General features: G+C 37.1%; 5 protein-coding genes across 11 annotated transcripts; 3 read left to right on the forward strand and 2 right to left on the reverse strand.

Moving 5' to 3' along the window:
- The first annotated feature begins 2,236 nt into the window (after window positions 1–2,236).
- LOC112190830 (double-stranded RNA-binding protein 4) lies at window positions 2,237–7,551 on the forward strand. 6 transcript variants are annotated; one of them, XM_024330328.2, is made up of 8 exons: window positions 2,240–2,768; window positions 3,725–3,813; window positions 3,847–3,879; window positions 4,006–4,051; window positions 4,494–4,729; window positions 4,836–5,055; window positions 5,739–5,921; window positions 6,957–7,551. In XM_024330328.2, exons 1-8 carry the CDS (start codon window positions 2,477–2,479, stop codon window positions 7,319–7,321), a joined length of 1,464 nt encoding a protein of 487 aa, XP_024186096.1. In that variant the 5' UTR covers window positions 2,240–2,476; the 3' UTR covers window positions 7,322–7,551. The 6 variants fall into 6 exon arrangements, with proteins under 6 accessions (XP_024186097.1, XP_024186096.1, XP_024186095.1 ...); XM_024330327.2 differs by having other exon boundaries at window positions 3,725–3,879; XM_024330326.2 differs by having other exon boundaries at window positions 3,847–4,051.
- A 4,939-nt stretch (window positions 7,552–12,490) lies between these two features.
- LOC112184300 lies at window positions 12,491–12,898 on the forward strand. The gene has a single exon (XM_024322566.1). It carries the CDS (start codon window positions 12,491–12,493, stop codon window positions 12,896–12,898), a length of 408 nt encoding a protein of 135 aa, XP_024178334.1.
- Window positions 12,899–20,411: 7,513 nt separating this feature from the next.
- On the reverse strand, window positions 20,412–21,106 carry LOC121051345 (non-specific lipid-transfer protein 13-like). The gene is made up of 2 exons (XM_040513615.1): window positions 20,686–21,106; window positions 20,412–20,609 (listed from the first exon to the last, which is right to left on the reverse strand). Exons 1-2 carry the CDS (start codon window positions 21,057–21,059, stop codon window positions 20,600–20,602), a joined length of 384 nt encoding a protein of 127 aa, XP_040369549.1. The 5' UTR covers window positions 21,060–21,106; the 3' UTR covers window positions 20,412–20,599.
- A 1,638-nt stretch (window positions 21,107–22,744) lies between these two features.
- Window positions 22,745–27,920, forward strand: LOC112188813 (protein TPX2). The gene is made up of 20 exons (XM_024328024.2): window positions 22,745–23,047; window positions 23,791–23,873; window positions 23,961–24,092; window positions 24,172–24,218; window positions 24,321–24,572; window positions 24,659–24,755; window positions 24,874–24,981; window positions 25,064–25,171; window positions 25,284–25,436; window positions 25,531–25,593; window positions 25,687–25,767; window positions 25,855–26,013; window positions 26,104–26,244; window positions 26,337–26,414; window positions 26,568–26,687; window positions 26,773–26,939; window positions 27,027–27,135; window positions 27,232–27,291; window positions 27,385–27,479; window positions 27,575–27,920. The coding sequence occupies exons 1-20, from the start codon at window positions 22,873–22,875 to the stop codon at window positions 27,690–27,692; spliced, it is 2,346 nt and encodes a 781-aa protein (XP_024183792.1). The 5' UTR covers window positions 22,745–22,872; the 3' UTR covers window positions 27,693–27,920.
- Window positions 27,921–28,229: 309 nt separating this feature from the next.
- LOC112189591 (putative E3 ubiquitin-protein ligase RING1a) lies at window positions 28,230–36,367 on the reverse strand. 2 transcript variants are annotated; one of them, XM_040515346.1, is made up of 10 exons: window positions 35,971–36,367; window positions 35,835–35,877; window positions 35,329–35,387; window positions 31,864–31,945; window positions 31,330–31,468; window positions 30,747–30,788; window positions 29,971–30,507; window positions 29,715–29,822; window positions 29,152–29,382; window positions 28,230–28,537 (listed from the first exon to the last, which is right to left on the reverse strand). In XM_040515346.1, exons 1-10 carry the CDS (start codon window positions 36,227–36,229, stop codon window positions 28,508–28,510), a joined length of 1,530 nt encoding a protein of 509 aa, XP_040371280.1. In that variant the 5' UTR covers window positions 36,230–36,367; the 3' UTR covers window positions 28,230–28,507. The 2 variants fall into 2 exon arrangements, with proteins under 2 accessions (XP_040371280.1, XP_024184702.1); XM_024328934.2 differs by having other exon boundaries at window positions 31,330–31,450; window positions 35,971–36,366.
- Between the last annotated feature and the right edge of the window lie 35,043 nt (window positions 36,368–71,410).

Below are 71,410 nucleotides of genomic sequence, written 5' to 3' on the forward strand. Positions count from 1 at the left end.
AAGTTGTTTGTTGAAGTTGCTTAAAATGATTCTTGAGTTGAGATATTATATAAGCATGTGTTTTTACTTGGTTATTGTGATTGAACATACTCATACAAGCTTAAAAACCTTATCGATTTTGTTGTTCCAAATTTGTACACTAGTTGATGGTGTAGGGGTTAATATTGCAAGTCAAGGTAATCAGAGTTGAAGCTAAAGCTTCCTTATTGTTGCAGTTGTAGGTTTTTAAAACCTATTTTGTTGTTTCACACTTGTTAGACTTCCGTTGTGTATTAATCTCTTAGTGAGAAGTTACTTATTATTTTGATATTTCAATTTAATTTGTAAAACTTTTGTAATGATGTGACTCTAAAAATTTTCAAGTGTTTTATGTAATTTTTTGAGCCATCACATTTCGGATTTGTTTGATAGTTAATAACTCATTACTTATTTAAAATTTAAAATTTGGGGCATGACAGGGAAGGCCTATGAGATCATCATCCACAAGGTCTAACTCCTCACTTTCTTCGTCAATGTTGATTGTTTTACATATGAAGTGCTCGCAAAATCTTTCTTGAGGACAATTATTCGAAAGACCTAAATACGCATGTAAAGCGAGGTTAGGCATATATCTCTGATTAATCTCTACGGTTTCACTACCATTCTCTGTTTCGGTTATGATTTAGTGTCATTTATTTATGATAAAGTGTAATGAGCAAAGTCATTATTGTCATTCTCTATGATTATTTCTCTCTCTCTCTCTCTCTCTCTCTCTCTCTCTCTCTCTCTCTCTCTCTCTCTCTCTCTCTCTCTCTCTCTCTCTCTCTCTCCCCTCCCCTCCTCTCGTATCTCTCTTCTTTCCCAATACTGCTTTGCATCTCATCGCTCTAGACAATCTCATCTTATCATATCTCTGAACCCTTCCTCATGTTCCTCATAAACCCACAACCAATTTAACAAGCTACATCTGCTTCAGGGTTCTTTAGGTTATAAATGCATAATTGAGAAGAGAAAAAGTATAGTGTGAGAGAGTGAGGAGAGATAAAATAGATATGAGCTAGGTTTGCAATGTCTATTTCTAGCCACCCAAAGTTGACAAGAGTTTGGGAGCGATATAACTTCGATTAATTTTTGTATTGATTAATGTTCTTTGTCGTTGATGCTTGGTAGTTAGTTTAGTACATGCATTTTTGGGTTTAAGTCATGTTGTTCTTAGCTAACTCATAGAACAAAAGATAATGATATATACAAATTAGTTACAAAATACTTTTTAGTAAATTGAATAATCATCAAGGGCAAAAATAACTTCTTTGTTAGAGCACTCACTACCTAATGACGATGTGGTGTTAGCTTAGTGGTTAGAGCACCAATTACCTAATGACGAAATCAAGGGTTCAAGTCACCATGGGGGTAGGAGTGAAATCCTTTGATTCTCTCTTAAAATATATATAAAAAAAAAAAAAAAAAACTTCTTTTGTTGAAGTCCAAAAAACTTTTGACATAGTTTCATGCTTTTTTTTTCCTAAAAAAAAAAAAAAACATGATAAAATATTTTGTGTATGTAGTTGTTGGTTAGCTTGGTAGTTTACATGCATTATCAAGTTATATACATATTGGATCCGAATTTGTTGTTGTAACTTTAGTTGTGAACCTTGGACTTTTGCCCTTACTATTCTTGGTGTCTAAACATATTTGTTTTACCACTCGCTATGAAAAAGAGGTATATTTGCCTTTAAAAATAATATTTTTATTTTATATTTTTGATTTTTAGACCAATATAAGACTTATAACTTAAAACTCTTAATAATTTCACTTTTCTATTTGAAAAGTCGAAATTATTAAATTTTCAACCACATGTGAAAAGACTTGGTGCTCGAATTGTCCTCTTATATTCTTCAAAGTCAAAATTTTACCAATATGGAAAAGATCTACTTCATGTTTTGGTTTACATCATTCTTTTTACTTGTAAGAACATAAACATCCTGCTCGGACGTCAAAGCAAAGACATATCCAAAATCAAATACATGCAACACGAAGTACCGTGGTCCAAAAAAAACTAACTATCATATGATTTATACAATAATAGTAAATACAATAGAAGAAGAAATGATTCTCAGAATTTGAATTCATACATTTCCTCTGAAAATTTTACCATGTAAGTAGTTTTTTCCCTCTTTTTTTTTTTTTTTTGGCTCAGAATTTGTAGAGTTGTTCTTTCCCTATTACTGTGCTATCACAAGCGATTACTTATACTGTATTTTACCTTCCATGGTGGAATAGCAGATTTACTAATCCGTTCCTTTTTCGGTTAAGCGTCTCTGGTGTCTGCACCAGGCAGCTGCATGAACTTGCACTCCCCCTACCCCAAAATCCCGAAACAGAAACACAGCCAGAATAAAGAAACCCCAATCTCAACATTACTACGGCACCGCTATAAATACTCCAAGCTCAGTCTCTCACAGCAGAAACCAACCGACCCACCCGTTGCAATTTCGAAATGTTCAAGTCGAAGCTGCAGGAGCTGTGCCAGAAGAAGGCGTGGCCGTTACCGGAGTACAGCAGCAACAAGGAGGGCCTCGACCACGACCCTCGTTTCTCAGCCACCGTCAAAATCAACGGCCGTGAATTCAACACTGTCGACCCCTTCAGATCCTCCAAGTTGGCCCAAAACGACGCCGCTAGGCTCGCCTTCGATCACTTCTCTGCCCCCGCTACCCGCCCCATTCCTTTCGATTTCCCTCAGCCGAGTCTTGTCGCTATCGCTCCCGCTCCCACTCCCACTCCCTCAGGTAATGGATTTGAATTCTGTTACTGTTTTTGCTAGTGTTATTTTCTCTGTTTGATTCCTGCTTGGAAATCCCTTTTTCTGATTCCTGTCTACTTAATTTGATGCTGAATTTGAGAGTTCTGCAAATGTTTAATCAATTAGGTCTTTGATCATAGAGATATAACTAGTCTGAAATATCGGTATTGAGGTCTGTAGTTTCTGTACAGCTCTTGATGATTGTATTTATGGAATTGGTTTGTGAAAGCATGAGGGGTTTGGTGTTCGAAAAGTGTACATTGATGAGTGTATAGAACACCAGTGAGTTTTAAAGATATAGATAGTTTCTCTCGAGCTGTAATTTATTTCAAGTTTCGTAACATGGAGTTTCTAGGATGTATGTGGAGTATATGGAAAAAAATATAACATTGTTATTGAATGAATATGCAACGGTTATGTTTAGTGACATTAGCTTGTGCAAAGGACCAACTACGTATTGCTAAAATTCAATGATACTTATCTTACTACAGTTTACGACGTTGCAACATTTCTAATGCTTTCACGACTGTGATGATTGTGCTATTACCATTAGATCATCTAGGTTTTTATCATATCTTCTGAAGGAAATGTTTTTAATTCATATCTAATCCAGATTAAGTGTATCAATGTCATATGTTGACGTGATGGTTTCAATTCTATTTAGTTAAAGAAATTCAGTGCTAGGGTTGTGAGTTTAATTAATAGCTGAGCCTTGTTCGAGTTTTGCTGTTCTTTCTTTTGAATGGAGCTTTGGAAAGAGTTCAATGTTGGTTTGGGTCTAACATTACTATATTGGAGGGTATGGATAGTGAGTGCCAGGCAGTTGCCACACTTGACTCTGCTCAGGCCTGGCCTTGTGTACCATAGTCATCACACATTTTGGATTACTTTTTTTTATTTTTTATTTATTTTTTTCACATTTTCAAATGCTCCTTATTCTAGGACTTCCCACAGGACTGGGCACTGATTGGAGTTTTACAAACACACCACTGCAATTGCAAAAGACTCAAGAAACACATCAACCTCCTCAGGTCAGTGGTAATGCAACAGATGGTGGTTCTCAGGTCAGTGGTAATGCAACAGTTGCCGGTTCTCAGGTCAGTGGTAATGCAACAGTTGCCGGTTCTCAGGTCAGTGGTAATGCAACAAATGGTGGTTCTCAGGTCAGTGGTAATGCAACAGTTGCCGGTTCTCAGGTCAGTGCAACAGGTTCCAGTTCTCAGATCAGTGGCAGAGCATTAGGTGTTGAAGGTGATAATAGATCTAAAGGTCAGAAAACTTCTTCTGTATAAACTCTAGTGAAATATAATTTCAGTTTCTGCACCGGAGTATTTTGAATTTTTCCACATAACCTTCAAGGTTATTGGGTAGTTACAGAGGATGTGTAGTATTTAGCATGGTCTAGAATAAGGTTTTTGGGCATGTTGGAACATAGTTTGCATACAGATGATGTAACTGAAGCTTGAAATATAATTTTCATCATCCTGTTGTGGAGCTAGCATGTTAGAATCTTGGACATGAAACTTATATATAAATAATATAATGAGGGAAAGAAATGGTATATACACTATATAATCCCCAACCTTCTAGCCTCGGCACATTGTACTTATCAATTTGCCCGCTTATATGTCTTTGTTCATACCCAGTGTCAACTTTTTTGTGGTTAGTTTTCTGTGGTTTGCAACTAAGACTATTTTCATATGGGGTGTAGGTATACAACATTTGCATAAGAACCAGCTGCAGCGTTATGCTCACAAGAGGAATCTCATTTTACCTGTCTACTCTTGTGAGCGGGAAGGTCCTCCTCATGCCGCTCGTTTCAAATGTACAGTAACAATCGATGGAAAAACTTATCAGGGTCAAGAATTTCTTCCCACTGTGAAGGATGCTGAACATGCAGCTGCAGAAGTTGCTTTGATCTCCCTGTTGCCAAATGGAGTCCAAGAAGTTATTGTTCTGACAACCTGTGGCCAATTGATATCTATTCTATGCATGTTGTTATAACTCAAACGAGTCTAACATACCTGCTTTTTTTTTCTTTGCTTCCCCTTAGGATGATTCCGGTTTGTACAAGAACCTTTTACAAGAACTAATTCAAAAAGAAGGTCAACATGTACCACTCTATAGCACAAGGACATCCGGTGAACCTCACATGCTTACTTTTGTTTCAACCGTGGAGATTGGAGGAGAATCTTTTACCGGTCAAGTAGCAAGAAGCAAGAAGCTGGCAGAAGTGAGTGCAGCAAAGGCTGCCTATAATACTTTGAGAGATCGTAAGTGCAGATTTCTTGAACTTACCAGATCCAAATAATGTTAGCTCTCAGCTGCTACTAGATTCGAATAATGTGCATATTTGAGATAAGTATTGCACTCGAGTCTATAAATATTAAATCAAAGTTTGTTAGGCACTAAGAGTTTCTATTTGGAATTGTTTAAGCACTTGTAATCATTGATTGCTAGTGTTGATGTCCTTTGAAGATGATTGACTGTTAGTAACTTTACCATGTTTAAGCAACACATCCAATCTACAAATTATCCCATCTCAGTCTACAACCATTTCATATTCTTTCTATCCATGGGTTCTTCTAGGTTTCATAGTCTTATTGAGTTTGTTTATTGCCTCTTTTTTATGAATCAGTTGATTTATTTTCAGAAGACTAGCTTTTACTCTTTCATTCCAACATAAATAGTCTCTCTCGAGCAATAAATTATAAATGAGTAAAAAACTTAAATAATTTCATCAATTCATGAAATTTTTTCCTCCCCGACTCTTTTCAATTTGATTTCACTGGTAACTGCCCTACTATATTATTTTTTTCTCGAAAAATATGGTTAGTCAGACCTTACTCAATTTCAAAAATAATATCTGATAAGCTCGGTACATAACAGGTTGCCTGGCTTATATTTGCTAGGGAATGGTATTTTGCTTAATTTCATAAAATGGCTTCCTCTTCAGGTAAGTCAAGTCCGATCCCGTTGTTTCTGACCCAGGCTTCACAAGGGCAAGAAGGATTGCAGTTCTTATCTTCGAATGCTCCATCATACATGGCTCCTGATCTACAACAACAAGTGAGACCTAACGCTCCCAAGATTTCAATTCCAAATTCAGTTACTAGGGAACAAGAAAAGGAGATCAGCGGTATGTTTTCGCATGAAGCTTTATACACCTAATGAATATACTAATCACTCTGTTCATATGTTCTCTTTGTTGGGATCATGTCCTAAACACCTAATAAATAATACTAATCACTGTGAATACTATCACTGGCACCAAAATAAGTTGGAGATGTGCCATACATAATTAAACTTGAGGGGATTAAGTGAATGCCTTGACCAAGTAAATACAAAAGATGCCTAGAACATATAACTACAAAACCTGAAGAGAGTGGAATATGCTCTCTGGCTTTTTTTTTTTTTGTAAGTTTTATATGCCACATGGATTATCCAGAGGATCTCAGGGATCTGTGGGAGTTGAGGACTGATGGCCTCTCTTTGTCTCGCCAACACTGACACTGAGCACTCATGGCTCGTCAATGATTGCTCTCTTTGTTTGCATCCTAAATATCATTGTGTTATTTGTTGCTGTTCTTCTGGGCACGAAAGATAAGTGATTCCTATGATCTAGGCCATCATAGATTGAATTCATCCCTTAAATTTGAAATTTGGGTGTTCAGCGGGCTTCTGTACGCTAAGGATAAAATAAAATCGCGGAAAGATAATTTGACTCAGATCTGGAAAGGAGGAAGAGAGGGGGGGGGGGGGGGGGGGGGGAACAAAAGAAAAAAGGCTTTCATATTAATTAGAGGTAAGTTCAGAAATGAAGTTCAGTCGTCAAAGCATTAATAAATAGTGTTTAGTGAATGTAGAATCCTATGGCAACTTTTGAGTGGATTCCTCCTTATATAATTGCCTGTACAAACAACTAAAGGAAGTCGTATACAGACCCGCTGTGGGATCCAGTCATCGTAATGGATCAAGTAATAAGAGATCCACAATAAGATCTACCCACTCAGAATACTTGTGGAAGTGAACTCCCATTACATTGACACTCATCTTAAAACATGCATTTTTATCCTATCTACTGGACAAGTAGGTTGAATTGCTGTTAAACTGTGGCTTCATATTGTACGATATAGGTTCGTTTCTCTCAAGAGTACATACTGTTTTATTGCAGTGGCTGCTGTGGGAACCAGTCATCAGTCTACAACTGTATCTTCAGGAGTTGATAATCATACAGTAGGTGGAGGATCCACTTCGTCTGACACTGTACCTGGCCGTGTACTGAAGACTTCACGTTCTGCTTCCCCTCCATCCCAAAGTGGATCCTCTTCGACTTTGACTTATTTCTGTACTTCAAATATGGACTCTACTCTTCAGCCACCAGCGAAAAGAAGTACATCATACACTAACATAGTTGCTGTACATCCACGGATGTCGAATATGACACTCCCAGAAGACTGCGTTGTGTTGTCCCTTAGTGATGAAACTTGGGTTGCTGTATCACCCATGAAGACCGAAGGTATAACAAATCACTCATAATGTGGTGGTTTGCCATAGATGGTTTCTTTGTTGTAAAATAGCAGTTGCCTTTCTTTATATTGATGTACTTTGCTTGAACCTCTTGCTTGGATTATGTAGTGCTGGAAAACCATTATCATGAATTTCTGAAACTGAGGCATTTTCCTGATTGTTCAAAGTAGAATTAGTTTGAAAGATCTTGTATGCTCTCTGTTTTACTACTGGGCAAAACGATCGCTAGTTTATGGAAAGTGTTTGTATGATCTTTTGCTAGTAGCCTAGGCCATTTAGGAAGAGAAAAAACAGACTGCAAATTTACCATTCATCCTCACTTTGGTGGAGCTACAGCTCCAGGTGAACGCTGCAAATTCTAATGTGCAGTCACTACCAAAGTGTTCTCCCCTTGCAGCCAAACCTTTGATGTGCTACTAAGATCAGCGTAAGCTGGAGATGAGATATTGGAGGAAATTAAACCCATTTTGCATATGGAATTAATTTCCTCCAATTCTGATCTACAAGTTATGCACTTTGATTTCATTGGTGATATACTTGAAAAAGCAAACTACAGCAGAGAATCTGCAGGTGACATATTAGAGAAAATTAAACCCAGTATGCAGATGATGGCAATGGGATTAATTTCCTCCAATTCTCCCTGTCAGAATATGAGCAGGTCTCCCTGTCTTGTACACTAATAACAGGAGAGTGAGTGTCCAATAGTGGTTGTATGATCAAAATATCACCATGTAAACACTTGAATTAAAATTAGCATTGTTAGTCACTCATTACATAATATATTGGTTCAGATACATATGCTGCTCCAAATGACAACAGACCTTCCCCATTAATCAAATTACTGTAGCTTGCCTGTTTGTTGATCTGTTCATCTATAAGGTCTCAGCTGAGCCTGCAGAAGACAAATATTTACCCTATGTTAATTAGATGCAGTTTAAGTGTAATTACGGCATACAAGCTTTGCCATACGTGAATGTGGAACACATAGAGAGAGAGAGAGAGAGAGAGAGAGAGAGAGAGAGAGGCTAGTTACATGGTGCAGTTCATGCGATTAGAGATTGGGAAACTAAGGTGCGCATTGCATATGATGGGTAGATCTTGGATGATGGAGGCTACAAAAGGAATACCATATGTACGAGACATGTCCTCAATGCATTGACATATATCGCGAGGTCCGTTCTCACTACTTTTGGCCATCTTGTTCAATCTCCTCACCGAATCACAGCACTGCGTTGACGGTTGCGAAAATAACCCGGTGATGAACCTCATGCAGTTGCTGAACTCGTTCCAGGCTTGAGCACAGAAACTGGACGCTTGACCCATGGCCGATCCACAAATTAGTGCAAAAATCATCACATAAGCAAAAAGGAGACCCATCACAATATAATTGTTTTATTGAATGAATTCTGATGCTTTCTAGCTAATAGCTAGCTCGGGATTATCTATATATTTGTGTGTAACAAAGACGTAACAATATGGGAATCAGTTTAAACAAATCATCATCATGCTTTCTATATGAATATTTTTTTTTTTGTTACAATTATATATGAATGATTTTGATATGTAGTAAGAGAACTTCTTGAGAATACGGCATAAATTATGACATCATGAAATACTCGATAAACATTGTGTGCTATATTTAGCAGGACAAAAGAGTGTGAAAATCACTAAGATTTTTTTTTGAGTAAATGAATATTGCATTAATAATCGCAGGTAAGAACGACACTTACAAAATTCCAGAAAAACGGGAATCATGCACCATTCGCTTAAGACATTGAAGCTCACTTAAAAACAAGGAGCCTAACAAACTACAACATTTCCTACAGAGAGATAATTTTGTGTGAAAAGTTCCTTTGCCAATGCACTCAATTGCGGTGCTCCAGAAACTTCCATTATCAAGATGTAAAAGAAACATCATAATCTGCAGGCTAAAAAACCATCCAAGCGTACTTATTTAATTGGAATAATCCTCCGGAATCCCAAATATGAAACCCTAGAGCACCAGAGGCCATCAGTTGGGTCCAAACCTGGGCAAAAAATCTCATATCCATCCCAATTATTTTGGGCACCCAAAACACTCCAAACAGTGTAGACCGCCAGACTAATTTGGGCACCCAGCCAGTTTTGGGCTTCCAGTTCGAATTGGGCACCCGTCCGTGAGAGAGAAGCCTCCCATTCTCGACCACTGCACTCTCAGCTTTCATTAGGACCACCGCTGCTCCCTTCAGACTGTTTGCACCCACCGTCGAGGCCTCACCCATCATGCCACCATCAGATCAGAATTCGATCTTTGTAGATCGAAACTCCAGAGTTGCTATGCTTTGGGCCTGGGAACCTCTCTGTTGCCATGATCGATTCATCAGCATTATTGCACCTCCAGCAAACCGGACTGCCGCCGTCAGTCACCATACAGGGTCGGTGGCCACTGGCCTTATAATTGCAAGCACCATCTGCTTGGTCTTCAAGTCACTCCACACAATTCCGGCCAGATCTCCTTGGCCAGCAGACCTCCATAGTGATGGTTGCACATCACCGGCCTTGAGCCGCGCTCTATTTGGCCGGATTCTACCAGAATCACGACTAAAAACCTCTCTGGTCAATGATCTCCAACGTGAGATTCTGACAGTGGTAAAACCATCCTTCTTCCCAGCACTTGGTTGGGAGCTCGTCAAAAGAGACTAATGTTGAGTCACCGCAAGTCCGCTTGGTGGTGATGATAGGACCAAAAAGTGTGACGATATTATTGAATATGTGCCCCATTTTAGCCTTATTTCTCCCTTAGTTTAGTGTTTTGATTCATTAAGTCATTTTAAGAGTCTTGTAGAGTGTTTGGCGTGAAATAGGCAGAAAACACAAAATTCATGAAGAATCCTAGCTGGATCAGGATTCCTCACCGTCATGCAAATCTGTGGGCCTTAAGATAGAATTTATGGGAGTATTTTTATGAAATTAAATTGTTTTAATTCTTTTTATTTTCTCTAAAAGAATTTAATTTTGTGCCCTTTATTAAATCAGGTTGACCAAGCAATGAAGAAGGGAAATAAAGGAGAAAGACGTTTTCAGTTGAGGAATAAAAGAGAGATGTTTTAGCTGAAAATAAATAAGAGAAAGACGTTTCAGCTTGGAAATTAAAGGAATTGCCCCATTATGAGAGGAGTTAAGGCCATAAAGGAGACGTTTCAGTTGGGAAAACCAACCAATGCTCCCCTATAAATAGGCAATGTCCATAATAGAATTGGCATCACTTCCCAGCGAAGATAATTCATTGCCTATCACTTCATGGCCAAAAACCATTGCAAGACCGCCCAATTCACTCCTCAAACCTCCATCTCCTACAAGACCGTGACCACCATCCATCCATCAATCTACGAAGCTCTTCGGCGCTGAGTCAAGGACGCTCCACCACCATAGCAGAGACAAGTTCATCACCTTGTTGCTAGGCCGCTGAGGAAAGCTTCAAAGTGTAACTATGACTCTACTTATAATTTTTGTTTCGGTTTTGTGTGTTTCAATTTGCGAGTTGTGTAATTGGAGACATGAAATTTTCAGAATATTTTTATTAATATTTTTGAGATTTTCAGTTTATTATTGAGTTAATTTCGAGAATTCTTTTATGATGCATGTTACAATCTTGTGCCCTTTTACGTGTTTAGGTAATTTTCAGAGTTAGGTTCATAAGTTTGCATGCTAGAATAACGGTGAGAGTTCTTGTGTGTTTGCTTAATTTGCCAAGAGTAATTGTCATTTGTTAAGACGCTGAGTTAAACAAGTAGTAATTAGTTCTAACGGGTGGTAAAAATCATGCTTGAATGATTAAACGATTCTGGAAATTACGTGTTAAATTCTATGTGTAATGGTTAATTTGCACGTGTGAGTTGATTCGAGGGTTAGATAATACTACTAGTTAAGAGAATTACGCTGAGTGTTTTCAAAAATTAGTAATATTAGGCTTGGCAAGGACTTTTCCGATCCAATCCTACATTAGAATGAATCAGATAAGTGGATTGATCCGCTGAGGCTTTTCATTTGAGCTCTTATCTAGGCATTTAAGATGGGCACATTTTTGTAGCATGTTGAAATGGATTTTCTGTTTTTACACTTAGTAATTTCTGAGTGGTATTGGTCTAGGTTAGGGAAGTCGATCATTGTATATAGGTTTATTTGTTTTGTTTTTATTTTAAGTAGATTATGAACCAAAATTCAAAATCCCCCATTTTATTCTTTTATTTGTTAATTGACATTTTTTTGTAGGTGTACCCTACAATCCCCGGACTGAACGATCCCTGCTTATCCTATACTGACAACTACATTTTGCAGGGTTAAATTGTGAGGCTATTTCAGCCGAACCTGGTGACGCCAACCGACGTTGTTTAGATCCCCAGCCATGGTGGCTAGGGTTCGCTGGAATTCGGAGAAGACTGCATCGCATGTTGCTCTTCTTTAAAATTGTCAACAAATTTTGCCGTGAAAATCACTAAGATTGAAAAACTAGGTAAGATATAAAAAATTTGTGTCATGCAGAGAAATATTTCACCTCTAAAATTATTCTACCATTATTAGAAGCATATGCGTCTTCCTAATAAAAGTGCGTGTGCTACAGCCGAGCTGCTCTACAACCACGTGGATACCACAGTAACGTACTCTTATTACTACTATAGTCCTTGGTCATAGATCCAAGTTTAATGGATACCCTATTAATGAAACTAAAGTTTGTCTTAGTTGATGAGATAGTTAATTTACTGGAGCCAAGAACATAGAAGACAAGTTAATTACCTAACTCCTTAGAAAACAAGGATTTCCTAATTTTATGATTTTCAATTCTTAATCCTTAATGAACAAGGATTCTTTTAAAAAAAAAAAAAAAAACGAAGGAATTTTCAATCCCTGCCGAACAAGGATTTGTCAATCCGTAACCAACAAGGAAACAGAAAATTAACGATTATATATAGGAGTTAAAAACCACAGAAAGGCTCCATCAATCCTCAGTATCGCTAGCTAGCGCTACCAAAACCCTAAGCTTCCTTGTTCATTAGTACTTTCATGCGCACCTATACTGCAAAGCCCAGGGCAAGCAGCGAAAAAGGCCGCTGCTGGTGCTACAGCTGCCTCGGCCTCGACCCTTAAACAAAAAGAATCCTTCACCACTGCAAGTGGAAATTTTCTGGCAACTTTCCGACGATGTTGCTTTACAAGCAGAAGCCCAAGGAAACCAAAGGCGACAATATGATGCTGATCAGCATCAGTGTGGTGGGCAGTACTGGCCCGTTCCGGTTCGTCGTGAATAAGAAGGAACTAGTCGCTGCGGTCCTCCAAAGGGCCTTGAAGTCCTACGCGCGCTTAGGTCGGCTACCAGTTCTTGGCTCCGATCTCAAAGAGTTCGTCCTTTACTGCTCCACTGCCGCCGGCGTAGATGCTCTGAGTCCTTGGGAGACAATTGGATCCCGAGGGGCAGTTAATAACTTCATTCTATGCAAGAAGCCACCTACGACTCAGCCACTACCATTGGCTGCAGCTTCTGATAAGAAGAAGAGTCTGATCAAGGGGTGGATCAATAAGTCCTTCAATCTCAACATCTATTCCCATTGATCAACTTAGTTAGAATTCAATGGTAATTGATTGAGGCTAGGCTTTTACTTTGTTCTTGAAATTTTATCAAAAAAATGTTTATTATTTTTTTGTTTGAACACAACAGTTCTCGCTGGGTTTGTGCTTTTCTATGCAATTCAGTTATCGACAAAAGTTACTGATCTCTCGAAAACAAAGTTATTGACCAAAGTTAAAAAGAAAAAAATAATGTCATCACTCATCACCTGTCATTTCGATCTGTGAAATATATACATGAATTATTTCTAAGTTATAACTAGAAGCCCTTTTTTTCTAGATCTGACATCAATTACCCAACTCCTATGAGTAAGTTTAGACTAATTTCTTTAGAAAATTACACATAAGTGTCATTTTGAAACTTTAATTAATCACAAGTCCACTTACTTTTTCTTGTTCATATAACTATATAAGGCCACTTTCATCTTCCATTTATTTTTTCCTTGACGATTTTGCCCCTTTATAAACAAAACAAACAGTCTCTCTAAAATCAAAAACCTATCTCTCTCATCTCTCTAAAATCCAACTCCAATTCTCTCCCTCCGTCTCAGCCATGGCTGCCATGTACAAGTACAAATCACCCACCGGTTCGAGCCATTCCTCAAGTACCTAATACCTGAGCCCTAGCCCAAATCCAAGACTCGTGAATCAGCAACTCCAGATCTCACAGAATCAACTGGATCTCCCAGATCCTTTCGACTTGTCTGCCTCTGCCGACTCCGGTCTCCCACAGATCACTGTTTCCGCCGACGGATTCCATTGCTTCTCCCACAAATTGACAGCGACGACATCGTCTCTGCCTTTGAAGGTAAGTCGAACCTCTTCTGGAAGCTTCAACCTCGTTCCCATCCTGGGATCTGAGATTGCATATCTGAGCTTCAGTTTGAATTCGTCGTTTATGGTCAGAGAGCTCTCTGATTGGGAGGACCATCGCAATAAGAAGCTTTGCTTCTTTGTACGGCGTTGTTGACATCCTTGATTCTTTTACGTCAATGAAATCGGAACAGTTTTCTTCAATTTTATATTACTACATTTGGATGAAATCGAATCTGATTCAAATCCCTTCCCACCACCGCCTCCGTTTCGTCATCTCAATTGCCTTTAATAAGACTCCGACTATGTCTTCGATTTTTTTTATTTTAAGAATTGGTTTGTTTTGTTATCTTTTTTGTTTTTTTTTTAATGATGAATATTATTCCTCATATGAATTGGCTGTATAATGTGCGAGTAAGTGCTTGTCTAATCTGACAATTTTCGCATTTGGCATCATTGAATTTTGATATCCAATCGAGAGTGTTGTCTTGCATCATTTCAAAAAGAGAGCAAATGAAGCGGTTTTCAATGTTGGTTTTCAATGTCGGTGAGAGTAGCTTTCAGTGTTGGTGAGAGTAGCTTTATGTTGTTGGTTAGAAGATTTTTTTATGTTGATGACAGTATCTTTTGTTGTTGGTGGGAGTAACTTTTTTTTTTTTTTGGTTAACAAAAGAGGATAAGGTGGCTCCATCCCAAGTTGCCAGTTGCCACCTCCATTACTAAATGCCTTAAGCCAAGCCACCACCACGGCTAAATTGAGTAACTTTTGGTGCTGATGATTGTAGCTTTTTGCGGTGGTGATAGTAGTTTTTGACATTGGCGAGAGCAGCTTTTGTTGGTAATGAAGATAGTTTTTTGCGGTGATGATAGTAGCTTTTTGCGTTTGTGAGAATAATTTTTGTTGATGGTGAGAGTAGCTTTTGATATTGGAGTAGCTCTCTAGTGTTAGTGACAGTAGCTCGCTGGTGTTGGTGACAGTAACTTTTGCTGTTGGTTTGAGTAGCTTTTAATGTTGGTGAGAGAACCTTTTGATGTTGGTGAGAGTAGTTTTCTGATGTTCGTGAGAGTAGCGTTTGTTGCTGGTGAGAGTAACTTTTGGTGTTAGTAACAGTAACTTTTGTTGGTGGGGATAGTAGATTCTGGTTTTGGGGAGCATATGTTTTTTTAGTAAGGAATAGCTTTTGTTGTTGGTGATAGTAGTTTTTATTAGCTAGTCGGAGGTTGCCGGAAATCTCACCAGAGTAGATTTTGTTGTTAGTGACAGTAGCTTTGTTGATAATTGTAGCTTTTGTTGCTGGTGACAGTAGTTTTTGTGACCTCGCCTGAGGTTGCCTGAAATCTCACTAGAGTAGCTTTTTTTGCTAGCGACAGTAGTTTTTGGTGTTAGTGGCAGTAGATTTTATGGTCGCCAGAGTTCTCCAAAAGTTGGTCGGAGGTTGGCTGGAGACCTTGTCGGAGAGGAGAAAGATGATGATTGTTGACCTTTTACTCTAGTGGCATTGATGTAAATATGTTGGTTTTTATATCCAAAATTTAACACTCTTTTTAATCTAGTGGCCTTATGAGGGAAAAAAAAATAGTTGGTGACCTTATGACTAAAAAAACATTCAAATATGCACTTATATATAATTAACCCTAATTTCTTTTGGAGAGAAACTTGAATGCCAGGTATGGCAATTATTAATCTATACTCTCGAGTGTGTGTGTCATTTCATGATAAGTTCCTGGATAACAAGCCCAAAAATTTTCTTGTTGATGATAGGGATGATATTGATAATAATAACCATATTTGCTCTTGATACAGAGCGCTACCTATGGATAAAAACAGACCGATTTTATATCACCTTTTGATTCAAATTAGCAAAAGTAACGTCTCTCTTCTTAATATGGCCGGATTCTAATCATTCATGATCATATGTAGTTAATATGGATATACTCATTTTATATTTTATGCTGCTGCTATTTAATTCATACTGCTAGCACAGAAAAATGATGCAACAAACACTTGTTCATCAATGTTCTCAAAGCGTAAATCTCAAGAAAAATGTGCGGTTATCATGTGTTTAATTTGTTTGGAGTCGATGGCAAGACTATTCTCCATTTTTGTGTTTTTTTGGTCGAAAGGTAAAATCAACCAACAAAAATTGGGTAGATTGCTGTCAAAAAATATCTAAATATGAGGTTTGCTCACATGAGAGACAGTTTTTAAGCGACTGTGAGAGACAAGTAAATCTGACTGCTGAAAACAAATGCATAGTTTTAAGTTATTATAATTTCATTTTTTTAATTTAATATATGTGGTTGAGATGTGTTTGTCCCTCACAATCCCTTAAAACTATCATTTAGGTGAGCAAGACTTCTCTAAATACAATAGGCAAGTTTTCCTATTATATCCTTTTTGTTTAATTAAACCTGGCAAAATTCATACAGTTGTTACTCGTTTGGGTGTGCGGTTCTTAATTTCTGGTAGAGTGATCCTCTCTATATTCTAGGAAGGGTCTCAGTGTAATCACACTGTGAATACCATAATTGTGTACCTTGGCGAGCAGTATATTGAAAGCTGGGACGAGTCTAGAGTGGATTGGTCTGCTGATTTTTGCATTCCCAAAATGCAGATTCTGATAGTTTGATTTACAAATCTCAATGTCGTGAAAATAGTTTTATTGTTGGTAATTACCTTGAGGAGACTAAAAATCTACCGTCAGTTTTTGCTAGTTTTTCTATAAGTATTTCAGAGCAGTGTTATATTGTACAAGGATAATTTGTTGGTGTAGTACATCTTCCAAGTTGTTCTAGCTTAACTCTAGGATTTGTCGTAGCTCCCAAATTGAGAAGGGATACCATTTGAAAGGATTGTAATTCTTAACTGATTCAATGAACTTATTTTTCAAAAAAAAAATAAGTCCATCTACCCTCCTTCTATCACTACTATAATATATGAATAACACAACAACAAGTTACGGAAAACAATGATAATGACACTTCTCCTTGAAAAAAAATATATATAAAAAAGAGTTGATTACTGCTTACTCCCTATACTTATAGGATTTCGTCGTTTCAGTCCCTGACGTTCGAATTTCACCTAAAAACTCCTCAAACTCTCAATTTCCTCCCAATTGGTCCCTGCCGTCAAGCCCTGTCTAAATTGTCTGTTAAATTGCTGACGTGGCATCCATTTCACGCTGAAATGTCTATTTTACCCTCAATTATTATTATTTTTTTTTTCTCTTTTCTCTCTTGTGTTTTTTTTCCTTTCCTTTTTCCTTTTTACCTCTTCTTCTTCCACGCTCTCTCTCCTCCTCTGTTTGTCTCCGTCTTCTTCTTCCAAACACAGCAATCTTAGACATAGAGTGAAGTAGAGAGCACGGTGACAATGTGACGAAGAAGAAGAACAAGACACTTATCATGCAGGGCCTGCAAAGTTGGCTTCTGTCCAGTTAGGAGGGTCCATCACAATACAAGGATCAGACTTTTCAAATTTAGCAACCTAACAATAAATCACAACCCATCAATCTTCAATTTCTAGCCAAAAATAATGGGTACTTATAACTTATGCCAGAGACAGTTCATGGAACGCAAAAGAATGCAGAACCCAAAACCACAACACATCAAACACCCCACAACAGATGCTAGACTCGACTTTGATCTGATTTTTTTCAAACCACAAATCGCATCAGAAATTAAATCTCAACCATCGATCACATCAAAAATTTCTGAACTCGGAATTAAACCTCACGTTGGTGAGTCCAGTGTCGCCGCAGTAAAGGCAGTTGAAAGGAGCAGAAGAGTCTCTGCAGATGGTGTGTTGAAGCAGAACTCTTCTGGGGTCGCCATAAACTTACCCAACCATCGATCACAATCTGCACAACCATAGATCACAATCTGCAAAAGCCACCGTCTTTCCACCACCACCTCCTCGTCCTCAGCCGCGACTCGGACCGCTCCGACCACCTCCCCTGCAAAGACATATGGGAAATCGGGATCGGGCTGGACCGATTCGTGAAGGTAAGAGAAGAGGAGTGGTAAAGATTTGGATTTTGTTGGATTTGATCAGTTTGGTTTAGGTTGAGGTTGGTATTGCTAGGGATTTGGTTTGGTTTTGGGGAAGGAAAGAATCTGAGGATGGTTTGGTTAGTGATTTGGTTTGGATTTTCGCTGATTCAGAATTGTCGGTGATGAGGAAGAAGAAGACGGGGAGAAACAAAGGAGGAGAGAGAGCGTGGAAGGAGAAAATGTCAAAAGGAAAAAGGGAAAAAAAAAAACGAGAGAGAAAAGAGAAAAAAAAAAAAAGTAATTGAGGGTAAAATAGACATTTCAGCGTGAAATGGATGCCACGTCAGCAATTTAATATACAATTTAGACGGGGCTTTACGGCAGGGACCAATTGGGAGGAAATTGAGAGTTCGAGGAGTTTTTAGGTAAAATTCGAACGTCAGGGACTGAAACGACGAAACCCTACAAGTATATGGAGTAAACAGTAATTAACTCTATAAAATATATTTTAAAATAATATCGTACTAGAAACTGAATCATGAACTTTTAATTTCGTATCGAGTATAAATGATAAATATTTGATTGATGGCAATATTATATAAAAAAATAACATATTTGCCCCTCTATTGTGGAGCCTCTAGTGCCACATCAGCAATTAACATAGTTTTTTAACAGCAAGGTATGGAGTTGTTAAGGATAGCAAATTTGAGGTACTGAAACCAACAAAAATTTGAGAGTTGGTCGGGTATTAAATTTATAATTTGAGGAATTATAAAATTCTAGTGTTACCCGACGGTGAAACCAACCCAGATCGACTCACCTCATCCATCCGGTCCTCCTTATATGGAAAGGCTAGGTAAGAAAAGAGCTCTTGTGCTTAATGATGTGGACAATCTAGACCGGCCAAATTGAAACATTAATCGGAAAGAAACCTTCATTTGGTGGTGGAAGTAGAATCATTATCACAACCAAAGATAAACACTTACTAGGTAGAAGTTTGATATACAAGCCTCAGTCACTTACTCATGAGAAAGCTGTTGAACTCTTTAGGCAGTATGCTTTCAGAACAAACAAACCCTGAACCCACTCGAGAGTATGATGATCTGTCAAGGCATGTCATAAAATATATATGCTCGATCATGGTCTGCCCTTAGCACTTAAAAGTTTTGGGAGCTTTTCTTGATAACAAATTAAAGTGTGCATAAGTGGGAAGATGAGTCCCACACACAGGAATTTAACGTTTGATGGACTGGATGATTCACAGAAGAACATTTTCTAGGTGTTGCATGCATGTTTCCATATAGGAAGATGAGGCAGAGACCATGTAACAAAACTTGTAGAGAATTGTGGCTTATTTCCGCATGGTGGGCTAAGATTCTAGTTGATAGAGCTTTTCATAACCATCACATCATGTCCTGACTGCACACTCGAGATGCATGATTTACTACAAGAAATCGGCCAGCAAATAGCATTCAGTAAGGAGCTAGTGGGGTTATGAAGGTGTTGATCGTGTATTTACTCAAAAGAAAGGTCCTAGACATTTGCAGTAAAACCCACATACTTCTATTGTTGGTCATCCAGGCTTCAGAAGCAGTTGAAGGCTAGGCATAGTCCTAGACTTGTCCCAGACTTACTGAAGCGCATGACAAAACTGCGACTACTTGAGATTTATTATAATTGCTAAGCGATCAGTTTGGTTTGGGATCTTTTCAGTTTAGTTTGGAAAATGATGATGATGACCTTAAACAACACCTGAAAGTTTCGTTCTCATGAGCTGAGGGTTCTTCAGTTCTTGTCTGAAGTGTTTGTCATTATGTTTTCACCCGAAGAATCTTGTGTACCACATACTACCATTATTCAAGTTGAAGATATCTAAACAATAATAGTCTTAGTCATTTTATTTTCACTCGAAATGATTTATCGAAATGCTGGTGTTACAAAATGGTGTGATCCTTTTCACACCATAGAGGGCAAAGCCAAATTGCTGGTGGCATAATGTGCTTGCGATCATTGGAACCAATTGCAGTAATTCCTTCTATTCTTGTGTTTTCCAAGTTGAAGATACACATGTCATGGGGCCCTTGAAGTGTATGAAAAGTGATCTCTAAACAATCATCAATCATGAATATGAAATTTAAATGACACTCCGGAAAATCTTAAGTAGAATTAATGCATGGAATTTGTTGTCAATTATAAGTAATGATGCAAATTAATTAATTTTTTTTGTCAAAATTCATTGATCCTAGCAAGTCAATGGCAAAATGTATTTTTGAGTTATGCAAAGGGTGGATCAGTTGCTTAACATATTTAACATCTTCCTAAGCAATTAATTCCATTTTGTTACAAGATTTATCGAAATGATCGATTTTGTAACAGATAGATATTTTGTTGTTGTTGTCAGGTAAAGAAGCTCAGCCATTCCATTTGAGCTTTTGGCAAAAGATTGGTGGAGACCAGGTTGTGCATGTTTGGCTCATTTATTTTGCATTCAAGATTAGTCTTACATAGTGACTACAAGTTGAGATCATTATTCGTCTATTAAGCTTGCTAACAAATAGTAACTGTCTCGGAGTACTCACGGCGGTTTTATTTGTTTTTCCTCCTACAACATAAGCCTGTTTTCTTCTGTGTACTTTCTAACTATAGATCGTGACATTATGTTTGTACCACAATTATATGGTTAAAACACTAGTATTGTAAGATTGCTTCAGTAGAGTGAGAATTTTCCTAGTACATGATATATTTGCTTAATAGTGAGTAACATTGTATCGATACAACATATATTATAGGGCCAGGGATTTTGCATGTCATTACGTGTTTGTTTTTCTTTTTCCCCCAAGTAGCTTATCATCTTTACATTTTTTGAACCTTATAATCTTGTCAATTAAGCCTGCAGAAACATATGAACTTCAGTCAATTTCTAATCAACATTTAACAGAGAGAGAGAGAGAGAGTAGTATCTTTACTTGGAGCAATCCATGCTATTAGAAATGGGGAAACTAAGATGGAGTTGGCATGATGTAGGGAGCTCCTGAATTCGGGAGGCACTGAAAGGGATTCTGGTCCAATAAGACGAGCTCTCAATGCATTCACATATCATCCTCGGACCACTATCCTCTTGTTGTGCTAACGAATTCAAACTTGTCAGGGAATCACAGCAAGCCGCCGTCGGTTCAGGAGATAACTCCCCGAGAAAACCCAGGCAAGAGCTAAATTCCTCGAACACATTCGTGCAGTACTCCGTCGTCTGAGCCTTCCCTAATGATGAACAAAGCAGCAGCACAGGAACAAGCACAAGAAGACTTGTTACACAGGCAAAACAAAAAGGACGAGCAGCCATGATCGAATGATATGAAGCTGGCTACCAGCTATACATATGTATTATATACTCTCGTTACTTGTGTGGAGGTAAGAACCGAGAGTTACTGTCACGATATATGCACTCGAGAGAAATTTCAGCACTGAAAATTAGTCATTTCTAAATATTAAAGTATCATGCTTCGTGAATGACTGTTAAGTGAAATTAGTAGTAAATTCGTCGGAACCTCACAGCCTGCAGCCTGCTGCTTTTCGTGGGACTAATATATATATACCTGTGGGACTATATTGTAGGACTCTCTGTCTCTCTCTCTGTCTCTCTCTCTCTCTCTCTCTCTCTCTCTCTCAAATTTTCGTCTTTTAGATTATCAATCATCATAAACACAAATATAGCCGGATGACAAAACCCCAAGCCAAAATAGTTAAAAGAAAATATTTTACAAATGGTACCTCAATTAAAAAACCATTCATCATTTTGGTATATTAATTTTAAAAACTATCATATTGGTACTCTAACATTAAAATTCAAACTACTTTTAGCACATGTGGTCTATGACAGCGTCAAATCTTTATTTTTCTTGAGGTATTTTCGTCTTTTATTATGTTGTCATTTAATAGGTGTAAATTTTGAGACGTGGTTACTTGGCTAGCTAATTTTCTATTTCTTTGGTTTGGCTATTTTGCTTTCTAGGTTTTTGGTATGGCACGAATGAAAGAATGAGAGAATGAGAGAGGCATGGCACGAATGAGAGAGTGAGAGATTGATGGGAAGCATTTGGTAATTTGAAGAATCCATTCTAGATTTCTAGATGGACACCAAAATGGGTTCCATGGATTGCAAGTTGGCCAAGCCCAAAAGGTTGATCATTTCCATGTCAAACTCTTCTGGATGGATACTCGCTTGTACGAACTATTTTGGATTAGGAGGGGAAGAAGAGGAAAAGGGGTATAAAAAATAAAATAAAATAAAATAAAACTAAGAAATGAAAAGACAAAATTGCCCATGAAATATAAACGGAGGGTATGAAAATTGTGTTGGATTTAAATGTTGAGTTATCAATGAGATAGTTTTGGGGAGTGAAATCTACAGTCCCCATTTTACAATCTCCATCCCTTCTTTTCATTTTTGATTCAAATTCTTATAAAAAGACAAAACTAAGTTACTAAAAAAAGAAATATGGAGTGTGAATTGTAAAATGAGGAGTGTAATTCACATTTCGCATAATTTTTCAATGTGATGTACCAAAGTGATGAATGAAATTTATTTGGAGTACTGTTTGTAAAATTTTCTTTAGTTAAAAACACAATAAGTCACCGAGAGGCAACAGTAAATAGACATCAAATAACTTCATCTTTGAATAATTGTCTATGTTTTAACGCATGTTGAACACAATCAACACTTTGTTAAAATTCGGATTAAATCGTGACAAATCTAAGAGATTTTGATTATAATTTATTTTCTTTCATAAAAATAAATAAATAAAAGATTTGGTCGGGTGAAGAAATACTATTGGACCATCCCACCTGGAAATTAAATAGTAATAAAAAGAAGATCGAAAAACGGCGTCGTTGGGTGTTGAAAAGGCAAGAAAAATATAGCCGTTAGAGAACAACTCACTGGGAGCGGTCCGGTTGTAGGCCGTTGGCCCCATTTCAAAAATATTAGACCGTTAGAGAACCTCCTCCCCGAAACGTTATACTCCTCTCTCCACTTTCTCTCTCTCTTTAATCCCCCCCCAATTCTCTTCTCTCACTCTCTGCTTTTCTCTCTTTCTCTCTCTAATTCCAGTCCCCTCTCTCTCTCATTAAGACCGGAAGGATTTCTGAGACACCAAATGCCGCCGGCGACCGAGGAACCTAACACGACGGCGTCCTCGACGACGATGATGATCGACGAGATTTATGAGTTCTCGGCCCCGCGCTTCTTCGATTTCATCAAGGACGAGACCGACGATGACAAGATCAACGCCGAGCTCTGGTTCGACTCCGCCACAGCCTACGCCCCTTCCCGTATGATTCCCTATCCCTGTACCGCTTCTCTTCTCTCTGTCGCTTTTTCTCAGATCTGTTTATGTACTGGATTCCATTTTCTTTGCAATTTAGGGATTTAGGTTTTCTTCTTTTAGTTCGATTACCTCTATTGGAGTTGCTAGGGTTTCAATTGCTTTGTCTGCGATCTAGTTTTCTTGAAATTTACAACCGCGATTTGTATGTGGATGCTTGCTCTGTATCCGTGTCTTTGTTTGAGAGCAGAAAATTAGTTAGGTTGTGCTTATTAGGTTCTGGAAATTTAATTTTGTGGTTTCTTTTGACTGAATCGTGAACTCATTCAATCAAGCGTTTAGGAATTGTTGAAAGCAAGAGTTCATTGTTACAGTTTCAATCTTTCACGAAATTGGACTACTTGATATGAACAAGTGAGAGTAAGGTAGGTGGATGTGTAAGTATGCATAAGAATTTGGCGGTTTTCTGTTGATTTTGTTCAGAAGAGAAATTAATCCATCTAATACCAAGACAAGTTTAATAGGATAAGTTTTTTCCTGGGGATTTAAAGAAATTGTGGATAAGAGATAACAGAAATTTTAAAACAAATTAAAGGAAAGAGAGGATTACTGGCATCTTATGTTCAATGAGGAGTGATGATTGATAGTTTGGTTTGATTTTACTTATTTTAATATGCTTTCTTGTTTTCTTTGGTCCATAAGGACACTGACAAGGTTTTGATTATTTTTTGCCACATTGTGTTTGTGCAGCCTTCATGCCTAGAATCAAGACTGGTAGATCCTTTACAGTAGAGAGCATGTGCGACTTTACTGAAGCGGAAAATATGCAGAAGGTGGTGTGATCTTGTACATTTTTCTCTTTACTCACCTTGAAACTTGAAACTTCTGGCTAATAGTTTCAGATGATTCACCTTTTGCAGAACCTTGAATCATCCTCAGCTGATGATGATTCTACGGAAACCAAGACTGAGTCGAAGATCACTCCTGAATTGAAGGAAGAAACAATTCCCACGGAGGCTAAAGAAGAAAACAGTACAAGACAAGCCAATATGGTAAATTTGACTTTGCTCTTCTGAAAATCCCATTTTCCTGATTGCCTTTTGGCCCCTAATCTTAATGTATTCCTTTCAGATTTCTGCTGATAAAGTCGAGGAAAAATGTACTATAGATGATGGAAGGTTAGTTTCCTCTTACTAAAAGCTCTGTGTTGGGTCTTCTTTTAGTGGATAGAATGGTGAACTTTCAGCTCCACGGTTTCTCATTTTGTTTCTTCTCTGCAGTGTTTTGGCCACTGCGGTATCTTTGAATAAGGGAACTGATATGACAAATGAGAAGGAGAATAGTAATTCCGTAGCTTGTACTCCAAAACCACCCATGAATTATTCCAAGAAGGGAGATCTTCTGAGTGATTCCAAAAAGCACCAGGGAGCTAAAAAGATATCAAGTATGGTTAGAAACCCATCAGGGCTAAGGGGAAAAAGTCACTTGCACTCTTCACAAACTAAGAATGTCAAACCGTATACTATGAAAAGGTTGGTTTACTTCACTTTGTTCTGGCATGTTTTGAATTGGGTTACACGGCTCCTATGTCCTGATTGTACACTGAACTGAAATGCAGAGAAGAAAATGTGAAAAATACAACTGGCACACCCATGTTAGCTCAGGAGAATCAGGCAATTAAGCGGCAGAAGTTGGATGGTGGGAGATCTAGACAGGTTACTATTATTTCTATAATTTGTGTTGACTGTAACTTCTAGACTCTTTGTTGTTTTTTAGTGAACATTATTTCTAGACATTCCATTAACTGGTTTTACTTGTGTCCCCTGACTACAGATTCTTAATCCCAAACCCCAAACATTGCCCCACAAGTCAAAATTGGGTTATACCAGTGGCATGCATTCTTCATCAACTGCTGTTAAAACTCAAAAAGAGGACAGAAAGGTTTGTGCATTTCATCCCTCTTTTGCAATCCATGTTGTTATGCCATATCAGAATTGAGTAGTTGATACTCTCCCAATTACAGATGTATGTTCGGGAACCAGCAGCACCCTTTGTTTCAATGGCAGAAATGATGAACAGGTTCCAATCAAGTACCAGAGACTTGTCACTGCCACACAGTTCTCTTTCTCATGTAAAGGAACTTCACCTTGCTTATTTCTCTCTTCTTTACACTTTATTTATTTATTTAGTTTTTCAGGTTTCATTTACTTGCTATAGAGTTTGATGTTGTTTCTATTATCCAGATGAAGCCCAAACTCACCTTAACAAGGCCAAAGGAGCCTGAATTTGAAACATCCCAGCGTGTCCGCTCAGTAAGAGTAAAGAGTACTGCCGAGCTTGAAGAAGAGATGATGGCCAAAATTCCAAAGTTTAAGGCTCGACCTGTAAACAAAAAGGTACTTGCGTAATATTTTAGTATCAAGTTATGGCCTGAAACTTTCAGTAACCATCTATATCTGTTGATTCACTGGACTGTGTTTGTCGTTACAGATTCTTGAAGCGCCATCCTTACCTGCAAAGCCAAGAAGTACACCACAGCCACCTGAGTTTCAGGTAAAGCTACAGTGAATTGTATGATGACAGGAAGCAATTTGAAGATTGTTTAAAATGTTAATAGTTCTGTTCTGTCATATTGCTCTGATACAGGAATTCCATTTAGAGACTATGGCAAGGGCCAATCAAAACGCAGAAACATCCTCAGTAGCTTCAACTGATGTGCCACGACAGGTAATCATGTTTTCTTGATATTGTTACTAATTACTAAACCAGTTTAAGGTCGCATACTGATGGTATTCTCCTTATATTTTATGACAGAACAAACAATCGAAGCCCCATCATCTTACTGAACCGAAAACTCCAACGTTACATACATTATTGAGGGCCCGTCCACCCAGGGTGAAAACTTCACTGGAAATTGAGCAGGAAGAACTTGAAAAGATCCCAAAATTCAAAGCGAAGCCTCTTAATAAGAAGGTATCCTCCAACTTTCAGTTACTTTTAAAAATGATGCTTAAGGTAAGGAGAATCTCTGATTGTTTTGTTTTCCTGTAACAAATTGTGTAGATATTTGAAAGTAAAGGAGATCTTGGGATGTTCTGTAATGCCAAGAAACAAGTGACTAAACCTCAGGAATTTCACTTTGCAACAAATGAAAGAATACCACCACCACCACCACCATCAGCCATTCATGATCTATTTGATAAGGTAGTGAAAATAAATTTTCTTGATCATTCTGAATCTCTAAAGACGGAAAAGAATCCTCACTGGGTTTCATATCTAACTTTTTGTCTTTCCAGTTGTCTTTGAACTCAGAGCCCCACCAGAATCCAATTCCAAGAAACACAATGCCAAATCCTTTCCATCTCCATACAGAGGTATGAAAATCCCTTCTTTACTACAAAAGAAGTTTGGAATTCAGGACACAATTTATTCATAGCATCTTTTATAAATACCTTTGTGTCCTCAGTACAAAAGAAGTTTGGAATTCAGGACATTCATAGCCTCTTTGTTTACCTTTCTGTCCTCAGGAAAGAGGAGCTGAGAAAGAAAGGAAATTTTTTACTGAAGTTATGCAGAAGCAACTGGAAGAAGAAAGAGCTAGGGTTCCCAAAGCTAATCCATATCCTTATACCACTGATTACCCTGTGGTACATATCTTTATTTATTTCTGTCTCATTTTAAAGATTAGAAATTGCAATGGAGATGGTACTATGAATCTTTTGTTAAATGCAGATCCCACCAAAGCCAGAGCCCAAGGAATGCACAAAACCGGAACCTTTCCAACTAGAGAGCTTAGCGAGGCATGAGGAGGAAATGCAAAGGGAAATGGAAGAAAGACGGAGGATAGAGATGGAAGAAGCTCAGATGAGGGTTTTCAAGGCACAACCAATCTTGAAAGAGTGAGCAAACTGGTTTAGTTTATGTATTTATGTTTTCCTAGTTAAAAAGAGATGAACAACTCTCATGAATCTTCCATTATAATGCAGGGACCCAATTCCAGTTCCCGAGAGAGTTCGCAAGCCTCTAACAGAAGTTCAAGAATTCAATCTGAATGTTAATAATCGGGCAGTGCACAGAGCAGAATTTGATCACAAGGTAGGTGATCCACATTATGGGAATATCATTATCCATTACTTTTTTGTCAAAAGTATGGTTTTCTTTTTCCATTACTAAACAAGTTAAATTTTGCAGGTTAAGGAGAAAGAGATAATATATAAGAGATATAGAGAAGAGAGTGAAGCAGCAAGGATGGTATGCATGCTTTTTCAAAATTTTGTTTAGTTTGTTACTTGCTTACATATATACAAGCTGAAAATAGTTCAAACTGACCCCTAATGTTTGCAGTTAGAGGAAGAGAAAGCATTGAAACAACTGAGAAGGACGCTGGTACCCCATGCAAGGCCAGTGCCTAATTTTGAGCATCCATTCTGCCCCCAGAAGTAAGGAAAATGCAAGGATGATTATATACTACTACTGGAATTATATTTTCATTGCTGCAATATTAATCGATTGGTGCCATCATATGGTAATATAGGTGTCCAAGGGAAACAACAAAAGCAAAGTCACCAAATCTGCGAGTTCTACAGCGGCAAGAAAGGCGAAGGATGATGATCAAATCCGCCACTTCCAGCGCTGCTGCCCAGATGAGGTGAGATGAGATGATTGCTGGAGTTGACAAATTCTTTCAAGGCAGTTTAGTTTGTTCAAGAACCTTTGAACCCTGTACAAGGGCATACAAGTTCATAGTTGTACCCGTCTTCATCACTGCCAACTGAACAAAATTACTGTAAAGTTTCAGTTGTAATGAACCTGAATGTAATTCTTTGAACAGTTCTTTCACTTAGAAATTAGAATGGAATAACAGTTGTTGTGTATTGGAATTTTTAAGGATGTGCCAAAGAATACTTCCTCAATGTGTTATGCTTTTGACGTCACTCTTTTTTTTTTTTTTTTTGAGATGAACTTTTGACGTCACTCTGAAAGTGAATATGGAGGCTTTATGGCTCATGCATGAGCCCATGCCACCCATAGAAAACGGTACTGGCTTGTTCAGGAAACTAAATTTCTGGTCAGTGCCATGCTCCCATAAAAAAGATTTCTCCCGTAGTTAATACAAGTCTTTGTTTTTATTTATTCAATTTCATATAAGTTGATTAGTTAACATAAAAATAAAAATAAAAGAAAATGAGTGAATGGAAAAAATATTCTATAGAAAATGAGTATTACAAGGAAAAGCCTGTTTGTTATGCAGCTGTAAGAAAAACAAGAAAAATGTCTCTTATACAAGGAAACAGCCTGTTATGTGCTACAACAAATACTAGAAACAGATGTTTTACTCTCTTATACAACAAGAAAAATGCCTCTCAAATGGGATCAATGCATCCCGTGAGAGATATCTTTGACTACATTTACAACAACTCTATCAACAGTTAACCCAACAATCTTCTCATCCAAATCAATTTCCTAACTAGATCTCCTTCCGCCTGTATGCTAGAATCTGAAAACAGCAGAAGATACCAACTCAGTATATTTTTACTACTGTTGCCAGCAATCACGATTTTCCAATTTTGCAACACAACATGGCAAACTATTTGGAAGAGAAACTCACTCAAAAGGATGCAGAAACAGTGACATATAGGATGCATTTACTGTTCACTCTAAAGGAAGGTGAACAAGCATTTAAATAATTTACAGCAGAAACAGTGACATATAGGATGCAGAAACCCAAAAGGAAGGTGAACAAGCTTGCATTCTTCTTGTGGAAACTAACTCATTATGGCACAAGGATCTGTGCACACATATGGATGCAGAAACTAATACTGCCATATGGACACGGCTACCATAAACATTCTATCTTTTAGACAAAGTTTTTGCCAGTCTCAGCATAAATTCTGTTCTCACACTTTAAGCTCAAAACACTCAAATCCACAGCATAATGTTATGCCACAACATTCCCTCTATCAAATCAGAGACAAAACTCCAACCATAAAAATTTTTATTTGGTCGATTGAATTTTCTATAAAGCTCTAACTGAAAGTCTTTAGCATACAAAAAAGTAAAGATAAACAAACATATAGACCCATGCACTAGACCTTTTCTATGGATACTCACCAAGCGGTCCCTACTGGAAGTGCAATTGGCTTTAATCCCTGCCAAAGTTTCTTCTGCTTGCAGAATTTGCAAATCATATCTGCATGGATCAACCAAAAGGGGAACTGAATCCAGATCATTCATTAACACTGATGGGTGATCAGTCAATTTTTCGTCATTGGAATTGTGGTGTCCATTAACTGAGAACAACTCAACTTCTTCGGCTTGCAAAGGTGTTTGACGAGCAACATACTGTAAAAAATATACATGATAAAATTAAACAAACAAAGAAGTTTAATACCAAGAGAAAAACATCATCCAGAAAGAAACTAAACTCCCAGGAAATCTAAGCTAGCTCTCTATCAATATTATGCACACGACTAATTTTGTAAAGGATGAGGTACAGGGGATGAGTAGTGAGTTTCACAGTCAAAGAGTCATGCTCAGATCCATATGGCACAGATCTGTGCACACATAGTGAGTCCAAAAGTCACATGACGAAATTTTAACTTTATCCATAGTCAAAGCAAGTTTCAAAACAAATTTTACTCTTACATTAGTAACATCAGGAAAAAAAATCTTACTTCACAAAGGTGCTTGACTGACAAACTCGGCCTACAGCAAAGGTGAGGCTGCTGCAAGTTTGGTGTGCATCTTTTATCCAAAGAAATAAGCATGAGATGAACATCTAACTGCAGAGAGAGAAAGACTTCATCAAAGAGGAGATGCAACCACAAAAAAAAAAAAAAAAACATAGTAATTCTAATCAAAGTGGTGCTCAGTAAAAGCCAAAGTAGTTAGAATATCTTTTTCCATCTGCTGAACAGCATGTCCCTATACCTCATCATTGTTTTCCTTGAGGTTCCGAAGGTAATCGACCAACTTTGATAAGCGAGTGCTTCGAGAACTCTTATTGCTGCAACCGCTTGCAATGCCATGCCGAGTGTGACTCCGAGCACCACCCCGGCCCCAAGCAAGCATTTCAGAGCTCCACACAAGACCCGGTGAAATTCCCCTGTTCTCTCGGCTCACTTCTACATCATTTTCAGTGCATCCTCCATTTGAATTGGTCACAGATGATGAAGGCTGAGATGATCGAAATCCTGTCCGTCTTCTTAGCCGTCTTGGCCTCACTTCAGTATGTCTCTCTTCAGCTGAAGGCGATTTTGTGCCCAAGTTACTAGTGTCAGTTTCATCCTCATTGTCTTCAAACCCTTGGAGTTCAGTGGCTTGAGAGTTTCTTCTCCTTCGGAGACCACTCCGATTATTGCGCAGGGATCTCATATTATATGCATCTTGGGTATCTTTGCCAAGTGAGCGTCTCTTGATTAAAGCTTCTGATTGTCGTTGGAATATTTGGGCAATTGATGCTTGTATCTGTATTTGAAGCAACAAAACAGAACACCAGGAATAAACCTGTCAGTATGCAATACCTATTCGGGGAAAAACATATAGATATATAATAGGATCTGTTGCACTTGCTCCATTGCTTTCTTCCTTGGGTTGGGGGTCATGTCAGGTCCCATATTCAGATCTTTTGTATATATTGGAATTCTGAGGTAAGAAGACAGCACCATCCAAATCTTAACTAATAGATCCTCAATTATGAACCTAACCTGCTCATTTCGAGTCCTCTCCTCTTCATGGAAAGCCAATTCCTGAAACCATACAATGAATAAATAGCTGATCTGCAAAAACATAACTTTTTTTTTCTGGCCAGATTACTTTCTAAGAAAAGTGACGTTTTGAGGAATTTATTGTTCCGTTTACCATTATCTCTTTCAGCACTCTTGCCATCTCTTTCATGATTTAAGCTCTCTCTTTCTATCACTTTTCCTTTTAACATTGTTTCCATCTTCTTGATTGAAAGTAATTTTCGCGTTGAATTCAAATTATTTATACTTTAAGTTAATAAAAGCATATATCTATGAATCATCTAATAAAAAAATCCCATCTGTTATGCTTCATTTAAATATGTATAGTTTAAGAAACTCTGACGGTCTTCTTACTCAGTCTTTCTATAGAAAATCTATTTTATTAATAATTAATTCTATGAAACTAATTTGAAGTATTTATCCTTTGATAATCAGGGCTTTAGTATACTTATAAACCTGGAACTTATGTCAAAATGTTACACAAGCTTTCTTTTCTTATAAAAAATAAAAATAAAAAAGTATACAAAAGCTAATCAACTTATACCTCCTTCTCATATTTCTCAATATCTGGATATAATGTTGCAATTATGGCATCATAATTTGGATCATCTCTCAAAGACCGTCGACTGGCACAGTGTGTGCGGCAAGCAGGGCACTCATTGTTCCTGAAATTATGTAGGAAGCTAGACAAATAAAAATCCTGATTGGTTCTCAAAATATGTATAGTAAATCATATCTTATTTTTTCTCCGGTGTGGAGAAAGATGGACAGTGTTTAGTACTAAACAATCCGATAAACAAAATTAACCATCAAGATGAGCAGAAATGAAATAATGCAACAGTCCACATTTTTTTATACCTCATTGAAAACTACATGATGTGGCAGTGGATGTGGCATATAAACATTGGTGTAAACTGAACAATGCTGAAGAGACCACAGATGTTAGTCCAATGTTTAAAGCCACATCAACAGCCACATGAAAATGTGGTCTAGTTAGCACCTCAGTTGTCCGATCAAAAACTCAAGAAAAGCACTATTACAAAAAATCAGAAAAAGTTAGTGTAACAGTTTTCAATACCCCATTCGCATTGACTTGTCGATGCATTCCCTGCAAAACCTGTGTAGGCATTCCATTACAGTCCGTGTCTTCTTAATAATCCCTGTCCATGCAAAAGAAATTGATCAATGTCTGGCTTATCAGAATTCATAACTCATTATGAATCAAGATAAAAGGTAAATGAATATGCAACGACGAATAAAAGGAGAAGCAGAATCAGCTTTGGTTTTCAAATATATCACCAGACCATAATAACAGTACTACTACTAGTACCACTAGCAATATCACATCAAATGGCTCGTGGAGTCGTGGTGTTTGATGAGAACCTCTACAGAAAACATGTAGTTTCTAAAGCTGACAAATTTAGAGTCTTGGAAGGTCAATACAATTCAATTTGTATTTAAAACTAAACAGTGTCAATTTTAGAAAAGGATCCAATCAATACAATACCGCTCATCTTCTTAAACTTTCAATATACTAAAAGATCACCTAATTTTTATGTTCTGAGTTCAATAAATATTTATATGTCCTAAAGAAGAAGATGGCACTATATAACTTGTGATTTAATAAAAGGTAAACCTAAAACCCACATTTCTGCTGGCAATAGAAACCAGGAAGGTAATATCTGTGCAAGCTCTATGCACTGAAGGTGAGGATACTTCAGATTTTGGCAGAATTATTGATGATTTTTCTTCTTTATTATCTTCTCTAGCAGGATCATTCTTTTCTCATGTTTATAGGGAATCGAATAACTAGCACAGAAGGTGGCTAAGTATGCTTTGTTGTCTGGTGCACAAGCTTCATGGAGCGAGCATGTCCCTCCAGAACTTGATGGACTATTTTCTACTTCTTGTACAAGTTAATTCATCAATAAAATTTGTCGTCCTTTGCTTCAAAAAAAAAAAAAGGAAGGCTATATCTGAACATATGAACCAAGCTGAGGTGATCTTTGGCTCTGTTTATATTCTCGCTGGCCAGGAAGTACTTCAGGAGATCTCTGCTAGATACTCTCAATGGACCCACGGAACATGCTACCATTTGGCAAGGAAATAGAGTTCTTTTCTTTTTATATTTTATAAGTATAGTTCTAAGGAGCTTCTAATTTTGTTTCAGCAACCACACTTCAAAGTTACCAAAAACAAAGAGACCACTTAAAAACAAAAAGAAACTTTACTTTATCAACTACACAAAACATGAAGAACTTAACCTTAAGTTGAGTATTGCAAACTTGCAGTTTATTACTGCTTGAACTTCCACACATTTCTATTTCTGACTTTAGGTCCTTCAAACCTAAAGTATCTAGTCTTTTGATCAAACAATAAAGTTTTGTTTTTTGTTTTTTGTTTTGTTTTTTTTTTTCAACTGAGGGGAAGGGAGGGATGAGAGTCGAGGGGACTAGGTCCTCCACCATGCAAGCAATAACCACCCTAGAACTCAAATTGAATTTGACTTCTCCCGATTGACTTTGCTTCATGCTTAAACATTATCCTTCGAAAGTGGGTTTGTATATCTAATATGGGCAGTATTTAAAGTTCAATAAATACATTTTTATGAGAAACAAACTTCTATCAACACAAGGGCAGAAATCTTAAACAGGTGACAATGCATCCACAGAAATCTCTAGCAAACTTAAAAATTAAAATTAAAAAAAAAATCATACAATAAAACTACAGAAAACAGAAATAGTATCAAAGTTCTACTTCATCAAAGTTTTCAAATTCAACAAATAGATTTTAGTCTAATGAAAAACGTGAAATGCTTCCAAACCGTGAGTGATGTTTTAGACAACAGTGCCAAAGAACTTGCCCTTGATTTCAATTTCATTTTGAAAATAGTAGTTAACAAGTAAAAATGAAAAGTATAATTTCTTCAGAAATAAGCACATGACTTGAAAAATTACTCTTGAAGGTTAAACTATAACAATAACATAAATAAAGTTAAATGACATGTTTTATGACAATTACACATGACAACTAGCTCTTACTCCCTTCTGCACTCAATGTTCATCACAGTCTGAAGATTAACAAGTCCTCACTTCCCTAATGTACTGCAAAGACGAATGTACTTGAAACCAGTATTTGCTGATATGGAGTATCCATCACACCCAAGCACTCTTAGATTTTGGGTAATCTAATAATTAATAAAGACTTTTTCCCAGAACTACTACAATCCCTTGTAGAGAAAGGTGGGTTAACTAACGAAAGAAAGATGGAACCAGATGCATTCTTAAAGGAAAGCGCTTTGCCTTACATATGATGCAAATAAGATTGAGGGGCCCCACAGCAAGCACTCATTGTGTGGGCTATCATCCTCGGTGACCGGGAAAACCACTAGAAGAAATTAAAAACAGTAGTGACTTTATCTGATCTAAAGAGGGTCATAGTTGACTTGCAGTCAATTAGGCTATATTATCTTTGCTTGCAGCATCCCATCCAAAATAACGAGAGATATGTAAAAAGCAGGTCAGATCACAACCTATCACAGATCCACAACTGACTATTCTTCAAAACTTCACAATCCCTCATAGAGTAGCTAGATAGACAGTTTTACTCTACCCTATGGATTTTTGTATTTCTGTTTGTCAATAGAGAATTGTCAAATCACCAAACATTCTATCCACTTTTGTTACAAATCTTAACATCTTTATATTATGACAGTTGGAGTAGTTAATATCCAGCATGTTGACTATCAACATTGAAGATGGTATATGGAAGGTAGTGTCCAAAAAGCATTGAAATCAGCACAAGTATCCACCTATAACCCTGTCTTACGTAAATCATTTGGAATTCTTTCAAAGTTTCAAGCTGTGTGTGCAGCTAAATACACCCTTGAGTGTCTCTTTTGTTATTTACGCCCATAATCAGGAATCAAGAATTACAAGGAAAACTAGAAATGATTTCTTCTCAAAGTAAACCATTACTGATTATAGCAGGTATATAAACCCAGTAAAAGGAGCGCAGTTCAAGGAGGCACATATCCTGCCCCATTCTGCTAACAGCATATTGTTTGCTAACCATAGAAAACAGCTTTTCTCAGTACTTGAACTGATGTCCCACCTTCCCTTTGTTCATGTATAGAACATATCAATATTATCTTTTTCTCAAATTCTAAGTTTGTTTTGGTTTTAGGATACAATACACTTGTATTTGTCTTGCAAACGTTGTGATCAGATCCAGATTATTCCTGCTCTGGAAAAGATTTGGCTTACAATATCCAGTTCAAGTAACACCCATATGTACAGCAGTAACCAAAATCATATGAATTATGAGTAAATATGTATATGAATTATTAGGTAAACAGTAAATATGCAGAATTACTGAATTAGACTTCTTATTTTCTACTCTATCAGTTATGATTTCTGAAAAGCAAAAGAAAAATAAAGACCTGTCCATCTTATGAGTTGCGACCAGACGACACATATATGATAAATCTCTATTTTTAAAGCATGGTATGTTTCCATTCAAAAGGTTCAGAAGCAGAACTTACCGAGACATATTGGGCAGTGTACATCTTTACGAATATCTGCCAGTTGTACAAGTACAAATCTGAAAGGGAAACACGAAGTTGGCAGGATCAATTATTACTTTGCACTATCTTCATCCATAAAAAGTTTAATTTAGATAAACTAGTTGGAGGACCTAATATTGTCCAATACCACCAACTCATACACAACCACGCCATCAATAACAGTGTACAAGAAAACTAATAAAACCGGAACTGTGCAGGAGAATAGAAAAATCAGAAACCAGTCAAAATTCTAATGCAATGATTCAAAAAAGCACTAGAAGCATAAGATCAGAAGTTGAAATCCGATCAGCATTCAAGGCATCGAGCTCTGAGAAGCTGCTCGCAAATGGTGGCGAAATCCGAAATTGTACAACTATGCTCAGTAGCCTCCGAAAACAATGAAGTAGCAAAAGAGGCTTAAGCAACAACTATTTGCAAAATGTAGGCGCGGTGCGAAACTAGAGAGAGAGAGAGAGAGAGAGTACTCGGGGTTTTGTTGAGAGGTAGAGGATGGGCTTCCGTCATAATCTGCAAAATGAAAGCTAAGTAAGTTGTCAAATCAATCAATCTAAGTAAGGGAAGGAGGACGAGGATGAAGAAATGAGAGAGATGATACGTAACCGTCAACTTCATCTCGATCGTATTCCTCATCTTCTTCTTCTTCTTCTTCGACGTCGTCGTTTTCTTCTTCATCTTCCTCCTCCTCCTCTTGTTGTTGTTGTTTTTCTACTACTACGTCTCCTTGCTGCTCTTGTTGTTGTTGTTGTAGGAGTTCATCTTGGGGTCGAGATTGCTTGGGGCGGTGGCGGTGGTGAGGTGTGGGGTCGTCGTCGTCATCGTCGGTGAGGTTGTCCGGCAAGGAACGCTTCTGGGCAGGCATTGAGAGATCGATGGATGTATCACACTCTCCCTCTGTAACACGATACAAGATTGGACGAGAGAGGAAGAAGAAGAAGAAGCGGCTTTCGCTGGCTCTATTATAGTAGTCGTCTACTCGCTTTTTTCTTTTTTTCTTTTCTTTTCTTTTTTAAATGATAATGAAAATTAATATTTTGGTATTAAATAAATGGTTTTGGGACGATACTCACATTCCGAGGAAAGAGAGAGAATGGAGAAAAGGCAGGCACATGTTCCCTTCTTGGACGGCCCTCTCTCTCTGCTGACTCTTTCCATCTCCCTATCATCTTTTTCTTTTTCCTTTCTTTTTTTTTTCTTTTTTTTTACTGTTTGGGAAAAATTACTTAAGGTTAGTTTTAAAATAAATAAAAAATTAACATTAAGGAAAAATAGTACTTTTGTCTTGACCCCCTCACAGATCAATTATCATCTTAATTGAGATAATTAGTCACTGATTAGTAACTAAAAATTAAAAATTAGAAAAGAATCAAGTATAAATAGTACTAGTATATATAAAAGTAAGCATTAAGCGCAGAGACTCTTCGCGAACGTGAGGAAGCGCGCCCCAAGCGCGAAGAAGGGAAGGTAAACTCGGAGTCTACTCGTTCTCTCCCGGCCGAACACCATCGACGATCTCGCCATTGCGTTCCGGCCCGGGAGGGGATGTCGTTGATGGTTAGTGGCGGGTCCTCAAGGCAGAGACGTGGTCCAAGGGAGGAGGGTGGGTTCTCGATCTCGGGTTGGGCAGATCGATCTCGATATGTCCCTCTCGGATCGGGAGCGACAGCGGTTCTGGGGTTGTGGCAGATTCTTTCTTCCCAGCAGTGGGTTATGGTGTCATCGACCAGGCGATTGGGGTTATGGCGGATGCGGTCAAATCGCGGCAGATGGGATCCCTGTTGGGATCTGTTTCTGTTATGGTTTTGGATCTGGATGAGGTCGTCAACTGGGTGTAGACTTTGCTTGCTTTTTGGCAAGGTAGAGAGGCGATATCAAGATGCAGTGAGGCCACAAGGTGGTGGTGATGGTGCTCGCCGGCGGCGGGAACGGTTTGCGGCATTGTTGGATTACTGTTGGGGGAAGTGGGGGTTGGGTTGGGCCTCTGTTTTTGGGTCTTGTTGGTGCTGCATGGTTTTAATTTGTTTTGGTTTTAGTTGTTTTTTCATTAGGGTTTTTGGTTCGGCTGAAATAGCCTCACAATTTAACCCTGCAAAATGTTGTTGTCAGTATAGGATAAGCAGGGATCGTTCAGTCCGGGGATTGTAGGGTACACCTACACAAAAAGGTCAATTAACAAATAAAATAATAAAATGGGGGGTTTTGAATTTTGGTTCCTAATCTACTTAAAATAAAAACAAAACAAATAAAACTATATACAATGATCGACTTCCCTAACCTAGACCAATACCACTCCGAAATTACTAAGTGTAAAAACAGAAAATTCATTTCAACATGCTACAAAAATGTGCCCACCTAAATGCCTAGATAAGAGCCAAAATGAAAAGCCTCAGCGGATCAATCCATTTATCTGATTCGTTCTAATGTAGGCTTGGATCGGAAAAGTCCTTACCAAGCCTAATACTACTAATTTTCGAAAACACTCAGCGTAATTCTCTTAACTAGTAGTATTATCTAACCGTCGAATCAACTCACACGTGCAAATTAACCATTACACATAGAATTTAAAACGTAATTTCCAGAATCGTTTAACCATTGAACATAGTTTTTACCACCCATTAGAACTAATTGCTACTTGTTTAACTCAGCGTCTTAACAAATAACAATTACTCTTGGTAAATTAAGAAAACACACAAGAACTCTCACCGTTATTCTAGCATGCAAACTTATTAACCTAACTCTGAAAATTACCTAAACACGTAAAAGGGCACAAGATTGTAACATGCATCATAAAAGAATTCTCGAAATTAACTCAATAATAAACTGAAAATCTCAAAAATATTAATAAAAATATTCTGAAAATTTCGTGTCTCCAATTACACAACTCGCAAATTGAAACACACAAAACCGAAACAAAAATTATAAGTAGAGTCATAGTTACACTTTGAAGCTTTCCTCAGCGGCTTAGCAACAAGGTGATGAACTTGTCTCTGCTATGGTGGTGGAGCGTCCTTGACTCAGCGCCGAAGAGCTTCGTAGATTGATGGATGGATGGTGGTTACGGTCTTGTAGGAGATGGAGGTTTGAGGAGTGAATTGGGCAGAGTCTCGAAAAAGTTTTTGGCCAGGAAGTGATCTTGGCTGGGAAGTGATGCAAATTATGTTCTGGATGTTGCCTATTTATAGGGGAGTATTGGTTGGCTTTTCCAGCTGAAACGTCTCCTTTATGGCCTTAAATCCTCTCATAATGGGGTAATTCTTTTAATTTCCAAGCTGAAACGTCTTTCTCTTATTTATTTTCCAGCTGAAACATCTTTCTCTTTTATTCCTCAACTGAAACGTCTTTTCTGCTTTATTTCTCTTCTTCATTGCTTGGTCAACCTGATTTAATAAAGGGCAGAAAATTAAATTCTTTTAGAGAAAATAAAAAGAATTAAAACAATTTAATTTCAGAAAAATACTCCCATAAATTCTATCTTAAGGCCCACAGATTTGCATGACGGTGAGGAATCCTGATCCAGCTAGGATTCTTCATGAATTTTGCGTTTTCTGCCTATTTCACTCTAAACACTCTACAAGACTCTTAAAATGACTCGATGACTCAAAACACAAAACTTAAGGGAGAAACAAGGCTAAAATGGGGCACATATTCAATAATATCGTCACACTTTTTTGTCCTATCAGTTTTCTGTTTGGTTTGTTTAGGTTTAATAAGTCCCTACTCTTCTGAGCTATGGTGGGTCTCTTACTCTGTTGAGATAGGATTTGGTCTAGGTGTTATGCCATGTAAATGGTGTCATTCCCGAGGATGAGGACGATTTTGTTCAACTCTGGTTTACTTTTGCTGTCGATTTGCTGGTAAGCGATCCTTTACACGTGGTCTAGTACCTTCGGACACAGTGTTGAAGAGGACGTTGCCTTCTATGCGGTTGATTACGAGATTTTACTGGAATTTTCGGGTTCATATGTTCAAAGTAGCATTGGGAATGGGCGTCTAGTGGTTAGAGTTTAGGGCCTTTGGCCTGATAGTCTCTGTAACCGCGATTTCTTGGGGTTTTGGTTCATGTCCCCCCCATTGTAAGCTTTGTTGATTAATGGTTATTTTCTGTTATCAAAAAAAAAAATAGTACTAGTATATGCAAAATGAGAAGTAATTAGGGTAATTACTAATTAACTAACCTAAGAGAGGGAAAGATGGAAATGCCCTAAACAAAAATGAAAAGTCGACAGTGTTATTAATGGATAGTACTAAATGTATATCAGAGATTAATTTTAAGATACCAATATGATAATTTTATAATGTTAGAAATCAAAATGTCGAATCACCTAAATTTTGGGAACTTTTTGTAATAATATATATATATATATATATATCTTTCATAATTGTATATATTTGCCGAAAGAATTTTACCTTATTGTTTAACTTTGATGTTCCTCCTGTCAATTGGTTTAAACTTACGACACATTTCGAAGTAATTGAGTTACTCATGAATCAGAGTTGATTTTGAAGGAATTGATTCCTAAAGTCAACCCTCTCCCTCCTTGGGTTTTGAACTCCAGAGTGTTAAGGAATGAGTTCCTGATTTTAAGGTGAGACTTAACTTCATTTCAATTCCCTTTCGTGTTAGTAAACGTCGGAATTGATTCCCTTCTTTCAAGGGGAGTGTATTAAATGAGGACTAAATATTAATTACTACTTTGAACTCTACGGTAAAATTTCTTCAGTCCTTGATGCTCTTCTAATTTCATCAAAAACATCCTTGAAATTTCACTTTTGATTCAATAGGTCCAATCTGAATCTGTTCACTTGCTTACTTGTCACCATCTAATTGAATGAGTAGATTTCACTATTTGAAAAAGTTTCCCAACCATTGCTCAAACTCATGACCTCATGATTATGAGTTGAAAACCACCATGCTAACCTCATATTATTGTATCATGTCAATTTTTTTTTTAAGGAGAAAAGGAAATTATAATGAAAAGCCCACTGGCAACCAAAGTTGAGAAAATCTAGGTCCAGAGCAGGGATCGCAGCAACTAGCATACGCTTGAGCCAAACAATAAGAGAGGAGAGGCAGTGGCTGATAGAGGTGATAGCTCTGCTAAGAAATTAACTTCTTAGAGTGAGAAAAGGAAATTTCTTCGAATGGGGAAGCTAGTACAGATAAGGGACCTGAGTTTCCAAGGGATTTCACATGCATTATTGATACAGTTAACAATGAGCTTGGAGTCACCTTCAATTAGAATGTTCTTGTAGTTGAACCGAAAAGCTAATTGGAGACAGTCTTTTAGAGTCGAACACTCAGCAAGGGGAACATTAGAAATCCCAAGGTTACAAGCTCCAGCAACAACAGGTTGACCATTAGAGTCTCGGATGACGAAGCCCACAACTGCTTTATTCTTAGAAGAAACTGACCATCAAAGTTGAGCTTCATATAATGGATAGAGGGAGGGGACTGCTTGATCACATCAAGAAGGGCAGAGTGGTGATACGTTAAAGACAAGCACACAATATAGTTGTCAGTATAGAATAAGTAGGGATCATTCAAGCTGGGGATTGATGGTACACCTGTAATTGCATAAAAAAATAAAGAATTAATAAAATGTATAAAGTATTATTTACAAAAATAAAATAAAGAATAAAAATATATACAAGTTAATGTAAAAAGAAGAAGAAGGGGGTTTTAGGTTTGAAATTACAAATAAAAATGTAAAATACATATACAAGATAGGGTGGACATCAGGTACAAAGATTAAAACCAAATTCATATGATCAAATTCAATCACAATTCCTATAGTTGATTTTCTATGTCATGAGAAAGAAGTTAACCATGTGAAATGTTAATAAGCAAAAGATTTCCCATATTTTACTTTCCTTGAATAATTGATCTAAGTGAAAGCACCTAAATCAATCCTATTGAACAAGCAATCATAGTCTAGAAAGCTAGCTAGTCAAGAGCACATTCAACTCATGAAGAACAAAGAAAGGATGTCAACCAAAGTGCACAACCTAGTATGAAAAAGTTCATCTATTTGCAATCTTCCTTAATTGATTTCGACTTTTGTCCGAAGCCTTTACTACTTATGAAATAGGTTTACAAAACTATTAGGTGAATTGTTTACCTAAATCTAGCTCCAATTACATGCATATATCCTAAGTTGGCCACCAAAAAACACATACATATAAAAGTTTTCTATATAATCCAAAATCAATTAAGCAATCTCACGTAAGTAACATAAAAATCAACATATAAAAATCACAACTTTATTTCAAAACATATAAACAGGCTTTAAACTTTGCCATTAACGTCATGTTAACTAGAATTCATAACTCTACCAATTAAACAAAGGAAAACAAAAGAAAGTATGAAATACACCGTGAAAGATGAATGACAAAGCCTTGAGACGAAGAACTTGAAGATCCTTGAAAGCAAGCAATCTTCTAGGGACGACACAAGGGTGGATGGCGGCTAGGATCTTGATGTATTGCATGACTTCTTCTCCTCCTTGCTTGAAGATGCAGAGCTTCTGAAGACTAGAGATTGGAGAGAATTTTTTTTATGTTGAAAAGAATATGAAAGAATTGGTGTGTGAAGTTGTGTTGAGAATGGCTGCTATTTATAGAGAAATCTTCATCTCTTGTGATGCAATCATGGCCAATCATCTAGAGGTGATTTCTTCTCCAAATTTTTTTTTTTTTTTCTAATCTATTTCCCCTTGAATAGTGACCAAATACATCCCTTATTCCTCTCTAGTATTTTCTGATTTTATTCCTTCCTCTTAACTTCCCTAGAATTTTGTACTAATTTCTTCTTCCAAGAGTTGTGCACACAACGAACTCCTATAATCAAGAAAAATCAGAAATTAATTACAGTTATAATCAATAGGAAATAAGATAGTTAGGATAAATATTGAATATAAACACTCCCCTTTTATCTCCATGAAATAAGAAAAATTTATGTGAATGAAAACTCCTGTTCTTCCATGAGTTGTGCACACAATGAACTCCTATAATCAAGAAAAATCAGAAATTAATTAGAGTTATAATCAATAGGAAATAAGATAATTAGGATAAATATTGAATATAACTCCCCTTTTAGCTCCATGAAATAAGAAGAATTTATGTAAATGAAAACTCCTTGAATTCCTCCTTATTTATGTAAGTTTTCTTGTCCTTCAAGTTTCCTTGATTTCATCACTCAAGAGTTCTCAATGGGATGGACTCCTAAATTCCTTCTTTAAAACAAGAAAATCAGAAATAGGAAAGTTCAAAGGAAGAAAGTTCCCTAAAACAAAATAGGAAATATTTCTTAAAATGAAAGAGGAAAGTTTCTAAAACGACTTATCCTTCATTTACGCTCATTTATGCACTTTTTTACCTCTTTTCTCCGATATACCTAGAAAATAGAAACTAAATTAAAAATGATTAAGTAAAGGAAATAACTAAGCAAAATATGGGGAGTTAAATATTAAAACGTCGCATTAGAATGCTCCTATCAAGTGGTGCTATAACAGGAAAAAAATTATGCTCTCTATAGCTAGCACCAATTGTGATACCCCGGAAATTCGTAATAATTTTCCAAGGATTTTCCGGAATTAATTTTATGGTTGTTAGATGGTTTCGTGGGTCGTGGACGGAGCGGAAGTGTTTCGGACGAGTTTTGATTCGAAAAGTGTGGATTTAGGGGGGTTCAAGGTTGACTTTTGATACGTTGAGATTCTCTAAAAACTTCCTTCACTAAAGTCGTAGAATACGTCGATACGAGTTCATGGACATGTGGAACGCGAAAATCAGAGTTCGTATGTAAAAGTTATGAGCATTTGAAGTTTTGGGAAAGTTTTATAAATAAAAACTTCCATTTTCGGAAACTTACTATTTTCATTTTTTCACTTTTTCTTTTCCGGAAATTAGAAGCTCTATTCTCTCTCTTCTTTGCGTGTGACTCGACCTGGACCCAACAACTCGACCCGACCAACATTTCTGATTCCGACAACCTCTACCAGTGAAACTCTCCAAATAGGCTCGTCTCCACCGTGCCCTCCTCTCTGTGGTGTCCTCTAGCATCGATTCACAGCTGCGACGGTGCAGCAAGACGGCGAACTTTGGTGCAATTGGACCCAATCGGTTCTCCGATCTCCGACGACTGCGGGGCTTCAAGTTTCCTTGGGTGAGTTCAGATGAGCCTCCTTCATCGATCTGTGGTGGTTGTTTGGATCGATTCACGTGAAACTTGGTTCAACTCGGATTGAACAGTAATCCACGGGTTGTGAGGTAGTTTTAGACCTTTTATGCTTGTTTTCTGACTTAGATGAATAGCTTTGATGTAGGAAGTTTTGTGAAATATTGAGCTTTGGCCTGTGGCAGTGCGCCACAACCTGTGGCAGCGTTCCGGCGGTGTTCTGGCCATCTAGGGGACTGTTTCTGGTATTATATATGTTCTACTAGTTGATACGAGCGTTTCATTATATAATATGCAAATTTTGGAGTTCGAATGGATTTGTTATGATTTTTACAGTTTCATACTAGTTGATTTATTCGATATGTGAAGATCTGAGCATCCGATCGACTTGTGGTTTGGACACATCGATCGTGGAAGTGTTCCGGAGACTTTAGGAGGTCTCGGAAGTGGTTTCGCCTAAATTTGGCTTTACCTTGAGATTTTGGTTCTATTTGGGGATTCAAACTTTATTAAATTGTGATTTGTTAACTGAATCAGACCTGTAATTCCTTAGGTACGTGATGAGGTATTCTTTGGATAGCTATTTTGGGTGGTTTGGCTGCTTTGTTCTGTATTGAAGACATAACGGGAGTTTCGAGGTGAGTAATCTTACAAGGGTCATTAATGAACGGAATACCTTATCGTTTTTAGAGTTATTTATTAACTGTAAACTATACTAGAGCGGATGACTATGTATATATATATTTACGTGAAATATATATGTTTTGATGATTTGTGTGAGTTTTTTTTCTTGATTGAAACATGTGAGTTTATCTCGTGATTCTTGTGGGTTTATCCAGTGATTTATGTGAGTTATTTTCTTGATTGAAACATGTGAGTTTATCTCGTGATTCGTGTGGGTTTATCCCGTGATTTCTGTGGGTTGTTTTCTTGATTGAAACGTGTGAGTTTATCTCATGATTCGTGTGGGTTTATCCCATGATTTGTGTGAGTTGTTTTCCTGATTGAATCGCGTGAGTTTATCTCGTGCTTTGTTTCTTGATTGAAACATGTGAGTTTATCTCGTGATTCGTGTAGGTTTATCCCGTGATTTCTGTGAGTTGCTTTCTATGTTATATTGATAGAATTCAAGTGTGGGTTGTTTTGTATGGTACAATTTTGGTACAATTGATAGGAAACAAGGTGTGAGTTACTTTTTTTTATCTCGATTTGAAAGGAAATTAAAGTGTGAGTTATTCTTCTTTATTTCGTGTTTTAAGGAATCAAAGCGTGAGTTGTTTTCCTTATTTCTGGTGTGAGTTGTGTTAACTGTTTTGAGTTACTCATACTGGTTTGCAAAAGCTTACTGGGTTTGTTGTGCGACAACCCGGTATACTATTCAAACAGTGTAGGGGTTAATCCTGCAAGTTAGGATAATCGGGGCTAAAGCTAAGATAGCGTCTTTGCAGCTTTACTGTAGGAAGCCATTTTTGTGACTTTACAGTTGATAAGGACTTCCGTTGTGTAGTTAGCTCTGAGGAGCATTTATGTTTTATTTTGTTGTTGACAATTTAATTTGTAAGCATTGTAATTTATGACTCTATGGAGCGGGTCAATATTGACATAGTGGGTTCAGGGCATCAATATGTACTTGGGTTAAAAGGGAAAAAGTTTCTAGGTATTTTGTATTGATGGCTGAACGTTCACGCATATATAATTATGGGATTGTATATCGATTTTTATTTGTGTTAAAAATCAAGGTCGTGACACCAATGGAAACAACAACATAAATCACTTAAGGAGGGTCGAGATGAGACAATATTGTTTCGAGTCTTCCAAATCTGCCAGCAAATAAGAATGCAATCTTTAATGGCTAATTAGTCCTCTTTTAGAACGCTCCAAATATTAGTAGTAATTGGACAGCCATAGGAGAGGTCATTTGAATCCTTCACACCTGAACCACACAGGGCACAAGAAGAGTCAATATTGTTGATATAAAGAGCTAGCCTAGCCCTAGTCTTCAATCTATCCCTTACCAAAAGCCAGGAAATGATTTTGGCTTTTGGAGGGATATTCAAATGCCAAAATTTATTAAAATTTTTGGTCTGAGGGTGAATAGAAGAGTCACATTGAAGCAGGTTGCAAACTTAATGGAAAATTTTCCATTAGGCACTGGCCCCTAAACATAGTCATCACCAACATCAAAACAATGGATAGGATTATTTAAAAAAAAAACAATGGATAGGAATACTCGTAATAGTCTTACCACATCATTATCAAGATAAGAAGAAAATTTATAAACATTTTGATGTCCATTACCAATATAGTTAGCAACATATTCATTTAAATCCACATAATCTTTAGTATTTTAATGAGCTAAATACTATTTAGTCCCTGAACTTTTGCTGAAAAAACACTTCAGTCCCTCGCTTTTTAATTTGACATGTTTACTCCTTGTTCTTTCAGTTTTACACCTAATAGGTCCATTCCGTTAGACTCTGTTAAATTGTACCGTTAACTCCATATTTTAAGGATAAAATTACTATTATAGCCCTGACTTTCTCTTTCTTTAATTTTTTTAATTGTTTTTATTCTTCTCTCTTATTTTTTTTTTCTTGTGATTCGCACCAATAAAATTACTAATTTTTTTAATAATTTTTATTCTTCGCTTTTATTTTTGCTTTCTATAATTTTTTTTTCTCTTTCATTTTTTTCTTTTGATCCGCACCAATAAATTAGTAATTTTTTTAATTGTTTTTATTCTTCTCTTTTATTTTTTCTTCTCTTTTAGGATAAAAATTACTATTACATTCCACCCCTTGTTTCTTCTGTTATGACTAATTTTATTGGGTGTTTGCGTGAGCCGGAGAAGAAAAAAATAATAATAACTAATAGGTCCAATCCGTTACACTCCGTTAACTTGTGCCATTAACTCTCTATTTTAAGGATAAAATTACTATTATAGCCCTGTCTTTCTTTTTCTTTAATTATTTTAAATTATTTTTATTCTTCTCTTTTATTTTTTTCTTCTGATTCACGCCAATTCTTTTATAAAAGGCATATTAAAAGTTATGACTATTTTTTTCTACTCTGTCTCACCTAAATTAACACCCAATAAAATTAGTCATAGCAAAAAAAATAAGGGAGGGACTGTAATAGTAATTTTTGTCCTTAAAAGAGAAGAATAAAAATAATTTAAAAAATTAAAGAGAAGAATAAAAACAATTAAAAAATTAGTAATTTTATTGGTGTGAATCAGAAGAAAAAAAAAGAGAAGAATAAAAACAATTTAAATATTTTAGTAATTTTATTGGTGCGAACTAGAAGAAAAAACTATATAAGAGAAGAATAAAAAAATTAAAAAATTAAAAAAACCAAAAATAAAAGAGAAGAATAAAAAAAAATTAGTAATTTTATCGGTGTGAATCAGAAAAAAGAAAAAGAAAAGAGAAGAACAAAAAAAAATTAAAGAAAGAGAAAGTCAGGGCTATAATAGTAATTTTATCCTAAAAATAGGGAATTAACAGCACAATTTAACGGAGTGTAACGGAATGGACCTATTGGGTGCAAAACTGAAAGAACAGGGAGTAAACATGTCAAATTAAAAGGCGAGGGACTGAAGTGTTTTTTTCAGCAAAAGTTTAAACTATTTTAATTCACCAGATTGATCAAATAAAACCAAAGATTCAATTAAAAGTATATAAGTTGATATCTTTACCATTACCAATAATCCAATGCATTCCTTTAATGATTAGATCTCTAGTATCTAAGATGCATTTCCAAGCCAACGAATGATTGAATTGCTTTCTAAGTTTAAAAGTGTTTCCTCAAGTATTTTCTTTTAATAATGTCAACCCACCAATTTTCTTTATTTGTTAAAATGTTCTAGCCAAGTTTAGCCATAACAACATTATTAAAAAAAGAGGCTAAGAGTAAGTTCATTCGTTGGGTCAGGATCACTGTTCACTGTCACTGGACATGTGTTTCTACTGGTTCTGTTTCTTGACCGGTCAGTTACTGTTCATTAAAAAAATTTATTAATTTTTTATTGTAAAATTGAAATATATTTGATGTAAACAGATGGTAGTGATGAACTGACAAGACCTGCCTCGAAATCTCACCCTGAAATCCGAGGTCTGCGGGGCCCACTTTTCAAGAAAATTCTACGGAACAAGTGGACAACGCAAAACCTGTTAAAACAATATACACTTTCAAAACAATCACCCTTAAACCCCTGGAGCCACCCTGCTCCCAAAACCGAACTACTCCACAATTTAGAGTATCAAAATTATCCAACTACCTCAAGTTTACAATCAACTCAAAGTTTACAATATTAATACAAAAGTCTCATGGTTATCAGAGCAGTCTAAAGACAAAAGAAAAACGATATACAAAGTAGGTTAGCAAGTAACCTATGAAGGATAGATGGCAACGGTGGTGGTAAGCCTCAACTCCTAAAGACGAATAGCTATACTGCGAACTGGGTATTTGAAAACAAAGGGCCCAGGGGGAAAGCACATAAAGACATTAGCATGAGTGGACAAAAAAAATAAGTAATTGTAAAGAAAAAGGGATTTCATTCTTTCCCATATTTATTCCTTTAAAAACCTGATGCATGCGACATTTAGACAAACATAATCTGATTGCAGCTGAACTCAAGAAAACCAACTAACCCCACTAGTCACAAATCAAGAAATGAGAAAGAATAGAAAATCTAATACTTAAAACAAGACCAGCCCGCTGGTTAAACATAAAGGTGTGGGGAAGATAATATCACCATACAACATGGAGTCTCCCAGACTTGGGTCGGAGCCTCCCAGACTCTACCCTCGACTTCAACCCACAAACACAAAGTAAGTGAGGAGGCTCACTGGACTGCAACTCATGTGAGGAGGAGAACTAAACGAACAACTTGTATCAACCCAAGTATGGTGAAGAAAATCATTTAAAAACCAATAAATCCATAAAACTTCCCCAAATCTCGCAATAGAAAATAGGAGTACGATCCCAACCATACTCAGTAAATCTCAAGAGAAAAATAAAGTAAATCAACGACGTGTCCCACACGTCAAACTAATCTCAAATCGACAACCAAATAGTCGAGATTAAAGTAAATTCATAAACAATAACTCAAAACCGAAAGCCGATAAATAATCAAGAAATAAGCGAGACCAAATTACAAATCATAAATAAAAAACAAACCAAAACTGAAATCATCGCTACGGCATTCCCAATGCCAAGATTGAAAGTCGATAAGTAAACAAGAAAAATACAATACCGTCGAAATCCTATTTCGAAAATCTTTCAGAAATCACAAATCAACAAATAGAAATATATTTAATTCCGGAAACCACCTTGGAAAGTAATTCATTGAAAATTATTATAATTGTAAATCTAAGTTCGAGCATAGAAAACTCAGATTCAAAAATCATGACGGAAAAACCAATCAATAAACCAAATTATAATCCAAAACTAAAATATATGCTCAATAATTCAAAATCAATTCAGTCTCTGGACTTCTGATTTCATCAAAAACACCCATGCATTTTCAATTTTGATATAATAGGTCCAATTAATTAATATTCTGTTATGCGTTCAAGTTATAGTTGGATTATTTGTTGAAAAACTATTTATTTTTAATAGTAGAACTCACTCCTAAATTGATTATGCAGACCACCTCGACACCACATCATAAAAGATAGGCCATATATGAGCCACATTAACAAGTTAAATAACTCAATTGTCGAAAAACTAACAAATTGGACATATTAGATCAAAATTGAAAGTGCAGAGGTGTTTTTGATGAAATTAGAAGTTCAGGGACTGAATTAATTTTGGACATAAACCACAGGGTAGTAATTTGTATTTAGCCCTTGAAAAAATCAATAATTCAGAAAATATTTGCATGCATCATTTAAATCAAAGGTCCACTCACAGTATATGGGTAACGTGGCACCCCAAGCGTAAGGATCCTCCTCGTCGAGCGATGGGTCGGTACCTCGTCCTGTTCAAAATTATATTTCGTAAACAACAATCCGACAATTAAATACGAATCTAAAACGAAATCCGAAATCTCCTCGTAACCCAACATCTCCATTTCTTCTCGAATTCAACCCAAACTTCACCACTAAGACCAATTCATCGATTAAGCATTCCATAGCGGAAATAAGGGAAATCCAAAGGTCGAATTCCTATTAATCGACATCTGAAACTCCAAACTTCAAAAATTCACAATTGATATCAAACTTCTGCAATTTCCACCAAAAACACATTTACAAAACCTACAACGCAAACATGATTTAACTAGCTAAAATCATAAATTTATCTTTGCCCTACGTGTCATTCACAGTGCCCTACGCGCCGCCGGTCAACTCCACCTCCGGTCACCAAATTTCACTAGCAGGTGCAACTCTACAAGCCCAACAACTTTCTCAACTACATCGAAGTAAAATACCTGGATTTGGTCGGAAATTAAGTTGACCGAAAGTACCCGATTTGAATAGTGAAAATCGCTGATTCATCTTCCATGCTTCGATTCGCTGCAAGAGACTTGGAGAGCTCCAAGGGTGTCTCAAGACGCTTCCATCAAGCCTAGTTTTGTTGCCAGAGATGGTTGGATTTGGAAGAAATCGGTGAAAAACCCTGATTGCTACAGTAACCTTCTCGGCTCAAATTCTCTCTTCTTCAGCCAAATCACGATGACCATTGCTATGGGCGTGTGGAGGAGGAAGAGACGGTTCCAAAAAGTCTGGTGGCACTCCGATTGGTCGGATGACAACGAATGAAAGGAAAGAATGAAGGAGGTCGACGTGAGGGAGGGAGAGAGTCACCCCGGGGGGGGGGGGGGGTAGGTTTCCCGAAATGGAATCTTACCTCAGTAAAAATCCTATATATATATATATATATATAGAAAGTTGTCATGAACAATAACTTTTACATTTTAGGCCATAATTTTCGCATACAAACTCTGATTTCTACGTACAACATATGCACGGACTCGGTTTAACGTCCTCTACGGCTTTCATGAAGGAAATTTCCTCAAAATATGATCTGAATAAAAAATCAACTTTTAGGGCCACTAAACGTGTCAAGCAAAGGTGAAAGTAATGTAATTGTCGTTTACTGTCCAAATGACTAGTAAACCAGTAAATTTAAGTTTGTGACGTAACATGAACATTATGGATAACCTACCAACAAAATCATTAATTATTTTTGGTGAAAAAAAACACATATAATTTTTTTTTAGGTGGATAAATGATGAGCCACCGACAGTTACTAACAATTTTTTTTGAAACGAGTGAATCAACCATCAACAATATTTTTGAGAAGAGTGAAGTGACCACTGACAACTTTGAATGAACCAGATCATTTGCATACCATTCAATCTAACGGTTATTGTCAATGTAGTCTTAATTATCTAAGATTTTGAATAAGATTACGAAGAACCAAGTATTGACACATGTCTGTATCAATAGATCATGTTTGGTGTGAAAAATGTCAATAATAGAGGAAAATTGTTCACTTCTTTCACACACAATCTGATCTTGGCAAATCTTCTTCTTTTTCATGTCTCTAGAATTACACACTTTCCTCTCTTTAAATCATTTCAGTGATGAGGTTGTGGACAAAGGTTCGACAATCTAGGGATGAAGATGATGAAGAGATGATGATGACTAATGTCGTTGTGATCGCAGCAGTTATTGAAACTGCTAACAAACTCAATGGCAGGGTTCTCGAATAGGTCGTGCACCAAACGATGAGAGATTTGGTGAAGAAAGAGGCAAAAATATGATAGAAAATTACTTTGTTTAACGTCCAGTGCTCAAGGAATGGGAATTGCAAACACGCTACAGGATGAGTCACAGTGTCTTCAACCGCATCTCTCATGACTTATGCCGCTATGACCGATACTTGATTTTTTTCATCATCCCGACATGCCGCAATTTATATGCTTCTTCAAGCTATGTTATTTAAAAAGAATAAAAAAATCAATCAGTACAAATATCAACAGCATTATAATTTTTTTAAACCCTTAGCCCAACCCACCCTTACACCTCACCCTTACATATGTCAGTGAGAATCAAACTCATGACTTTTACAACGTTGGTATTATAACTTAGCAACAGGTCTCAGCTCACCAACTACATTATAATTAACTAAGTAATAATTTTAATTACAATAAAAATCAATTAGTAAAAATATAAACAGCATTAAAACTACTTAATTATTCATCAAGTAATAATTTTAATTACAATGTATCAAGAAACTAAATTATTTATCAACAAATTCATACCTCATCAGCCGTATTCGAATCGCTCTTGTATCAATAACAAGCTTGCCTTAATACACAATGTCACTCATAGAGTTCTATCTTCAAATTTTTCAATCTCGACACAAAAGCTGAAGTTGATTTGACAGTTCCACTCTAATTTGTGGCATAGTGTTGCTTCACACCCTCCCATAGATCGTTTTCCCTTTGATCTTTACCTAAAATCGGATTGTGGCCGACATATTTCCAAGACTTGCACAATTGAATTTCTTCCACATTCATCCATCTCATCCCGGATTCAGCACTTTGATCTATGTCTTCTACACCTTGTGCGGCCATATTAGAATAAAAGAAATTTTGGAAGACAAATACTATATATAGGAGAAGAAGGAAGAAAAACTTTGTATAAATATGAAAGATAATTTTTTGGGGGTGAGAGGTAAAATAAATTGTAGGTATTTATAGATGTTAAAGTAAAAATGATAGTTAGAATTGGTCTACTCATTTCATTTCATAACCCCTTTATATAGGGAGAGAATTACAATGGAAAAAACAATTACAATGATGACATTAACTACTGATTGGTCCGTAATCCATGCTGATTGATGGTAATTGCTAATTGCTTGATTCTCTCTCCGTCAATCACTTTGACGAAGGCACATAATGTGTTTTTCCTTTAACACTCCCCCTTGTGCCAAGTCAAAGATGAAATGGTGCATGAGTTATTGCCTCATTAAAAACCTTGCCAAGTAACAATAAAAACCCTGTGGGACAAAAAATACACCTTGGTCGAAGGAAAAGAGCACAACGCACATTTTACATTTGAGTATGACGTGTGTGTGTTAGACTCCCCTTGACGTCTACACCTCCCCTGATACTTACATTAATCTAGGGAGCTTGGAAAGTCTTCGCATTCCTATGCTTTTCACATGTTTCTCAAATGTGTCCTTAGGCAGTGATTTGGTGAACAAATCTGCCACATTCTCCTCAGACCTTACTTGATTTATTTGAATCTTGAGGAGACCCTATTGTTGCTGATTGTAGGAAAACTTTGGCGATATGTGTTTTGTATTATCACCCTTGATATATCCTAGCTTTCATTTGTTCGATGCAAGCTGCATTATTTTCATAAATGCAAGTAGGCTTTTTAGTGGTAGAACTCAAACCACTAGTCCCTTGAATATGTGTAATGATAGCTTTTAACCATACACACTCATGAACCGCCTCATGTAGAGCAATGATCTCTGAGTGGTTCGAGGAGGTAGCCACAAGGGTTTGCTTGGTTGATCTCCAAGATATCACCGTGTTCCCAATGGTAAATACATAACCAGTTTGGGAACGATCTTTATGTGGGTCAGAGAGATACCCAGTATCAGCAAAACCAACCAAAACGTCATTTGGCGTTTCGGTGTAGGGAGTGGCGCTTTTGCCATCAACATTTGTTTTAGGGATTGTAGTTCTATCTACGGTCCCTCTTGTCTCTCTGTAGGGAAAGAACAGTCCCAAGTCAATGGTTCCTTTTAGAATCGAAAATGTTCTTGATACCATTCCAGTGACGCTGCGTTGGCGCTGAGCTAAATCTAGCTAACAAGTTCACTGAGAATGCAATGTCTGGTCGAGTAAATTGGGCTATGTACAATAATGCGCCTATTGCACTTAGATAGGGAATTTCAGCTCCCAAAACCTTTTCATCATCTTCCTTTGGACGAAATGGATCTTTCCTTGCATTCAAACTTCGACCGATCATGGGAGTGCTAGCAGGATGTGTTTTGTCTATGTTATATCACCTGACTTTTGGACATATGCAGACTGGTGGATTAGTATTCCACAAACTCGGTGTTCTAGTTCAAGGCCTAGACAGAATCGAGTTTTCCCAAGATCCTTCATCTCAAATTCTGATTTCAAGTAGCTCACGGTTTCTCTTATTTCATCAAGAGTACCTATCATGTTCATATCATCTACATATACTGCTACAATTGCAATTTCGGAACTTGTTTTCTTTATGAATACGCAGGGGCATAATTCATCGTTCTTATATCCCTTCCCAATCAAGTAGTCACTTAGACGGGTATACCACATCCGCCCAGATTGTTTCAATATGTAAAGTGAGCGTTTCAACTTAATTGCAAACGCACTATGTGGTTTAGAGTCACTTGACTTGGGTAATGTAAGGCCATCAAGCACTTTTCATATATATCACTGAATCTATATCCCCATAGAGGTATGCAGTAACACATCCATGAGCTACATTTCCAGTCCTTCAGAAATTACTAAGCTAACTAAGTAGCGGAACGTTATAACGTCCATTACGGGAGAGTATGTCTCCTCGTAGTCAATTCCAGGGCGTTGTGAGAAACCTTGCGCCACAAGACGAGCCTTGTACCTCAGGACTTCATTCTTCTCATTACGCTTTCTGACAAAGACTCATTTATGTCCTACATGCTTTACACTTGGTGGAGTTAGCACTACCAGACCAAATACCTGTCTCTGTGTCACGCCCCTGATTTTACACACAAGAAAATCGATATATATAACCCCATAATTATATATGCGTGAACGTCCAGTCATCAATACAAAATACCTGAAATCTTTTTTCCTTAAACTTACTCACATATTGATGCCCTGAACCCTCAAAGTTAATATACACTCGCTCCAAAGAGTTATATATTACACAAGCTTACGAATTAAATTGTCAACAACAAGATAAACGTAAATGCTCCTCAGAGCTCACTACAACGGAAGTCCAAATAACGGTAAAGTCACAAAATTTGCTTCCTACTGTAAAGCTGCAAAGGCGCTACCTCAGCTTCAGCACGATTATCCTAACCTGCAGGATTAACCCCTACACCGTTTGAATGGTGCACCGAGTTGCCACACAACAAACCCGGTAATCTTTTGCAATCCCGTATGAGTAACTCAAAATCACACATGCACAACTCGTCTAACGAGGAAACCCATCAACTCGTAAAAGAAACACACACCCTGTTTTCCCAAAACAGCACATTCTTTTCCCAAAAGAAACGAATACAAGTCACCCTGTGACAAAGCCATATTAATTGAAAACTCTGACAATTTAATATGCATTTCCCAAAAATCACAATAAGGGTCACATCGTGACCAAATCATATAAATTGAAACTCTGACAATTAAATATGTTACACAAGTCCTCCCAGGACATTTAAAAGAAAGAATCCCCGAAACTCCCTTTTAAAAACACATTTCCAAATCAACACAAGTCACCCCGTGACAAAATCATAATAATTGAAACTCTGACAATTAAATATGATAAACAAGTCCTCCCAGGACATTTAAAGGAAAGAATCCCTGAAACTCCCTTTTAAAACACATTCTCAAATCAACACAAGTCACCCCGTGACAAAATCATAATAATTGAAACTCTGACAATTAAATATGATAAACAAGTCCTCCCAGGACATTTAAAGGAAAGAATCCCCGAAACTCCCTTTTAAAACACATTCTCAAATCAACACAAGTCACCCCGTGACAAAATCATAATAATTGAAACTCTGACAATTAAATATGATAAACAAGTCCTCCCAGGACATTTAAAAGAAAGAATCCCCGAAACTCCCTTTTAAAAACACGTACTCATGAGCATCAGATAGCTCCCCGCTACCCCCATGATGTACTATGGCAACAGACTAGAGCTCTAACTGATCGTATCCACAAACCCGGCCAAAGGTGTGAAGTCCCGATATATATGCCTGAGGTTACTCCCAGCAACCCCAAATCCTCAGACCTCCCCGGTCGTCAGATCAAAACCTTTCAAAATGGTCACTCAGGACCCAAAAGTTACTCAACTCACACAAAAGGAGATGTCACCCCGTGACCTCCAATCATCAGACCTCCCCGGTCATCAGATCAAAACATTAACTCAAACCAAAAGGAGAAATCACAACCTGTGACTCTCAGATCTTCTGACCCCTGGTCGTTAGATCAAAACATTCAAATCACATCAAAGCAACTCACACCAAATCTTGACACTTTTCAAAACAATAGAAATTCTCAATTCCCACAAAATGTTTCCCGAAAAGTCAAGCCCCAAAACAATAGAATGAAACCCATCAATACCTATTGCTTCAATTCACTCATCAACCCACAAGAATATGTGGTCATCCACTCAAGAATGCCACTAATACTAACTATAGTTTGCAGTTAACTAAATAACTCATAAAACAATAGGGTCAACCCGTTCGTGAATGAACTTCGTGAGATTACTCACCTCGAACTCCTGCTGCTTCTTCAATACAGAACCGAACCAAAACTATCACCAACAACTCGTCCAAATACTTCGTCAAGTACCTAATCACATACGGTTCCAACTTACTAACGATTCACATTTGATTTAAGTTCGAAACCCCTGTTTTGAACTAAAATCCCCAAAGTGGCGCCAATCGAGGCAAAACCACATCCGAGACCTCCCAAAGTCTCCAGAATACGCCCACGATCGATGTGACCCAACCACAAGTCGATCGGACGCTCGAATCCTCAAGGATTGAATAAATTCACCGATATGAAACGGCAAAAATCATAACAAATCCATTCGAACTCCAAAATTTGTATATTATATATCGAAACGCTCATATCGACGAGTAGAAGACATATAATACCAGAAACAGTCCCATACATGGATGGAACACCGCCGGAACGCCGCCACAGGCGGAGGCGCACCGCCGCCGGCCAAAACTCATTATTTCACAAAACTCCCAACATCAAAAAGCTTCATCTAAGCATGCTTGTGAACTTTCATAACTAGCTCGAAGTCTGAAAACGAAAGGAAGTGGTCTGAAATTACCTAGAACAATTGGGTTTGGCCGGAAAATTTCCAGAAATCGGCGAAGCTCCGATCAACGTAAAAACTTCAACAACTTGGCCTAATCCTTCGTAAGGTTTGTTCAGCAGCTCAAGGCGAGTTGAACAAGCCAGGAATCCCGAAGATTGGTGGCCTGAAACTTGAGATATCGGCGTTGACTTGATTTTGGAAACAAATCGGGTCGGGCTTCCCACGGTGGCTACAGGCCACGAGATGGCACAAGGCTGCCACTGGCAGCTGCGCAAGGTCGAGGCGAAGCCGAGAGAAGAAGTCTCGTGAGTATTGGTGGCCGGAGGTGGAAGAAATCGCCGGTTGAAGCTTTGAGGCGATTTCCGGTCGGGAGAGAAAGAAGGAAATCAGTTTCCGGAAATGGAAACAAATGAAAATAGTAAGTTTCTCCTTCGGGAAACTTCTATTTATACCAAAATGGAAATTCCTTCCAATTGCCATAACTTTCTCATACGAACTCCGATTTACATATTCCACATATCCACGAACTCGTATCGACGCGCTCTACAACTTTTGTGAAGGAAGTTTTCGGAGAATCCCAACGAATAAAAAGTCAACCTTTGTGCCACCCCTAAAGTCACACTTTTCAAATAGAAATTCGTCCGAAACACTTCTGCTCCATCCACGAGCCACGAAACCGTCCAATAAACATAAAATTAATTCCGGAAAATCCTCGGAAAATAATACGAATTTCCGGGGCATCATACTCTGTGTCAGAGAATCTAATTCGGCCTGGATTGTTTCATTTCATTTAGACCAATCTGCTCTTTGTTGACATTTTTCAACTGAGCGTGGTTCGATATCATCGTGCTCTATGATTCCTTGAGCAACAGTATATATCATCAATGTGTATGGAAGATATTTCTATCAACTCATACACACTCTCATAATCCTTTGAGATTTCTTTGTTTTCTGGAATCATTTTTAACATTAGAGCGTCCTCCAGTATTGATTCATGGACATAACTATAATCAGAGACAATCTCATGAGAGGGATTCTATACATTGATGATTGGTTTGTGCCTTACTCACCCTCTTCTTCCTTGGGTGAGTGTCAATCGAACCAAGTGGCCTCCCCTTCTTCCTTGGGGAGCCACGGCCTCAACCACACCTCCACTAAGTGCAGTTGCAGTGCCTCTATCTGCAGCACCATGCCCCTTGTTGGGGACTTCTAACCTTGCAGGCACATTTGCAGTTGGTATATGTGATCTCGTCACTTTTGCGATATCAGTAAACACATCAGGCATTGAATCTGCTACATTCTGAAGATCGATTATTCGTTTCACTTCACTTTCACTTTGTGAAGTGCGGGGATCAAAATGAGATAGAGTGGGGACAAACCACGACAATTCCTATCCTTCCCTTGGAAAATCCTTTTTCCTATCTCCCCCTAACGACGGGAAAACTGTCTCATCAAAATGACAGTCCGCAAATTTAGCGGTAAATAGATCGCCTGTCAAGGTTTCCAAATAGCGGATAATTGTTGGGGATTCGTATCCAACATAAATACTTAATCATCTCTAACGACCCATTTTGGTGCACTGTGGGGGCGCAATAGGCACATATACTGCTCAACCAAATATGCGTAAGTGTGAAATGTCAGGCTCATATCCAGTTACCAACTAGTACGCAGAAAATGGTTGGCTAGCTGTGGGTCTGAAACGAATAAGTAAAGCTGCGTGCAATATTGCATAACCCCAGGTAGATATAGGCAGGTTGGTGCGCATAACCAATGTCCTAGCCACCATCTGTAGCCTTTTGATGGTGGCTTCTTGATATGAGCATTTTAATGCAGTATTTTAATAGTTAATTCCTCACATTTTGCTTAGTTAATTCCTTAACGAATCGATTTTTAACTCAATTTCTATTTTTTAGGTACATTGGAGTAGATGATGATGAAATGAGCTGTTTGGCCCTAAAATGAGCATTTTGGCCTGAGAAAGCGAGCTAGACAAGAAATGAGGAGTGGAAGACTAACCATCCGAACTTCAAATGAGTTGAAACTTTCCAGATCCATTCTAGACACCCAAAGGATCATTTCTTATGAAGAGTGCCAGAGAAAAATATGAGTGGAAGGCCTTCAAACAATCAGCCCAATTCTCTACAGAAGCAAAACCGGAAAACTGGACCTGTAAGAGGTCCAGCAGCATTTCCGGCCCAACCACATGGCAAGAAATTCTGAAATTTTACCACAGTAATCTACACTCATAGAGGAAAATTTCATATGAAGAAGTCGAAGGCATATAATGAAGTCTTGTTGGAGAAATAATTGAAGGAATAAAGGGGCAGAAACTGACTTGAAAACAGCTCAACACCACATATTCATGTTTCCCACCCACATGAAGAAAGCATTTCTTTCTCCTTGGATACATTTTTCTACTCTAAAAGATCATCATCACTTCCACATTTCTTCACCTTCATGCTTTGCTTTCATCATTACCTCATCTTTTACATATTTTACAAACCACTCTCATACTCCACTTTCATTATTTTTCTTCATCTCATCATTTCACTCTTCTTTTTCCTCCCTATAAATACACTTCTCCTCTCACTCTCAAATCATATTCCTTCATCCATCTCATCTTCTTTGTCTCTCCATTTCCTTTCCATTTTTCTCTCCATTCTCTAGTTTTCTTGTTCTTCATTTTCAAGCCAAGAGAAAGAGAAGCCATGCAATACATCAATTTCCCAACCGCCATCCACCCTTGTGTCGTCCCTAGAAGATTGCTTGCTTTCAAGGATCTTCAAGTTCTTCGTCTCAAGGCTTTATCATTCATCTTTCAAGGTGTATTATATCCTTTCTCTTGTTTTCTTTGTTTGATTTTGTAAAACTATGAATTCTAGTTAACAAATAATGTTAAGGGCAAAGTTTAAAGCCCGTTTATATGTTTTGAGATAAAGTTGTGATTTCTATATGTTGATTTTTATGTTGCTTATGTGGGTTTGTTTAATTAAATTTGCATGATAGAAAACTTTTGTATTTTAATCTTATGTGGTTGCAAACACTTAGGGTTTTGATATAATTGGTGCTAGGTTTAAGAACATGAAATCGACTTTTCGTTTTGTGTAAACTTGAATCAAAGTAGTAAAGGTTTTGTGCAAAGACCGAATTTAATTAAAGAGGATTGCAATTAGGTGGACTTTTCCATACTAAGTTGTACACTTGAGTTGATAGCCTTTCTCTATGTCTAATGCGTTGAACATGTCATGATTGACTAGCTTTCTAGGGCTTGATTGCATGTTTGATAGGATTAATCTAGGTGCTTTCGCTTAGGTTAATTAGCATTGAAAAGTAAAATATGGGAAATCATTTGCTTTCGAATGTTTCACATGATCAACTCCTCTCTCATGACATTTAAAATCAACTATAGGAATTGTAATTGGATTTCTTACATATGGATGTGGTTTTGATCTTTGTTCCTTGCGATCCACCCTTGTATATATGTTTTTACATTTTCTTTATTTTATTTATCTTAATTTTCAATTCTATAATTCTTAAACCCCCCTCCCTTTTTATTTTGTTACTTGTATATATTTCTATTCTTTATTTTATTTTTGTAAATAATACTTTATTATTTTAATTCTTTATTTGTTTATACAATTGTATATATTTATATTCTTTATTTTATTTTTGTAAATAATACTTTTCTTTATTTGTTTCACAATTACAAGTGTACCCTCAATCCCCGGATAGAACGATCCCTATTTGCTTATACTACTAACGATATTTCAGGGTTAAATTATGCGCTTGCCAAAAGCGACATCACTTCTGCGAGACCGTTTTGTGTATGCACATGGGGTACAGGATACTCTACATCAATCCCAATAGGCATGCAATATTCATCAAATGCTTTTGATGTAAAGTCTCCAGCTTTATCAAGCCTTATAGACTTGATAGGGTTATTAGGGTGGTGAGACCTTAAACATATAATCTGTGCTAGGAGTTTTGCAGCATTTCTTGTGGACAACAAAGCAACATGTGACCAGTGTGTCAAAGTATCCACCAGCACCATAAAGTACTTAAATTGGTCCGCATTCTGGATGGATAGGTCCACAGATATCTCCTTGTATCCTTTGTAAGAATGGAATGTTTTATTTTATATCTTTAGCATAGGAAGGTCTCGATTCTGTTTTTGCTAAAGAGCAGGCTTTGCAAAATGAGTGATGTGCCTTTGAAATAGTCAATGAGGCATAATAAGAGAGTGGTAGTGCTTTGGTACTTCAGAAGGCAATGACTGCATTTGAGCAGTACTAGAACCGACACCGTGCAGTGTGAGGATTTTTGTCCCATTTTATTTTTCACTCGAAAAAAGGGATGTCCATATGAGTTTGTTAAAATACGAATCATCATGTCATGATCGGGGTGCCCTAGGCGGTCATGCCAAAGCCTATATGAGTCAGTGTCCCACATTTCACTGTTGGTGACAGTATAAGATTCAATGATCCGAATCGTAGTGAGGTACAGTCCACTAGATTGACTCATAAGTTTTTCTAATATGCGTTTCCTTCCACATTCATTAGAGGTAATATAAATGTATTCAGTTCCATTCTCACAGTGTGTTTTTACATGATAACCGTTGGCACGAATATCTTTGAAACTTAACAAGTTTGATTAGCTCTTGGTGCATACAGAGCATCTTTGACTTTAAATATATCTCAAATTCTTTAGAGTATTTCTATTTTAGTAGAATGATAATCTTAATTTTCATTCTAATAATAATTTTTTCTCTAGATGTATTATTTTACATCTTTATATTGCAATTTCGAACCATGTAAATATGTGTAGTAAATAAATTTGAATAAATTCAGTGCTTGAGAATAAAATTCAAAATTTATTAATGAGCCAACGATAATCAAATCAAGGTTTTGTTCTAATTCATCAAGGTATTATTGAAATAAACTCTAAGACCAAGTAATAGTCTAATTAAAAATGAGGCATTATGCCTTCACAACTGTTTTTGGAAAATAAATAAAGTAGATCATTCAAGATTTAGAGCATCCATTGACTTAGCAAGTTCCTCTTTGCCATTGAAGTCTGCAATTGTAAGGTTGACGTATAGGTCATGACCTCTTTCTTCCATATAGTGAGCCTCTTATTCTTTAGACTCTCTATACCTCTTGTAATTGGCTGCTACTCTGTTGTTTGCTTGGCAGTTCTTGTACCAATGCCCAATGAATCCACACCTATAGCATGGTTCATTGTCAACTATTTCCTTTTGCATCTTGTTTCCATGATCCCCATGTCACTTTCCATGTGGTGCATGGTTGCCACGTGGGTAGGGATCAGCACATCTAAACCCCTTTGCATTGGAGTTCTTTTCACCTTTCATTTTTCCATAATTAGTCTCGGAAATTTTCTTTGTCCTAGTGGGCTGCCATTGTTATTCAAGAGAATCTCATTATGTCTCTCAGCCACTTGCAGTAGACTTATCAACTTATTGAAGGTTGTGATTCTTTTGTTGTCATACTCCAACTGATACTGGTTCGCTAGTATAAAAGCTGAAGTAGGAAAGTTGGTAAGAGTCTTGTAGATCATATCATCTTCTGTGATTTCCCTTCCACAGAAATTGAGACGTGCCTTTAAGCGTAACATGTCCTTGTTGAATTCATTGACCTTTTTATAGTCAAGCAAGCGGATTCCATTCCACTGAACAACCAGTCCTGGGAGCAAAATATCGTGAATGTTCCCAAAACGTCTTTTAAGGGCATCCCACAGTTCTTTGGGTGTCTTCAACTAAAGGTACTCCCAGCGTAGGCTAGGATCAATATATAGCCTCAGAAACATTAAGGCATCTGCTTTCACCTTATTAGATAGTTCATCATCTTTGGGGTCAGTAATGGTGGCAGTGTAGTCTTTTGCCACAAAGACAGTTTCCATATCGGAAAACCCAATGATGGTACTCAAGTCCTTCTGAGTCCAAAATGTCAAACTCAGGTCGAGTTAGGTCAGACATCTACATCAAACAAGAGGGAAGATATAAATTACGCAGTCATAAAGACATCCACGTGAATTATTTTCCAAAAATATGAATTAGATTTCAAGACCAAGATTCGTAATGGTCACATTTTTTTCGATGCTATGTGACAATACTTTATCACAGTAAGTGTGTATTTATAATGCGCATAAACTTTCATTATCATGGTAAAACGCAATTCTTTTTGTATAGCATTCTAAACAAGTAATAATCATAGCACGTAATAAACAATAAAAACATAGCATATATTAAAATAAATTACATGGCATGCTCAAATTTCACAAATGTATACTAAAATATATGTTACACATAATAATAACAATAATATATCATGCATAAAATAAAATATAAATAATAGCATAATATAAAGGCATGCTTAGGAATAACTATATAAGCGTAAATAAAATTCACAAAACATGCTCAGAATTGCATAAATAATATATAACAAAATATATATGGCATGTTCAAAATAAAGTATAAACTATAGCATAATTAAAACATGCTTAAACATAATTATTTAAAACATAAATAACAAGGCATGCTGTAAGAGAATCAATATTATCTAACGAAACATGTTCAATAACAAAATATAATAAAAGCATAAACAATAAAGTATAAAGCATGCTTAAAAATAGAAAAGATAAATAAAATTCACATGCTTGATTAAAATCATAAAAATAAAATAAAGAAAACTTACTTGATGTCTGGAAAATAAAACGATCCTAGCGCACGCGTGTGTTGGTGCAGGCGTGCGTAGCGATGTTTTTGGGCTTGAGAAAACTGGACTGCTTCGTCTTTCTTTTCAGCAATGAGCTTTGTTTTTTTTTTTTTTTTTCTGGGCCTTTTTTCACTTTTTTTTTTCTCTGTGGCCTCAGGGCCTCTTTTTTTTTCTTGGGCCACAGGCCTGCTTCTTTGTTTTTTTTTTTTTTTTTTTGCTTTTTCTTCTTTCTCTTTTTTTTTCTTTCTCTCTTCCGCCTCTTCTTTCTTTTGGTTTTCTGGTGTGGAGGCAGCGATGCGCTGGGCAAGAGGCCGGTCTGTTGCAAGGGCGCGGAGCGCGGGGGTTGGGTTGCAACGTCGGTGCAGGTGGATTAGGCTGGTGCTGCAAGTGTGCTGGGTTGCTGCTGCAGGCGGTTGAGCAGACACTGATGGCGAGGGCTGCGCAGGTGCGTGGTGGGTGGGGCTCCGATGTGGGCTGTGATGGCGCGATGGAGGATCAAGGTGGGGGCGCCGAGACGCAGGTCGGCGAGGATGCGTGGTTGGCCGCGCAGCTACTGGGATCTCACACACGGGCCCATCGCTGCAGGTGCCTTGGGCTACGCAGGCGGGTTGTGAGGTCGGGTTCCAGATCGGGTCGGCGCTGGAGGCCCTTGTACTGGGCTATGCACTGTGGTGCTTGGCCGGAGAGACAGAGATGAGGCCCGTGAGACTTGCAGTCGGGCTGTTCTGTGGAGGGTTGCAAGGATGAGGCCGGTCTGAGGCAAAGCCGATCTGTTTTTTTTTTTTTTTGGTGGCGGCAGAAAAGGAAGAAAATGGTTTTTTTTTTCTTCTAGGGTTTTGATTTTTTTTTTCAACTGAAATAAACTAGTTTCTAGTGTTTTTTTCTTGGCTATTAGCTCTGAGAGTGCTGATAACGTGTTAAAGTAAAAATGACAGTTGGAATTGGTCTACTCATTTCATTTCATAACCCCTTTATATAGGGAGAGAATTACAATGGAAAGAACAATTTCAATGATGACATTAACTACTGATTAGTCCGTAATCCATGCTGATTGATGGTAATTGCTAATTTCTTGATTCCCTCTCCGTCAATCACTTTGACGAAGGCACATAATGTGTTTTTCCTTTAACAATAGAGAAAGTTTTAGAATTTTTTACAATTCTTTTTGTTACCATTTTATATATAGAGGGCCCTTCCACTAAGGGATCCTGAGTAGTTATGAATGCCTTAACAACTATGAATTTGACTGAAAATTTGCAGAGATGATATACTCATGTGGACCTAAAAACTGCCTAAAAACTGAATGGTGAAGATGTGGATACGTGATTGAAAAGTTGGTCTAAGAAGTGATCCCTTAAAATGATGGAAATTATTCTCTGCACCGACGGTGCAAGTGACCCAACCCTTATAAAATAATCTCAACCCTTGATATTTATTATTAACTTTATTTTTAATAAACAAAAAGTGTATTTAATGCAATCTAACTATTTATTTATGTTGGTGCAAGTACACGGCGGTGCTCTAAATCCTCCCCCTTAAAATGATCATAAAAAGGGATCCCTACTAGAAAAGCCTTGCGCGCGCACACACATATACATACATATATTAATTGCAAAATCGTTAGATCTAACCATTAATTGACACCAACGGTCATTAAATCTGGACCGTTGGTTTCAAATTGAGAAACAAGCCAACGACTATGTTCCACATGCATGGCTGGTTGTGGAAATCAATTTCGCTAAGCGACAAAAAAGGGGCGGCAACCAACTTCTATGGGTCAGTTTCTGGGTCCATTTTTGGCCTCCTATGACTTTTTTTATGACCTGTTACTTTATGATTGAATGAATGGTCTCAATATTAGAAATCAATCAAAAATAAAGTTGTCTGACAAATGACTTAACCATTACTCGAATCCATGGCCTCTTGCATACAAGTTGCACAAGTAACCACCACACTAAGCTTATGTTGTTCTCAATTATCCTCAATTTTTAAATTTATACCATGTGCTTTAAATTTTCTCTTGGTCAAACTATATCTCTTCAAATTTCAAACGAAAATTTATTAACTATTTTTTATTTTATGAGAAATAAAATATTTATTGTTTTAGCAATAGAAAATATTCATTAACTTGACTTTGATTTCAGCTCAATTAAAACCAAAGTATTGATTCATCTTCATCAAAGGGACTTAGAAACAAAAAAAAAAATAAAAAACTTAATGATGAAATTTTCCAAGTATTTGAGTTTTGTCATGGGATTTAGTATTTATATAAAAAGTAAGATTAATAAATATCATAAATAAATATTTTTGTTTGAAACTCTAAGGATTCTAGTATAAAAAAAAATTGAGGATAGTGTGGTGGTTTGTTGTGTGATTTGTATTTAAGAAGTTGTGGGTTTGAGTTATGGCTTGGTAATTTTTTAGAAAATTTTTTGTTTGATAGATTTCTAATAATAGGACCCACTACTAAGCTAACTAGGTATGCCACCTCATCGCCATGTCCACATCAATAAGTTAACAGACTCAATTAACGGAAGACTAATGGATGACTATTTGATCAAAATTAAAAGTGCAGGGATGTTTTTGATGAAATTAGAAGAGCATGGACTGAAGTGATTTTACCCTAAAGTTTGATAATAACCAATATTTAGCCCTAAAAAAAAGAGATAGGTCTTATTCCTAGACCTCCCATGGCCGTTGCAGACAAACTTGGTTCCAAATTAGAACAGGGGTGCTTGAATTTTTACCTAAGAAAAACTTCCTCGTGTCTTTGTTAATATCCTTGATCACTTTAGGAGCATGCTTGAAGTAAGACAGAACATGATTTTTTTTTTTTTTTTTTGGAATAAAGACAGAACATGATTAAGGAAGGCAAAATCATCACAAAAAATGATCATCATCGCCATAAACTATCACCATCATTGAAGTTAATTAACACAGGAAAATCAATTATGAATAGTTTAGCATAGTCACTTATCACTACAAGACCTTCAACAATCGAAAAAATAATTATTTTAACACATTCTCTCATCATTCGAAAATTGAAAAACTATAAACAAAAATCTATTGAAATAGGATTTCTATGAATTAGAAAAGAAAAATATTTGAATATCCCTTTAATTTCTTCTTCAACACAATCCCAAAGTACAAAATCAAAAAAAAAAAAAAAAAAAAAAGGTGGGGAGTAATGAAACGCGGAGCAGTGGGAGAAGAGGAGCTAGTGAGATAATCAGGTGTGGATAGAGAGAAACAGGGGTGGGGCTGACTAACTGACTGACTCGTAAGGAGGGGTATATCCTGGTGGCAGGCCTCATGGATAAGTTGCAAGATCATACGGCCGAGTACCTACCACAATTGTAAAATCAACTCGGTTTGTTGTCCCTGAGGCATGACAACATGTGACTACTGTTGCGGACTAAAAGATGGAAGACCCGCTATAGTGGAGACTAACACTACCGTGGCGTCGTGGCAACTGATAATGTGGGATGTGTCATGACTCTACTCGTCGTAGAGACCCCACTTGACGTTAAAGTTGATGGTTGAACTAATATCATTGGGAGACTTGACATGGGTATAATGAGATCTCTTAATGCAGCTAATCTATTTGGATCAAAAGAATAGGTATGACTTTGTTGCCTACACCTGTAACAACGGTTCCCTCGAGACTTGGCATAGGGATCTGATAACATTCACCGAGTGTTGTCCCACTAGGCGTGCCAAAAGTTGTTCACTCAAAAAATTGTCTGCAACAAGTGTTGTGTGGCCGAGGGCTACTTTGCCTTACACGTGTCCTTCTGGCTTGGTGACATGTATGCGGGCGTGCCAACTCGCTGCTGGGAGGTCAAGTGAGGTTTTGTTTTGATTTGTTGATTTTGTAATGATCTGACTTCTAATCAGTCAATTATGGGATGAGGAATGATTGATTTCGGCCACAGAGTTCTCTCTACCTTGGATGCTAGAACTTTAACACGAACCAGCTTACTATCTGAAATCTTAGTGTTGTGTAACTCGATGAGTGAATGTGAAAGTGTTGGTGGCAGTGATTTTTATGATTTTCTTAATATTGGCACAAAGTAAATAACATAAAGTAAATGGCAACACATAAATAACACAAAAAGTAGATGTAGATAAAGAAAGTGAAGATAAAGTAAAGCATAATAATGTAAAGTGCAAGAAATCTGAAGAGCAAGAATGTGAACTGCAGGAAAATAAGATACATGAAGATAAATTCCAGGAATGAAAGAGCGGTAATGTAAAGCGCAAAACAGATAGATGAATACCGATAAAGAAAAGCGATAAGATAAAACACGTAAAGATTGATAATTGTGTAGAAAAGTATTAAGATAAAAGTTGTCGTCGCGTAGAGCGTTTGATCAGGGACTTCGAATAATGATGCCTATAGTCCTTTTCATAATGAGTGATAACACTATTGGGAAGGAAAAAAAAAATATCATCGTTGATTGTTAAGATTGATTACAAATAAAAAAAATTCAAGCTATTTTACGTTTTTGCCATCTACAACGCGATCTACGCTTTCAATGGTAATCAGTTTCACTAACTGATGATTTTAGCAATAAAACCCTGTAATGTTCATTCAAGTTGATTTCTCCAAATCTGGTAATAGCCCTCTTGAACGCATTATCTTCTGCCGTAGATAGCGGTGAAAGCTTTTATGGATCTTTAATATGCCACGACTAATTAGCTGCAGTTATTCATTATGCCTTGTGGGTTCGATCCACATTTGATTCATCCAAACTTGGCCATTCAACTACCACGTGGGCCATGCCAAATTTAGGTTCAAACGACCACAGTCATTCATTGTGTTGCGTCTATTCTACTACGACGTCTTAAGTAAAATCCATTGTGGTCCCAATACACCTGTCTGCCTTACTCAATTTAGGTGCAAATAGAAGTACCATTCTATTTTGTACCACAATTACGTGCTGGCGAATTGAAGGGTTGTCATGCTCCGATTTTTAAGCACAATTAATAAAACAAATTAAACAATCATAAATACTTCAAGGATAATGGTTCAGACATCAACACTAAATACTTGAAAAAAATTTCTTTTAAAACAAGTACAAGATGATGCACGAAACCCACAATATCAATACAGACTCGTTCTTTAGAGTCACATGTTACATTATACCAAGTTTATAAATTAAACTGAAATAAAAATTTAATAAGTAAACACACTCACTACACAGCTGAAGAATAACAAGTGCGAAACAACAATTAAATTCCTAAACTTATGACTGCAACGATAATGGAGCTCTGCTCTGACCACGTTCACCCTAATCTGCAAGATAAACCCTACACTATGGAATAGTGCACCAGGTTGCAACAACAAACTCGATAAGCTTTTAAAGCTCGTGTGAGTAAACTCAAACAACCACAACATAAGCATATGCTTAAATCATCTCAACTTAACAAAATCGATATGCAATTATCACTACAAAGAATATCAAGTCCACATCCTACAATATCATACTTACGTAAGTTAACTCATAACTAAGACACATATGCTCTGACTCTCAACTCAGCATCCAATTACACAAAACTTCAACTAAAACAAATCCAACGTACTCAAGTAACATTTTAAAACATTTTATAATGCATCAGTCTACAGAATCGTCCTTCATTTGAATCAACAAAAGTAGTTGTCACATCAGTTACATTTCAAATCATTTTTAGTCTCAACGACAAATCTACGAAATCACATCCTTTCCTCTTGATAGGAAGCATTTGTCATCGCCGTGACATCATAATCATTTCATAGCTCACCACAATCTCATGAAGAAATATAAATCTCAAACCACAACCACACTCACAATTTACACTAAGTAAAACTAGTAATCCCTGGAAAAAAAATTAGTTCAGGAGATCACCTAAAATCACACAATCCAAAATCATAGTAATCTTTGCATAGAGTTTAGTTCAGGAGACTACATTAACGGAGGCTAGCAAGGAAAACAACTGCTCCAAAGGTGGCCAAACACGCCGCCACGCACCCATGATAAACTTCAACAATAGAAAAAATCAGCTTCGGCTAAGTTGTAGATTGCAACACGAGGAGCAACTTTCATAGCTGGCACTAAGGAGAAACTTTTTTTTAATGAAGTTTTCAGAGAAACTCAATGAATAAAAAGTTAACTCTTGACCCCTCGAAAATAAAATGTTTTGAGTAATTATTCGTCCAAAATTTTTTCACTTCACCACAAAACAAATAAAAAGCACTCAAAAACAATTAATCACACAAGCCAACAACTTAATAATTTCTGAAAATCACACGAAAATTAATAACTAATTTCCGGGGTATCACATGGGTAGTTGATGATTTTTTCCTAGAAGACACAGAGTTAGTCTGTTTACAGGTTCACTTTAAAAAATGAGCTTAATTTGTCTTGTAATGAGTTGCAATGCTTAGATAAGAATTTGGTTGTTGCTCTGACATTTTTTCTATCTTTAAATATTTGTAGTCTGATCTAATGCATTCAACTTATAACTCAAAAAAGAACTTTTGAATAGTTAAATCATAGGGATAATGACCATTTACACAATTTTGGGGTTAATTAACCCCACTTATCCAAATACTCTAAGAGATTACCCACTTACACAATATTTTATATATATTTTGCCCACTTACCCAATTAAGTGTTTTTTTTATTACTTTTTATTTATTTTTAGGACAATTTTTGTCACGCCCCTGATTTTTAACAACAATAAAAATCGATCTATATAATCCCATAATTATACATGTGTGAATGTTCAGTCATCAATACAAATACCTGAAACATCTTTCCCTTAAAACAAGTACCTACTGATGCACTGAACCATCCAAGTTAATATACACTCTCTCCACATAATTATATATTACACAAATTTACGAATTAAATGGTCATCACAAAATAAAACGTAAATGCTCGTCAGAGCTTATTGCATAGCGGAAGTCATATACTGGCAAAGCCAACAAAATTTGCTTCCTACCCGTCCTGCGGCCAACAAGCTACCTCAGCTTCAGCCACGATTTTCCTGACCTGCAGGATTAGCCCCTACACCGTTTGAATGGTGCACCGGGGTTGCCAAACAATAAACCCGGTAAGCTTTTGCAAGCCCGTATGAGTAACTCATGAACATCAATCAACAACTCACATCAATCTACTTAAGGAAACATACAGCCATGATTCCTTCTAACATTCCATATCCTTTCCACCGAAAGGACAACATGAGTCACCGCTGTGACCATGCTCTATTTGCTAACTTAACCATCAAGTAGCAACTCAAGTCTCATCTAGACAATTAAAGAAGAATGCCATCGGAACTCTCCTTTAAGCTGCATACCTATGAGTCTCAAGCAACCTCGACCGTTACTCCCATAAGCTATCATGGCAGATAAGCTAAAACTCTATTGAAATTGTAATCACGCGTCCTACCAAGGACGTGATTACCTATTTCCTGCCTTGATCACCATCTGCGACCTGTCACCATCTGTGACATATGATTTCAGACTCCGTCTGATCATGAAATCAACATCAAGGTCGCCATCTGCAACCTGTCACCATCTGTGACATATGATCTTTAGACCCCATCTGGTCTCAAATCAACCATTGATCACCATCTGTGACTCTTGGTTTTCAGGCCCGATCTGGTCTTAGAACCAACTACTAGTCACCATCTATGACCTATGCTTTTCAAAACCCCATCTGGTCTCAAGTCAAACGTTAAGTAAGTCACACCTGACCTAAAACGTTACAACTATCTAATTTCGGCTTTCCTGATCCCTGCTCACCATCTGTGACGCATGGTCTTTAGACCCCATCTGGTCATGAAATCAAACATCAAGGTCACCGTCTGCAACCTGTCACTATCTGTGATCCATCACCATCTGTGACATAAGATCTTCTTAGACCCTATCTGGTCTTAAGGTCAACGTTAAGTAAGTCGCATCCGACCTAAAAACGTTACAAACATCTAGTTTCGGCTTTCCTAATCCTTGCTCACCATCTGTGACCCTTGATACAAAGACTTATACATCTAAAATGAGTCACGCTTGACTCAAAAATGTAACATCAAGCTCAATACTT

The sequence above is a fragment of the Rosa chinensis genome, chromosome 2 (genome assembly GCF_002994745.2).
Source record: "Rosa chinensis cultivar Old Blush chromosome 2, RchiOBHm-V2, whole genome shotgun sequence".
In the NCBI taxonomy this organism is placed as follows: Eukaryota; Viridiplantae; Streptophyta; class Magnoliopsida; order Rosales; family Rosaceae; genus Rosa; species Rosa chinensis.

What these genes read in the sequence shown, in the direction of transcription:
- LOC112190830 (XM_024330324.2), top strand. Translation starts at nt 2,477, where the DNA reads ATGTTCAAGTCGAAGCTGCAGGAGCTGTGCCAGAAGAAGGCGTGGCCG. An exon ending in TGCCAAATGGAGTCCAAGAA is followed by an intron (nt 4,730 to 4,835) that starts GTTATTGTTCTG and finishes GCTTCCCCTTAG; the next exon opens with GATGATTCCGGTTTGTACAA. An exon ending in ACAAGAAAAGGAGATCAGCG is followed by an intron (nt 5,922 to 6,956) that starts GTATGTTTTCGC and finishes GTTTTATTGCAG; the next exon opens with TGGCTGCTGTGGGAACCAGT.
- LOC112184300 (XM_024322566.1), top strand. Translation starts at nt 12,491, where the DNA reads ATGTTGCTTTACAAGCAGAAGCCCAAGGAAACCAAAGGCGACAATATG.
- LOC121051345 (XM_040513615.1), bottom strand. Translation starts at nt 21,059, where the DNA reads ATGGCTGCTCGTCCTTTTTGTTTTGCCTGTGTAACAAGTCTTCTTGTG.
- LOC112188813 (XM_024328024.2), top strand. Translation starts at nt 22,873, where the DNA reads ATGCCGCCGGCGACCGAGGAACCTAACACGACGGCGTCCTCGACGACG. An exon ending in AAGCGGAAAATATGCAGAAG is followed by an intron (nt 23,874 to 23,960) that starts GTGGTGTGATCT and finishes CACCTTTTGCAG; the next exon opens with AACCTTGAATCATCCTCAGC. An exon ending in GTACAAGACAAGCCAATATG is followed by an intron (nt 24,093 to 24,171) that starts GTAAATTTGACT and finishes TATTCCTTTCAG; the next exon opens with ATTTCTGCTGATAAAGTCGA.
- LOC112189591 (XM_040515346.1), bottom strand. Translation starts at nt 36,229, where the DNA reads ATGCCTGCCCAGAAGCGTTCCTTGCCGGACAACCTCACCGACGATGAC. An exon ending in ACCTCTCAACAAAACCCCGA is followed by an intron (nt 35,388 to 35,834) that starts GTACTCTCTCTC and finishes TTTCCCTTTCAG; the next exon opens with ATTTGTACTTGTACAACTGG. An exon ending in TTGAGAAATATGAGAAGGAG is followed by an intron (nt 30,789 to 31,329) that starts GTATAAGTTGAT and finishes GTATGGTTTCAG; the next exon opens with GAATTGGCTTTCCATGAAGA.